At 32.9% G+C, this 72,089-nt stretch overlaps 1 protein-coding gene and 1 pseudogene across 2 annotated transcripts; one reads left to right on the top strand and one right to left on the bottom strand.

Annotated features, from left to right (window-relative positions):
• The first annotated feature begins 1,857 nt into the window (after window positions 1-1,857).
• Window positions 1,858-4,013, top strand: LOC18598752 (transcription factor ORG2-like). 2 transcript variants are annotated; one of them, XM_007028415.3, is made up of 3 exons: window positions 1,858-2,290; window positions 2,404-2,742; window positions 3,670-4,013. In XM_007028415.3, the coding sequence occupies exons 1-3, from the start codon at window positions 2,006-2,008 to the stop codon at window positions 3,742-3,744; spliced, it is 699 nt and encodes a 232-aa protein (XP_007028477.1). In that variant the 5' UTR covers window positions 1,858-2,005; the 3' UTR covers window positions 3,745-4,013. The 2 variants fall into 2 exon arrangements, with proteins under 2 accessions (XP_007028477.1, XP_007028476.1); XM_007028414.3 differs by having other exon boundaries at window positions 1,859-2,290; window positions 2,401-2,742.
• A 17,947-nt stretch (window positions 4,014-21,960) lies between these two features.
• On the bottom strand, window positions 21,961-49,017 carry LOC148762567 (putative S-adenosylmethionine-dependent methyltransferase At5g38780; annotated as a pseudogene).
• Window positions 49,018-72,089: the final 23,072 nt, after the last annotated feature.

Here is a 72,089-nt window from a genome sequence, read left to right as displayed (position 1 = left end):
TTCAAGGGCTAAGGTGCTTTGTCGATTTCTTTCCTCGTTCTCTCAAAGTTTTGGCTTTCTCAAGTGATTCACAACTACCACTTGTTTGTAGCATAAACCTCTTATTTATAGGCGAACACACTAATCTTAACCCTAGTAGGATTTGTAAAAGTGCCTGGACAAAATTGAACCCTTTCAATTAAGTCTTTATAGTCAATACTTTTATTCAATTAAGTCTAACTTAATGTCCAATTTACATTCTTACTTGTAATCTTTATATGTGTGTTACCTATTAGGTTCTTAATAAGTTGGTAATAAATGTGAACTATAATTCTAAGCCAATAAAGATTAGATGAATTTAACAATTTACATTCATCATCAATTTCTTAATTGATTAGCTCATATTCATAAGTCAAAATTAACATGTAGCAATGTGTCATGACTACCCAAATACTATAACAAGGTCAAAAAAGATTTGACTTAACCTTTCAGTGATCAGTCTTCTAGTGTAATTCAATCTTTTATCATCCAAGACATAAGGCCTGATGTAATGCCTACTTTATTGTCATTATCATTTTAGTTCTTGAAACTTATCCTTAAATCCTTAATGAAGTTTGAAAAACTTATTTTTCGAATCTTCATTCTACTTTGGCTAAAGATTTCATTGAGTTAAAACATGCCAAGAAGTAGTGAGATATCTATTTTAAATCACTTCCAATAACGTATCTTGTATAGATCATTCATTTATCTTCATGTGGTTTATGCTATACCCAATGTATAACGTGTTGTACATTATTGGCTAGGACTACCAAAGGTAATATCGAAGTATAACAACCCTACATAAAAAAATTTGATGATCTTAAGTTTAAGATTCACTTTTACAACTTACACATGAAAACAACTAAGTCACCACCGTGCACAGAACATGTTAGCCATCTCAACCCTAATATTGAGCAATGAATCCACAAGCCAGTCCACCTCCCTAGGTGTGTGTACAAAGATGATGTCCCCAATCTTTCATTTGAGCATGTCAATCTCATTAAAAGTTGTCCAAATTAACTTGATTATCAAGCAATCTCTAGCTAGTCAAAATATCTATCTATTTTATTTGAGATTTGAGTCACAATTTCTAAAAAAAAAAAAACTACAAATCAAATATATTTACAACTTCTTTTTTACATGATTCCCAAAACCTTAGTTAACTTTCAAGTTGGATTGAAGAAGAAGCTTAATTTCCACTTCTTTTGTGCTTTTTTATGAAATATATTTTATTAAAATAAAACTATAATATTAAAATGTCGCGAAGGTCGCCTCAAGGAAATATCTCAATTATAGAGTTTAAAACTTCATCTTAAAATTTTTAAGTTTAAATCTTGAAATAAATGGAATAAAATTTATGAGGCTGAGGTAACCATGTTTGATAGTGTAATCTAATATCTCACGTATATTAAAGAAAAAAACAAGGAACCAATTAATCTAAACGGAGACGATAAAATCAATAAAAAAAAACTAATTAACGTCCCCATCCCGAACTCGAGGAAGGCTTCATATGTGCGGCTTCTAGGCACGCGACCTCGCAGTTTATGCATGCGCAACTAAGTGACAAGCCTACCTCAGCCTCGTGGACGGCATTCACCCAGTGTGCAACTCATACGTTTCCACCTCTCTTAAACGTGGATGAAGAAAAATAAAGTTAATTAAAATTGAATCCATGTTGTAATGGGTAAGAATCATAATTTTCTTATTCTAGAAAGTTGGAATCCGTAAGTTATTGCATTTGAAAAATGAAACCAACTATTGAGGATATATATACGTCGTGTAGTCTTCTTTTGATAAAGTAGGTTTGGATATATAGGAGGGAAGGTAAGGTGTCACTTGTCAAGAATTAATTAATTACTCATCACAGTAGGAACGCATCGAATATACCCTCGATTCATATATATAAAAACATCTCCTCAATTCACGACCCTCAAACCCCAAATTGGTCCTAATTAGCAAAGTTTTCAATACCAAAAAATAGACAAGCATGTGTGCATTAACGCCCTTTCCAGTGTGTGAGTGGCCCTTGGATTCTCCCATCAACCACATCGAACAGATCAGCTACACCGAAATCTTTGAGGACTTGCTTCGTTTCACCTCAACACTGCCTCCAATCCAACTTGATCGCTCTCCATCATGCTCGGGAGATAGTGGTAATAACCCCATCGTCCTCAAGAAGCTTAACCACAACGCCAGGGAGCGTGATCGACGGAAGAAGATAAACAGCTTGTACACCTCTCTTCGTTCACTGCTTCCACTCTCTGAGCAAACGGTACGAATAATTTAATTTCATCTTGGCCAATCAAACTGTCTCTACAAAAGTATTGCTGGAAGGTTGTAATTCTGATGCTTTGGCCTTTGGATTATTAATTTTCGTTTCAGAAGAGGTTAAGCATTCCAGCGACAATTTCACGAGTTTTGAAATATATACCAGAGCTACAAGCGCATGTGGAGAGACTGGTTCAAAAGAAAGAAGAAATTCTGTCAAGGCAAGAAGAGTTTAGTTGTGATCAAGAAAACAAAAGGAAAGGCAGCTCTTCGTTCGCTATTTCAGTAAGTCGGGTAAGCGAAAGAGAGGTTGTGGTTCAGATTTCAACATTTCGGGCCTTTGAGACCCCATTGTCTCACGTGTTGTTTAATTTAGAAGAGGATGGTCTATTTCTGACGGAGGCTTCTTGCTTTGAGTCTTTTGGAGGAAGAGTGTTTTACAACTTACATTTTCAGGTGTGCTTTTCAAATCTTATATGTCCATTTGCTTGTTTTCTTAATTTGTAGGCTCTTCTAAAGGCAGAGAAAAGGTATTTATTGAATAAGGTAGCTAAGAAATGGCTTACTAATACATGAAAGTAAACCCCTTGATGAAACTCCAAAAATTTGGAACCTTAAAACAGTAAAGCCTAGTGCATTTAGCAGCACTCAATAACATGCTATTAAAGTTGTTTCCATGCAAGGATAACTCTTGATTGAAGCCTACCTCATCAATTGAGGTGCCAATTTTGTGCCATGCGGTACTTTGTTTTTCTTTGTCTAGGGAAAGAAAGGAAAGGAAGGAAAGATAAGGAAAGGAGAAATTGCAAGTGGGAAATTTATTTAAAATTTTAAGATGAATTAAAATTTAATCAAAGTGTTAAGAGAATTTTTTTTAAAAAAATCTAATATAAAAGTTTTCTTTTTTATTTTTTGTTAAATAATAATAATAAGACATAATAAAAATCAAATCAAAACTATTTGATAAATGTTAATAATTGTTATACTTTGATTATTTTTTCTTTCTTTGTTCTAAACTTTTTTATTAAAAAAAGTTTATAATTTACAATAAATTGAAAATTATATATTTGATCAAATAATTTATAATTTTGAAAAATAAAAACTTGACGGCGTTCACAACCAAGTACAAAAAGCCAACAATGAAAACGTGAGGGTAATATATTGAATGTCATATCCAAATTTAATTTTGATATTTTTATAATATTTCATGTGTTGATAAAATTAAATTCATTTTTTATGTTAAAAATAATCATAAATAATTAAAAAGTAATTATGAAAGATATTAATGGAGAACAAGGAACCTTGGTGTAGCAAATGCCCGTAGAAGTGGTACATGAGCTTTAAAATTGTCGTTAATTTATTAGTTCCTTGTTGGTAATGCAGGTGGAAAGGACGTATAATTTGGAAGGAGTGGTTTTGAACGAGAAGCTTTTGTCGTTGTATGAGAAAAGGAAATAATTGATCGCATGACTAGCTAGTTCCACATATATATTTTATTGATCCATGAAATAGTCGTATAACCACTTGCTTGGGATGAGCGAAATGTGCCCTAACCGTAGCTTGATTTTCTTTGCTTTTCCTACAAATGGCATATGGCATTTCTATGTAATTCAAATGTATACATATCGGTTTTCTTAGATCAAATTACTCTGTAGAATTGATTTGTAAACCACTTTATCAAAGCTTTCTAACACTTCAAGGAATGGTTAGGGAACAACTTCTCCTCATCTCCGCATCTCTTGATTTCATTGAAGTTTACAGCTGTTGCATTCCAAGGCAGGAGGAAAAGTTAATCCACGTTAGAGTTGTCAAATGGGTTGGGCTAGACCTCCTATAAGGACTTGGGCGTTGCTCGGCCCATGGACCACAATCCTTTTGTGCCATGTCGGGATGAACCTGGCTTGACCCATATTATTTTTCCATTTTCTTTTATTGATTTTATTTCATAATATAATTACTAATTGTTAATATTTTTTAAAAAGTTTATAATAAATTAACCACGAGAATAAAAAGATAAACAGAGGTATGATCAATGAGAAATTCCATTGCTGTCGGTTCAATCGATTTGGCCAATGCAACTAATCGACTCAATTTAAGACCATATTTATGGTTTGAAATTTTAGTTTGATAATACATAAAAAAAATGATATTTTACTGAGTGATTAATGCTTTAAATAAAAAAATGGAGAGATAGAGGCTTGAATTTTGCCACCGACAAAACTGTTTAAAAACTAAACACATAAATTTAAATGATCAAATTTGGTTGAAAAACCGGCCAAACTTGGTCCATTTGGTAAGTTGATCGGTTCTTAACCAATCAAACTAACAAACGATTTGATTGATCGTTTCGGACAGAACAAACTACCAATTCTACATTGAAGAGTCCAACGGATTGGTTCAATTTCAGTTTTTAAAAGTCCATTTATATGATTTGGAATAATTACCAATGTTCGTAAGGGAGGAGAATATATTTTTATATGACAAATTTTTCTTATGAAAATATATTATAATTGTTATGAAATATAAAGTGAAAGAACAGTTTTGAGAAAAAAATATTTAGAGAGTAAGAAGATTTTATTTTAGTATATATTTAAAAATGAAGTGAAAGGTATATTCATAAGCCAATAACCCTTTATTTAGATAGAATTTATAAAATAGAAATAATATTAAGTGATTAGATAGGGATAGATTAAATCTTAATCTTAATACAATCTACCCTACGTTCAAATCTAAATATAGATAATTAAATCTAAAAGTTCAAATCAGATTACATTATTCTGTCTAGCCTGTTGGCTATTTGGCTTGTCTTGGCTATCTGGACTATTCTGAATTCTTGGACCGTGACATAATGGATATTCACATATATATTCAGAACACTCCTCCTTAAATGTCAATTGTATTAAGAATATGCCTTATTAAAACCTTATTAGGAAAAAACTTAATAGGGAAAATTTTAAATAAAGGACAAAAATATATATTTCTTTTTAGGAATACGTTTCTGAAATACTACCTCATTAAAAACCTTACCAACAAAACCCAGTGAGAAAAACCTTGATGAAAGAAAAGAATACAGTACATATTTTGCTCCTCTAATAACTTCATTATTTAAGATCTTTAAAACGACGCATTCTAATATTTTATACGAACTTTTCAAATTTGGCAGTAGGAAGGCTTTAGTGAATAAATATGTTAAATTGTTACTTGAACGAATTTGTTAAACACTAATATCAATTTTTTTTTGGAGATCATGAGTGAAGACGAATTTTGACAAAATATGTTTTATTATATCACCTTTAATGTATCCATCTTTTAACTAGGCTATGCAAATAGTATTATCTTCATATAACGTTATTGAAATTTTTTTTTAGTTGATAAGTCATACGTTTCTCAAATATATTGAGTTATAATCTTAACTAGATACATTCACGATTTGCCTCATAAATTGTTAAAATTTCTACATTGTTAAAAGAAGTAGCAATTATAGTTTGTTTTATAAACACCATGAAATAGCCGTACCTCCAAAATGTGAACAAGTAACTTGTTTAGAATCGAGCTTTGTGTGTATCGGATAAATATCTTGCATCCGCATAACCAATTAAATTTTATTTTAATATATTTGAGTAATATAAGCCTATGTCCATTGTTCTTCGGAGATATCAAAGCATATGTTTAATTCAATTCTAATGTATTCGAGTTGGTGAAAAACAATATTTTGCTAATAAATTTACAGCACATGATATATCAAGTCGTGTATTACTAGCAAGATCAATACATTGGTGCTTTTATTGCACTAAAATATGGTACTTCAGGACCAAGAAGTTCTTCATCATCCGCACGAGCTCAAAAATGGTCTTTTTTCACATCTAGTGATCTTATAACCATTAGTGAACTCAATGGATATGCTTTGGCCATATAGAATTATTTTAGCATTTTTTTTCTATATAATTTAATTGATGGAAAAAAAAATTGATTTATCAAGTGCTTAATCTGAAAACCCAAACAAAACTTTTTTTTTTTAATGTCTTTCATCTCAAATTTTTTATTTAAGTAACCCATGATTTTTGACAACTCTTCAGGAGTTACAATAATATTTAGGTTATCAACATAAATAACAATTATGATAATTTCAAGTCCAAATCTTCTTATAAAGCACATGGGTATATAAGATCATTTTTATAACCTTCTTTTAATAAATATTCACTAAGGTGATTATACCACATGCGTCCAAATTGCTTTAATCTATATAAATATTTATTTAATTTGATCAAATAAATTTTTCGAGAATTGTGTGCTTTGGGCAAATTAAATCTATTAGGGATTTTTATTAAAATTCGATATCAAGTGTACCATATAAATAGGTAGTAGCTACATTCATTAGACGAATTTCAATCTTTTCATGTATTGCCAGACTAATTAAATAAAAAAAATATAATTGCATCCACTACAAGAGAATATGTCTCTTCATAATTAATACTAAATCTTTGGATAAAACCTTGCGCGACAAGTCTTTTTTTTTATCTCATAATCTCATTTTTCTCATTTTGTTTTTACATGAATACCTATTTATATCTTATTGGTTTTACACTTTTTAGTGTACGGACTACAAGTTCAAAAACTTCACATATTCTAAATGAATTCAATTCTATATTGATTACGTCTTTCCACATAAGCTAATCATTTCTATGTCTACATTCTTCAACAAATGCATGCTCAAGATCCTCATTTTTTTGCATAATATTGAATGCTATTATATGAAAAATATCGTTGACGTTTATTTCATTCCTATAGCATGTTCTTTCATCATAACATAATTTGTTGATATCTCTTCACTTTCAATTATTTCAGTTACTTGAATTTCTTCTGAAATTCTATCAATTATGTTAGGGTTTCTTTTAAAATTTCTATTTCCTCTTTAAGACCATCTTGTGTATTTGCTTCTTTTCTTTTTCCAGAATTTTATTTTTGAAACCAATTAATTTCCCACACTTTTAGCATGCCTTGTCTTACAAGGACATCAATTCTAATTGGAGCTTTTGTAGCTGGTATATGAAATTTAGTTACTCTTTATGTTAATAAATACGTCTAGCAACTGATTTGCTATATTTTACAAATGAATTATCTTTTAAATTTCAAGTTCACATTGATTTGTACGATGATCAAAACTAGATAATAATAATGCATGCTAAGAATTTTTTTTCCAGCTACTTATTTTCTCCCCTTAATGTTGGAAAAATTGTTTCACCAAAATGACAATTGGCAAACTTTGCCATGAATAAATCTCCTATTAATATTCCTAGATATTTAATTATAAATAGAGATTCGTATCTAACATATATTCTTAACCTTCTTTGAGGACCTATCTTTGTATGTTGTGGTGGAGCAATTGTGACATATACCGCATACCAAAAAATTCTTAGATGGAAGATATTTAGTTTCTAATCATAAACCAATTGTATAAGGGAGAATTAATAATAACTTGTTAACCTGATACGTACAAGTGTTACTACATGCAAAATGGCATACCCACCTAAGCAGAAATGAAAAGTTTAGTTTTCATAAGCAATGGTCTTGCAACCAGTTGGAAGTGTTTAATAAACGATTCTACTAGACCGTTTTATGTGTGAACATGAGCAATAAGCTGTTCAAAAGTTATTGCAACTAATATGCAATATTCATTAAAAACTTGAAATGTAAATTTACCAGTATTGTCAAAATGAATAGTCTTGATTACATGTCAGGAAAATGTGCTTGCAAACAAATGATTTGAGTGAGTGATCTTACAAATGTCAAATTGCAAGTTAATAATAAGCACATAAATGACTATCTAGTCAATGCATCAAATAAAACCATAAAATATCTAGATGGTCCATATGGTGGATGTATGGATCCACGTGTATCACCTTGAATACATTTCAAATATATTGGAGATTTAGTCCCAACTTTAGCTAGTGATGGCTTTACAATTAATTTACCTTTAGAGCCAACAACATATGAGAATTCATTACATAAAAATCATTAGAAGATTTTTCAATGGATGACCAGATGAATATTTAATAATTGTTCGCATCATTATTGATCCAGGATGGTCTAACCAATCATGTCAAACATTAAAATCATTAGTAAACTTCTAATTTACTATAGTATGAGTTTCAATCATTTTAATATTTGTGTAGTATAATCCAAAAACCAAAGCGGGTAGCTTTCCAACACACACTTCTTACTTGAGATAATAGATGTAATATAGAGGTATTAAGTATCTTTTTAATTTGTTGTCTCAATATGATATCTATTCAGGCAAATATCTTTAAAATTTAATAAATCTTCTTTTTGAGACTTAGAAGAGAATAATGCATCTTCTATTATAAACTTTGTTCTTCTGAGTAGTAAAATATTGACTTTTTCAGAGGTTTCAATTAGTCTTGTATTATTAGATATTGTATTGACATTGGCTTTTTCCCTTGTTAAATGGGAAATATATTTCTTGTTTTTAAATATAAAGTGTGTTGTAGCATTGTCTGCTAAACATATATTTGGATCATTAATCTTGGATCTAACCAGATGAATATTGTCACGACCCGAAATTTCCATCTAGCCCGTGACAACCGCTGCAATGTCTTGATTAACATTCATTACCCGGAATGCCAACCGAAACCTCCCAAGTCTTTCACATCAGTTTTACTTCTCCCCTGTGAGCAACAGTTATTAAATACCATGTTTTAAAGAAATATAGATCAATTTTAAATAAAAAACAATCAAAAAGTAATTTCTACTGCACATGGGTATTTTGGTCATTTTATCCAAAAATTTGAACCCTGGTAAAAATATGATATATGAGTAATAAGCATCCATTTCATGTCTCAAAATAAGTTTCATTGTCTAATTCATCAATTTAAAGTGAAATTATAGCTATTCAAATTAAATAAAAATATTAAATAAAATATTTCATTTTCTTATAAAACAATATTTATAGAACTCTGTGTAAATAATTTTTGTAACGTAAAAGCAAAATAAATTCATACATACAGTGGCACACGCAGCCAGATATACAAAATATTCTACAATGACATGTGGGCCTAAAAAATAAACATATATGTACAAGACTATAGACTTGTGATTTCTAAGGATGCAAACTTAAAAGCAAACCCTCGACATAATCAGCGGTCTACAGACTGCCCTGAGCCTGAAATGGGTGAAAAAAAGGGGTGAGTTTTTATAAACCTAGTGAGTAAGCAAATTTCATAAAAAACATCTAAGACCGAGTAAATGAAGACAATTTAAAATATCTAATCATAATATGATTCATAACATCAAATCTCATTTCATTTCATATAAATCAATTTGGCTTATGATTCTCGTAAAAACTTGGCTCATGCTAAAAACTTGCACTCGGTGACACCTTGCGCCTAGGCATCCGACCGAGTTCACCAAGGCTGTTAAAATAACATATGAGTATAAAACTCATTTTTTTACGTTTAAAAGCACAGTCATTCCTTGGCGTTGGCTGAGTTTCACCCTTATATGGTGATTCGGCGTGAGATGAACTCTAACTTTACCTTAAGAGATACCCTCCGCGCCTCTCATACTAAGGTAAAATATAACAGGGTTTATCGTGCCCTTCTCATAGGCCGGTCCACGGAAACCCACCCACTGCAGTAAGCTAAATACATAACCCACCAAATCAATAAAATTTCGGCAGCATAACATGGCTAATATAATATTACCAGCCTATCAATGTAAGACAAAATAATTTATATAATTCACAAAACCACAATTCCAGCCATTCATGCGACCACAATTTCATAAGCCATTAATTCAAATCATGTATATATATATATATATATATAACACGAATGTATAGCCTCCACTTACTCTATTTCGAAAACCAGTATTCAATTTCAAAACAAGTTATAAATCTCATTTCGTTTAATCAACACTTCAATTATAAAACATAATAGTTTGCAATTTAAATTCATTTTTCTTTAAAACATAAAAATGAGTATAAGCTACATTAGATAGTTGAGATAAAAGTCTGATTACTCACAATAGCAGGAGTTTGGAGTACTCCTATTCTTGATCCTTGGGCACAATATCTTTACCCTTATCAAAGGGCTCACCACCTATACATAATACACGACACGTAATTCAATATATTTGTGCCAAACTGTTATAAAACTATTTCAGGCTCTATATGAATGCATGATAATGAATGAGAATTGTCTGAATAATCACTTAAAGACGATGTTCTATGTGGGTTCAATTATGATCAGACTGAATTGGCATTCGACCTAACTTGTACTATGCCTTGTTTAATTAGCCAAAATATCCAATTCAACTCCAAATATCTTCATTACACTTCCAATATTCCAAATACACCAAAGTACCTCAATGAGCTTAATTGTGTCTTAATTCACCGTAACTGAAATTCATTTCGATTTCGATATCCAACATCATAATTCATCAATTCCTAGCTAAATAACATGAATTACAACCAAATCCATGATCAACATGCTCTATAGAAAATTCGGCCAAATGAGGGTTATTAAAGGGCATGTGATTTTCTTGCTTGTTTTTCCTTCCAAACATCACAAAATGACTAAAAACACTAGGATATTATGAAATCTAGCAAAATTCATCACCAAAACTTCTCTCTCTATATTTGGCCAGCAAAGGTTCCTTCTTGAAAACTTGAATTTCAGCCATGGAGAATGAAAAAGAATGCATGGGAAAGGTAGATCACAAGCTAAAATAAAAAATCTTACCTTTACTTGCTTGATTCCTTGAAATCCAACAATTTCTCTTGATTTTTCTTTCCTAGGGTTTGTTCTTCCCTTTTTCTCTTTGTTCCCTTGCTTGGCCTGCCATAAGAGTGAAATGGGAGAAGCTTAAGTCGGTTTATAAAGGAAAATCATAAAAATATTAAAGCTTGACACATGTCACCACTTGATTGGTCCATAATTAAAAACTTAACCATTAAGCAATTTCTCACCACCACATGTAATCCCATAATTATCCAAAGTATAAAGTGATAATAGGTGAAATTCATGGGCTTGACAAGTGTCATGGTGGTGTAAAATTTCAATTACGTCCTCATGGACACGTGAAATAATCGTTTTGCCTTTATACTCGGAAAATGTCAGAATTGAAATTTTTCACTCCACAATTTCAAATTATGCTCCAAATAGTCAAACTTGGTCAAAAATCTCATCCAACATTCCAATTTTGCCCTTGCGTGGCAAAATGACCATTTTGCCCCTACGTTATGAAAATTTTCGATTGGACTCCAAATAAATCCTCGAACTATGAATCACCATATTTAGACATTCTAAGATTCAATAACTCTCAAATATATCGTAAAATCTTTATTTGGCCTAGTTCGAGGCTTTAATGAACTTAATTGTACCACTAGGTACAATACAGACTTTTAATGATTTTTCGATACATTCACTATCACGACCCGAAACTCCCATCGAGCCAGTGACAACCGCCGCGATGTCCCGATAGGCACTCATTACCCCGAATGCTGATCGAAACCCTGCAAGGCTTAGCATCAGCTTTCGCATCTCCCCAGTGAGCGACAGTTATTAAATCTCACATTTCAAAAAAATTATAAGTCATTTCCAAATCAAAACAATAAAATATTACTTTTTGGCTCACAGGGGCATTTTCGTCGTTTTTCTTCAAAAATACCAAAACTCACCAAAAACATGGTGTAAAAGCTAAATATATTCATACATACTTTAAATCAAATAACTGAAGAATAAAATTACTTTTACATGACACGTGGGCCCCTAACTGACTAAAAAGATGTAGGGCTACGAACACTTACTTTCTAGGATGCAACTCTGAGATTAATTCTCATCTTAATCAACTATCAACAAATTGTCCTGAGCTTGAAAAATGGATAGGAAGAGGGGTGAGATTATGATTACATAATCTCAGTGAGTAAACAATTACCATCAAAAGCATCTAAAGCCGAGTAGATGGAGACAATATAAAAACGTTATATCTCAATAATGTTCATAACACAAAATTCGTTTCAATCTATACCAAACAATTTCTTTTCATTAAAATTTCTCGGCTTATAAATTTCTTAAACTTGGCCCCTGCTAGAATCATTTTCGCGGGTACCTTCGTCAAGGTATCCCATTAAAACCGCCAAGGTTGTTCAATGACCCATACCCATAAACATGTTTTCACATCTGACACACAACCGTTCTTTGGCGTTGGCTGAGTCTCACTCTCACGTGGTGGCCCGAACGTGAGGTGCACTCAAATCTTACCTCAGGAGATACTTCATCCAACATCTCCCCCCGGAGGTAATTATATAATTGGGTTACCGTACCCCTTTCATAGGCAGTCCACGGAAACCCCCACCACTGCAGTGATCGTTTAATATACCACCAGACCCATAAAAATTTCAGTAGAATAATATGGCGAATAAAATGTAATCCAGTCTACCGAGACCAATTCAAAACTATTCATATATTTCATGCCAACCTAAAAAATTTAGCCATCATGCTACCATAGTGTCATAAGCCACAATTTCAATAACATATAAAATCATAAATTTCAACACAGTCTCCATATACTCAATTTTCCCAAAACAATATTTGATTTCAAAACTAGTATAAATCTCATTTTTATTAAAAAACATTTTAATTGGAAAACATAATATTTTATAATTCAACTCACCATTCAATAAAAGCATCAAACAAGTATAATTACTCTAGATATTTAAGACGATAAATTGTCCACTCACAGTTTTAGGAGTCGATGTACTCCTAATCCCAGTCTTCAAGCACAATTTCTGTACTTTTACCAGTGTAATTTGCTCACCACCTATCCACAATGTACAATACATAATTCACCACATCAATGCTTGACCATTATAAAATCAATTCAGGCTCGGTATATATGTATGATATGATATACAACTTATTCGACTACCGCTTAAATACGATGCTGACCTAATTCGGCCTATTACCCGATTAAATCGATATACGCGTCCGTTTAAACTCCAAATTAATTTCTTTCAGTTTCTATACCTTAATTGCACCCAAATTGACTTAATGTCCCTCAGTGTGGTGCAAATTATCAGTCCCGATAGCAAATTACGAAAATACCCCTAATGGGTAAAAATTCATATTTTTGCTCCGAAAATTCCCATTATTTTTCTAGACTCATAATTCATCATTATTCATCATAATTCCTCAAATAAACATCAAGATCATCAGTCAATATTCCCCTAGAAAATTCAGCCAATAATGGTAATGGAGGAAAATGAATTCTTTTCTTGTTGTTTTGTTTCTAAATATGCTAAACTAACTTAAAACACTAACATAGTTCAAAATCAAATTAATCTAACAACTTTCTCTCTCTAAACCCATATGATCAGATTTGAATCCATCATCAAAACACATAATTTAATCATGAAAAATAAGGAGAAATGCATGGAAATGATAAATCTTAAGCTAAGCTTGAAAAATCACACTTTTTCTTTGAATTTTCTCACTCTAGGGTTTGTTCTTATTTCTCTCTCTCTCCTGCTGGTTTTGGCTGACCATCCCAATGAAGAATTCTGGAATTTTCAAGCCTTTTAATAGGCTTAATAAAATATTATTATTTTATTTACCTTTTGAATATTTTATTATTTTATTTTTTTCTAGCCATCTTTTTGGCTTTCTTTTTCTACCACTCAATCCTCTTCACTTATCCATGTCTTTCATGAAATTTCTAGACTTTTCTAAAGTTTTGGTGGAGTAAGTTTTTAAAAATTACACTTTTCCCCCCGTAAAGTGAAAAATTATATTTTTACCTCAAAAACTGAAAAATTACCCATAGACATATTTTTCATCCCTTATACTCATACCATTCTCCAATTTGTCAAATGTGATCTAAATTCTCTCAAAATCTCAAATTTTGTCCACAGATGGAAAAATTATAATTTTGCCCCTAGATAGTGAAAATTTCGGTTTGACTCCGAATTGATCCTTGAACTCCTAATTACCATTTTGAGTCATCTCTGAACTGTGAAACTCTTAATTTCACCTTAAAATTCCTATTTGAACTAGTTCGAGGCTTAATCGACTTAATGGTACCATTAGGGGCAATATCGTCTTTTAACAATTTCTCAAACTTCCTATATATACAAACATTCTATCGAGCATGTGAATGACATTATAATTATTTTACAAAGCAGGGTTTGACAACAGTACCCCCCTTAAAATAAAATTTTTTTCTCAAAATTTCACTTATCAACTCAAAGAAAAGGCGGGGTATTATCTTTTATTCGATGCTCAACTTCTCTTGTTATCTCCTTTATAGGAAATCTTGAGTTTCTCCTCGTATTTATTTCTAACTTAACTTGAATACTTCACTTATATCTATTGTTACCCTTTAGAAGTTTGATCAGCAATAATCCTCTCGATTATGTGTCTTTATGTCATTTAGGATTATACTAAGTGGTTTCCCAAGATAAAGAGTCTACGTAGCCTCCTGTCTATAATCGATGCTGCAGTCACTGACTATAAACAAGACTCTACATCAACTCCACTATTCCGTTGTTTACCACAAGAGTTGCTTCATTTAATCACTTTTCATTTAACTGAGTTAATACAAGAATTATAAATCCTCTTAGTAATCCTTTATAGTACTCATTTTTTATGCCACCGTCGTAATCCTTTATTCACAAATTCGTTACTTAACATTGCTGTTCCTTCTCATTAATCTCTCATCCTCTTTATTTCTTAAGATTTGACTTTGATCAATACATTATTGATCTTAATACTCCACAAGGTAATTTATTTCAATGTAGTCGTTGGAATCTACTTAATTAAAACAAATCTTTCACTTTTGGAGTTACTACCTTAGTCATACTAAAAGATTTTTATACTCCTTTTGTCCTTTAAACAACTACTCCATCATCTGTTTATATTATACAAGACAAAAGTCAACTCTTAAGACTTTTATACAAAGAATTATTATCCTTCTTATACTGCATCTGCCTAAGATTACATTATTACAAGCTTCAACAAGGCACTAAACATCTTTAGGATCATTATCATCTTGATCCTTTTTTTGAGTCCGTTTCAAGTTCCCCATTTTTCTTCTCTTGCCATTTACTTACATTGCTCCCACAGCTTGGGGGAGAATGTCTAACGACAATCACTTAATCTCTTATACACCTTGAAAACAAATAGGTCTCTATATGCAGACTCATGCATTATATTCAACTTAATTTAATTTAATCCGGGGCCACGCAGTGTCAGTGTGGATTTCTTAAAACAACTTTAAAACCGAAAACTTTAAAATCCAAAGTTTTAAAATCAAAATCTCTGATCTTTAAACCATGCTCTGATACCACTTTAATTGTCACGACTCGAAACTCCCATCGAGCCCGTGACAACCACCGCGACGTCTCGATAGGTACTCATTACCCCGAATGCCGATCGAAACCCCGCAAGACTTAGCATCAGCTTCTGCATCTCCCCAGTGAGCGATAGTTATTAAATCTCACATTTCAAAAAAATCATAAGTCATTTCCAAATCAAAACAATAAAATATTACTTTCTGGCTCATAGGGGCATTTTCGTCATTTTTTTTCGAAAATACCGAAACTCGCCAAAAACATGGTGTAAAAGCTAAATATATTCATACATACTTTAAATCAAATAACTGAAGAATAAAATTACTTTTACAGTGACACATGGGTCCCCAACTGACTAAGAAGATGTAGGGCTACGAACCCTTACTTTCTAGGATGCAACTCTGAGATTAATTCTCGTCTTAATCAACTATCAACAAATTGTCCTGAGCCTGAAAAATGGATAGGAAGAGGGGTGAGATTATGATTACATAATCTCAATGAGTAAACAATTACCATCAAAAGCATCTAAAGCCGAGTAGATGGAGACAATATAAAAACGTTATATCTTCATAATGTTCATAACACAAAATTCGTTTCAATCTATACCAAACAATTTCTTTTGATCAAAATTTTTCGGCTTATGAATTTCTTAAACTTGGCCCCTGTCAGAATCATTATCGCGGGTACCTTCTCAAGGTATCCCACTGAGACCGCCAAGGCTGTTCAATGACTTATACCTATAAACATGTTTTCACATCTAACACACAGTCGTTCCTTGGCGTTGGCTGAGTCTCACTCTCACGTGGTGGCCCGAACGTGAGGTGCACTCAAATCTTACCTTAGGAGATACTTCATCCAACATCTCCCCCAGGAGGTAATTATATAATTGGGTTACCGTACCCCTCTCATAGGTAGTCCAAGAAAACCCCCACCACTGCAGTGACCGTTGAATATACCATCAGACCCATAAAAATTTCAGTAGCATAATATGGCGAATAAAATGTAATCCAGTCTACCGAGACCAATCCAAAACTATTCATATATTTCATGCCAACCTAAAAAATTTAGCCATCAAGCTACCATAGTGTCATAAGCCACAATTTTAATAACATATAAAATCATAAATTTCAACACAGTCTCCATATACTCAATTTTCTCAAAACAATATTTGATTTCAAAACTAGTATAAATCTCATTTTTATTAAAAAAATATTTTAATTGGAAAACATAATATTTTATAATTCAACTCACCATTCAATAAAAGCATCAAACAAGTATAATTACTCTAGATATTTAAGACGATAAATTGTCCACTCACAGTTCTAGGAGTCGATGTACTCCTAATCCCCGTCTTCAAGCACAATTTCTGTACTTTTACCAGTGTAATTTGCTCACCACTTATCCACAATGTACAATACATAATTCACCACATCAATGCTTGACCATTATAAAATCAATTCAGGCTCGGTATATATGCATGATATGATATACAACTTATCCGACTACCACTTAAATGCGATGTTGACCTAATTCGGCCTATTACCCGATTAAATCGATATACGCGTCCGTTTAAACTCCAAATTAAGTTTTTTCAGTTTTTATACCTCAATTGCACCCAAATTGACTTTATGTCCCTCAGTGTGGTGCAAATTATCAGTCCCAGTAGCAAATTACGAAAATACCCCTAATGGGTAAAAATTCGTATTTTTCTCCGAAAATTCTCATTATTTTTCTAGACTCATAATTCATCATTATTCATCATAATTCCTCAAATAAACATCAAGATCATCAGCCAATATTCCCCTAGAAAATTCAGCCAATAATGGTAATGGAGGAAAATGAATTCTTTTCTTGTTGTTTTGTTTCTAAATATGCTAAACTAACTTAAAACACTAACATAGTTCAAAATCAAATTAATCTAACAACTTTCTCTCTCTAAACCCATATGATCAGATTTGAATCCATAATCAAAACACATAATTTAATCATGGAAAATAAGGAGAAATGCATGAAAATGATAAATCTTAAGCTAAGCTTGAAAAATCATACCTTTAAACACTTGATTCCTTGAAAAATCACACTTTTTCTTTGAATTTTCTCACTCTAGGGTTTGTTCTTATTTCTCTCTCTCTCCTGCTGGTTTTGGCTGACCATCCCAATGAAGAATTCTGGAATTTTCAAGCCTTTTAATAGGCTTAATAAAATATTATTATTTTATTTACCTTTTGAATATTTTATTATTTTATTTTTTTCTAGCCATCTTTTTGACTTTCTTTTTCTATCACTCAATCCTCTTCACTTATCCATGTCTTCCATGAAATTTCTAGACTTTTTCAAAGTTTTGGTGGAGTAAATTTTTAAAAATTACACTTTTGCCTCCGTAAAGTGAAAAATTACATTTTTACCTCAAAAACTGAAAAATTGCCCATAGACATACTTTTCATCCCTTATACTCATACCATTCACCAATTTGTCAAATGTGATCTAAATTCTCTCAAAATCTCAAATGTTGTCCGCGGTGTGGAAAAATTACAATTTTGCCCCTAGATAGTGAAAATTTCGGTTTGACTCTGAATTGATTCTCGAACTCCTAATTACCATTTTGAGTCATCCCTGAATTGTGAAACTCTTAATTTCACCTTAAAATTCCTATTTGAACTAGTTCGAGGCTTAATCGACTTAATGGTACCATTAGGGGTAATATCGTGTTTTAACGATTTCTCGAACTTCCTAAATATACAAACATTCTATCGGGCATATAAATGACAGTATAATTATTTTACAAAGCAGAGTTTGACATTCACTTATGCATACATTCTATCAAGCACATGAATGACATGAAAAGTATATCATAGAGTAGGGCTTGACAAATATATAGTAAAAAACTTGCAAGTTAACATTAGAAAACATTAAATATAGAATTAAAACACATAATAAGAACATATAGAAACATCTTCATAATAGCGTTATACTAAATAATATCAACAAACTATTAAGAAATTTCATTCTTGAATATTTTCATTGTCAATTAAATGATCCATTTCTCCTTCAGAGTGGACAAGAAAAACAGTAAAATCATAATGTGCTGTATGAACATCATGGTTAAAATCATATTGAACAAACTTTATTTCGATAATTTTTTTCTTATTAGCTGTCAATGATACTTGATAAAGTTTAATAAGATGTTTTAGCGTACAATAGGTATGTGACCAATGACCTTTCATGCCACATCAATAATAAACATTTTCTATATTCCTTTTATTCTATCAACTTTTGTCTTTTTTTTAAGGTTAAAAGTATTCATCCATTTTTAATGGATTAAAAGTATTCATCCACTTCTGAAGGGTAAAAGTATTCTTATAACATAGTGATTAGTGTAACCATTATAATTGCAAAAATTAAGATGACCTTTTCCACGCCTATAACCATAAGTATTAAATGATGTCGCTTTCACTTCAGGAAATGGACAAGGTTCATGGTTTTTCATCAGTAGCTCGTTGTTTTGCCCAATCACAAGAAGACATGAAATTCAAAACATAATATTTTTCACTTGTTACAAAATAGATATCATACAAAGTCAGATATTATACAAAGTCAATTTCATATGTTCAATTAAAAAATATCTTATGCAAAATCTTATAGTATCAAAGATAGATTTACATATGTGGAGCAAACTCATAATCGAAATTCAACAAATAAATCATATATAACTCAAATTATTTTCCAAAACTATAATAAAGATATCATGTATAATTATATATATTTTCATGTTCAACCTGATTTAATAAATTAAGGACAAAATATGATAAATACTACATGATAGAAAAATTAACATTAAAGTTGATTTTTAAGGAATGAAAATCCCAAAGAGATATCAAGTAACTTACTTGATTTGATAAAACAAAAAAAATCAGAGATCAACTATTAAAATCCTTTTGAAGCCAAAACTTAAGAGATTAGAGAATTATATTGATAACGTGTTATGAAATATAACTTGAAAGAACAACTATGATAGAAAATATTTAGAAAGTAAGAAGATCTTATTTTACTTGTATTTACAAATGAAGTGAGGGGCATATTTATAGACTAATAACCCCTTATTTAAATAGAATTAACAAGATAAAAATAATGATAAAAGATTTGATTTGGATGAATTAAATCCTAATCTTAATCCAATTTATTGTATGTCTAAATCTAGATATACATAATTAAATTTAAAAGTTCAAATCAAATTACACTACTATGTCTAGCCTGCTAAGCTATTTGACTTGTCTTAGCTGTTTCGCGTAATCTAAACTCTTAAATTATGATATAATGGATATTAACACATATATTCCTAACAATAATTTATTTGGTTTGATAACTAATAATTAACACCCTCAAACTTGACCCAAAAAAAATGCAATTAAACCTCTCAATATTTACTATCTTCAATCAAAAATGATAATCAAAGCCCTAAAGAGATTCTCACTACCTCACAAAATGAATTGGTTCTTTTCTATAGTAACTTGACTAGAGTTGGCAAAATCTAACTTGACTTGAGGAACCCAACTCAATCCACCGATAAATGAACCCGACTATAACTCAATAATATAGTAAAATAAGCTAATACAAACTTGAATTGACTTGAATCAAGATAATTGGAATCCAAAAGTGACTCAATATCCAACTTAAACCAACTTAAAATAACATGATACTCTAAATGACCTGATATTTGAAGTAATATAAACTTATATTGATCCAAGTTGAGTCAAAACTCAAACAACTCGAGCTCAAAATGATCCAAATATGCCTATTTTAATTAGACTCATGATTTATGCCTTTATTAATTGAATTTGATATTTTATTATGGTGAAAAGCAAAATTCTTTTTTTATAATGATCTGCTATCAAAAATATAACATTTAATATTATTAATATTTCAAGGTTTTATTCTTAACCCCTAAATATTTTACATTTGAAAAATAATTTTAACATATAATGTTATCCAAAGTGATGTTTACATGGGAAACCGTATAAATAAGTAAAAAATATTATAACTTTAAAAGGAGAGTGTCAACTTTAAATATCTCAAAATTCAAATAATTTTTACTCAAAGTGACTTATATCTTAAAGTGACCCAAAACTTAAATAACCCAGCATATAATGACCAGATATGTGTAACAACTTGAATCCGACTTAACTCGATCTAAAATTATTTAAAATTTGAGTGACTTGATAAATTAATAACTTGAACTAAAAAATGACCAGACACAAACAACAGAAGACCCGATTCAACTTGTGACTGAATCCAAAATGACAATATGAAATCAACTTGCCCGCCTGAATTCCACCTATATCTGAGACTCGGTGCACAAAAGAATTTGACTCATCATAAGTCCTTGCAAGTACATCACAACATAATTAAGCACAATAAGCTAGTGGCTCCTTTACACCAAAATGGGACATTTTCAAATACTTTAAAGTGCGACTTTCACAAGAGTATATGCTAGTGTTGTAAAATGATTTAATAAATAATTAATTATTAGCACTAAAGTTCTTACCTTATTATGAAATCATAACTTGAAACAGAAAATGGGATATGGTCCCCATGATTTTTCAAATATGAATTTTGATTCGATAAAGCTAGTTCAAAATAAGTTTAAAGCATATTCTCAAAATCCCCGAAAAGATTCCAAAATACTTTTTCATTCATTTTTCTAATTTATATAATTTCCAAATTTTAAATGAAAGCATTTCCATATTTGACAGGTACAAATTTTGTTTCATATATAAAAGGTCACTTAGTGCGCATGCATGGGCCAAGTGCTCATGGTTCACTAGTGAGCCTGCTAGGCTTGTCCTATTGGGCCTAGTGAAATCTAACTACATTGATTTTTGTGCTCAAAAGGACTAAGAAATTTTTAAATTTTAAGGGTATTTCCTTCTTATTTTGTTCTTTTGTGCATCCAGTTTTGAGATTCTGCTTTTCTTTCTCAAAATTTTGTATTGTGAGGGAGAATCGAGAGAGAGGGGAGAAGAGAAGAGAGACGATAATTTAAATTGGTTAAAGTACCCCACAGATCTTATACTATAGTATTTTCGTGAATTTAATCCTTCTATACTAAAACATGACAATTTAATCCATATAACTTAACATTTTGTGCAATTAAATCCTTTTATCTAATTCCGTTAAGATTAAACGTTGGTAGTATTGATGTATCAGATAATGCTAACGTGTTGATGTGTTAGAGAAAAAATATCTTTTTTATTGGAATTTTTTTACTTCATAATTAGCAGCTACTAACATTCTATATTCTATCAGGCTTTTTATACTTGTAAATATTTGATCATAAAATACCTCTTTAGACATGTCCAATAAGGCAGAGCTTCCAAAAGATCAGTAATTCTAGAAGCGGTAGATTATGAAGGACGAATATCATCAGGTAGACATACTAGAACAAGAGTCATGAGTTTACCATCAGCTAGCTCTTCAGCCCTAGCAGCTAGAAAAGACTCCATTTGTTTGGCAAATTGAGTTGAGTACGCCTCACCTACTGCTTTTGCAAAATTATTATAATAAATCTCCCTTTCATTAAATAAGAGAGTTCTTATCCATCAATTCCTTTGGTGTGTTAAGGAGCCAATGTGTGCATAAGATGAGTGAACAAAATAAAGAGAAGCAGTGGGAAGCAAGCGACCTTGGAAACGAACTGGTACACCAATTGCAAAGTATTGCATGTTTGATGGAAGAGATTTGAAGAGGGTGTTGAAATCATTTGAGACAAGGTCATTGAAAAGGGCTTGAAATTCGAGATTGTCTTAATCATTGGTGCCATAAGATTGGTACTTTAATTTTACAGATTCTATAGTTGTGCACCAGGATGATGGAATTAGGCCCAACAGAACATCCCAAATCTGTAACAGTGAAAGCTTTTGAAGGAGAAGAAGAAATAATTTACTGTAAATTATGGTTCTCCACCAATTGCCTCATTGATCAAAACTAAGGCATTCTTAACTCCTCTTTGCCATTTTTTTTTAAAATGTAAACATGTTTCATCATAAACAGAGTGCAAGCCATATGCACCATCTCGTGCTCAATATTCAGAAACAGAAATACTTTTCAGAACATTAGAGTATAAGCCATGAAATCAAAGTATACTTACTTATTGCAAAGTATAAACAGAGTTCAATAATCCATTGGCAAACAAACAAAGACCAGCGGAGTACATCTCCTAGGGTATCAATACGTTCTTTAAAGAAAGCCAGATTTTTGCCAAAAATCAATCCCCTAAGTTCCAACCAAGTTTATAGTCATTTCATTTCAAATCCTCAGAGTTCAATTACCAAAAACAGAGTAAACAACAGATTCATAGTAAAGTTTCCGTAAACCAATAATTAGATCATCTATGCTCAAAAGGTCAATTTTAAAATCAATTCATAACCCACACGTTCAATCCATAAGCAACTTATAGAGCGCTAACTTAAGAAGAACTAACCGAAACAAAAGATTAGGTTTTGTCCCCATTAATTAGACATCAAAAAGTACATAGCACCACAATATAGTTTCGTACATGTAGTCACCGACTTTCTAATAAATAGAAGGTGTCCTCTCACCTAAGTGGTTCGGTACATATAGCCATCAACCTCGGATTGTACAAATCATTGTACATAATGGCTAGTGTCTATTGTTGCTAATTACAGGTGCTTAACTTAATGGGCTCCACTAAAAATATTTTGCAATTTCAGAATTTATTCAAATGTTCATACCAGAAACAAAGTGGTGAAATCGTTCACCATCAAAATCAAAATGTTAAGACAAGTTTCCTTCTTTTTCATGAACCTAATCTTATTATTTCAAAAACTGAGTGACCCAATGCTAGGGTCTTTTCTAAAAGTCATTTTCATCACAAATTATCGAACATAAACATCATATCAATTCTAAAACAAATATTTAGACTTTTGAGATATCAAAACATTCAAAGTGCTTGTTCCCCAAGCACAAAACCGAGTACATAATAGGCATATTTACATAGCATATACTAGGCTTTTATCAAACTCATTTAAATCTATCATACAACATTGACATTTTTTTGAAATAATCCATGCTTCATCAAAACCACGTTTTAATGCAAAATCGTAGACAAAGAATGCTTAATTAAATCAAAATTGTTAGGAAGATAAACTTAAAGTAAAGTAACCAAGAGGGGGTGAATTGGTTATGAATTAAAAATTCTCCTTTTTTTAAAAGAACTTTGAAAATGCAGCAGAAATATAGCAAAAACAAAGTATGAACCAAATAAGCAAAGTGTAGAAAGGTAAAGAATACTAAGTTGAATTTTTATAGAGGTTCGGTCTTCCAATGCTAAAGTCCTCTCCCTTGATAGCACAAGGAGTTTGAATCCACTATCAACTTACCTTTTCAATAAGGTCAGGTGTAATCTTTACAACATGCCTTTTAAAAGGACCAAGCGTAACTTGTTGGCTCCATTAGTTTTTGATGATAATAAAATATTCCCATTTCATTTGTGTCTAACATATCTACCTAAGTGTGCAGGACAAAAAATCATATGGAAATAATAAATCAACCTTTCAAATGTATATATCAAAAATCATGAAAATGAAGAAAAACGATTGATCAACTAAAAGGAAGGTTTTTAGTTAAATAATGAAAAATGTTGGTTGACTAAAATTCAAATTGGAGAAATGACAAGCTGAAGAATATTGAGAAACATAACCAACTTAGTTGACCAAGATGAGAGTTAATCGACTAAGAAGCTATTGCCAAAATCTAGACTTCAAGACAGAACCAACTTAGTCAACAAGAAATGAGTTAGTCGACTAAATGCTCTCTGCTAGAATTTGCGACCAGAAGACAAAACCAACTTAGTCGACCAAGAAGAAAGTTAGTCGACTAAGAGCTTTCTGTCCGTAATTTGAACCAGAGCACTAGAAGACAGATTAACGGCTAGAACCAACTCTCAACTATTTTCAACGGCCATAAACTACCAAACTACCATCAGAGTTATTTCTCCAAGTATAAAAGGGTCTTCCAACAGTTAGAAAGAAGTTCTTTGGAAGTGTTGAAGAGATTTAAGTCATACAGAGCTAAAAAACCAGCAAATTTTCTTTGCACCTTTTTGCACTTAAACGTCAATCGTTTGTATTTGTATTCTGCACTCAACCTTGTACCATTTAGATCAACCTTGTGATCATAGGTACTTTCTTTTACTTCTCTTCTTGTTTTCTTAGAGTGAGAGAGTCACTCTAAGTGGTTGTTTCAAGTTAGGTTTGCTTGAATATGTTAAGGTTCTAACTTAGCCTTGAAAAGTTAGGTGTTGGGTTTTAGTTTAGCTCGTGAAAAACTATTGTGAAAGGTTTTGGCTGAGCCTGGTAAAAGCCATTATAAAACTTGGTGGAAGCTTGTGAATTTCACCGTTTCTAGTGGATTGAGTTGAAAAATCCTTGGTTGGATAATCAAGGTAGTGGATGTAGGTCTTGGACCGAACCACTATAAATTCTGTTATCTCATTTACTCCGTTTTTGTTTTATTTTCTTTCTTTCATCTATCTTGAATTTATCTATAGTTAGAGACAATTTTTGAAAAAGCCAAATTATACTATTCACCCCCCTCTAGCACATTTAATTGGGACCAGCAAGTGGTATCAAAGCTAGTTCCCTGTTCTTAAGGTCTAACACCCTTTGGGAGGATCCAAATGGCTCTCCAAAAATTCATAGTTGCTGAAGGACAATCAACAAACAGACCACCTCTGTTTGATGGCTCTAACTATCTTTATTGGAGCACTAGGATGTCAATTTACATTAAAGCTATAGATTATGAAATGTGGGACGTCATAACTGATGGACCATTTATTCCCTCAACTTTGAATGTAGTAACAAATGAGTTGATGCCTAAGCCAAGGTATGAATGGACTGAGGCTGAAACTAAGAGAGTCCAAATGAATTTTAAGGCTATCAATACATTGCACTGTGCCTTGACCCCCACTGAATTCAACAAAGTCTTAAGCTGTACAACTGCTAAACAAGTGTGGGATAAACTTAGAATAATCCATGAAGGGACTTCTTAAGTCAACGAGTCTAAAATAGCCATTTTGACACATAACTATGAAATGTTCAAAATGGAGCCTGGTAAGACATCACCAACATGCTAGATAGATTCACAAACATCATAAATAAATTAAGTCAGCTAACCAAACCAATACCCGAGCATGAAATAGTTAAAAGACTTCTTAGAATCCTACCAAAAAATTGAAAGCCTAAAGTAACTGCAATCCAAAAGGCCAAAGACCTAAATGTTATTACCTTCGATGAGATTGGTGGTTCTCTCCTTACTGATGAGCTGAAGCTTAAAGAGGAAAAAGAAGAAGATAGGAGGGAAGCAAAGGAAAAGAAAAAGAGCATTTCACTTAAAGCCAACATCCTTGAAGAAGAGTTGGAAGAGCTGTCATGTAATGATGATGAAGAGTTAGCTCTGGTTGCAAGAAAATTCAGAAAGCTTATGGTAGAAGAAATCGGAGACTAGTTAGAAGAGGGTTTAGAAAAGATCAAGGTGCTTCATGGAAAATCAGAAACAAAAATGACTACAACAACAAGGAGGAGCTGATCTGCTACGAATGCAAGAAACCTGGCCACTTCAAGTCTGAATGTCCATTACTGAAAGATGAGACTCCAAAGAAAAACAAGAAATCCAACAAAGCAATGGTGGCAGCTGCATGGTTGGATAGTGACACATCAAGCTCTAAACCTGAAGATGAAAAATCTGAGGAAAGAGCAAACCTATGTCTGATGGCATAAGATGATGAAACTGAGGTATCCTCATCCCCCTATGATATTTCCCTTGATGATTTACAAGATAAGTATGACAGTCTTTATGATGAGTTTGAAAAACTTTTTTCAAAATACAAAACATTAAAGAAAAAGGCTGCATCTATTGAAAATGATTTGGAAAAGATGAGACAAGAGTTCAATTCTGTTTTTGGGCAAAGAAATTTTCTGTAAATTGAATTAGAATATTCAAAAGTAGATTTTGAAATTTTAAAACTAGAGCTTGACAATAAATATAAAGCTTTGTAAAATTTACTTGATGAAAACACAGCTCTCAAGTGTTTAAAAAATGAAACTCCAAAAAGAAATGCATACCACAAGAAGAATTCTGCTTTTGCATCACCTAAATGTTATAGTTGTGGAAAACATGGACATTTATCATATGATTGTTTTAAAAAAAGTAACCTGCAGAAAGTTAGAAAAATTTGGGTTCCAAAAGGATCCTATATTGCAACTAACACTCAAGGACCCATTAAAGTATGGGTACCTATAAAGAAAAACTGAATTATGTGACATTAGTCAATTATGTGACAAAGGATTTAAAGTATATTTAATAAGTGTGAAGAAATAGATATAGGTACAAACAAAGTCTCATTTATAAGAAAGAGATTGAAGAATATGTATGTTGTTTTTCTCGAGGATCTTGAAATGAATAGTGAAATATGTCTTGTTGCAAATGCTGAAAATGATAGCTGGTTATGGCATAGGAGATTAGGACATGTAAGCATGCATATTATGTCAAAACTAATCAAGAAAAATCTAGTTGTTGGACTGCCAGACATAAAATTTGAAAGTGACAAAATATGTGATGCTTGCCAACTAGGAAAATAGGTTAGAATATCCTTCAAGACTAAAAAGATTGTATCAACATTTAGACCTCTTGAATTGTTGCATATTGATCTATTTGGTCGAATAAGCATAACTAGCTTAAGAGGAAAATCTTATGGCTTTGTAATAGTTGATGACTACTCTATATATACTTGGGTTTATTTTCTTGCTCATAAGAATAATGCTCTATCAGCTTTTATAAGCCATTGTAGGAAAGTAGAGAATGAAAAAGGACCAGCCATAGTTAGCATAAGGAGTGATCATGGAGGAGAATTTGAAAGTGATGAATTTGAGAAATTTTTTAATGAAAAGGGGTTGGATCACAATTTCTCTGCATCTAGAACACCCCAGCAAAATGAAGTTGTAGAGAAAAAAAAATCGAGCCTTAAAAGAAATGGCTAAGACCATGCTATGTGAGTATAACCTACTAAAATATTTTTGGACTGAGGTAGTGAACACAACAGCTTATATACTTAATAGAGTCTCAATAAGACCCATGATATCTAAGACACCATATGAACTTTACAAGGATAAAAAACCAAATATTTCTCACCTTAGGAGTTTTGGTTTTAAATGTTTTGTATTGAACAATGGAAAATAGCCCTTAGGAAAGTTTGATGCAAAGAGTGATGAAGCAATATTTTTAGGATATGCATTAAACTCAAAGGCTTATAGGATTTTTAACAAAAAGACTTTAACCGTTGAAGAATCCATCCATATAGTTTTTGATGAGTCAAATGCTTTACAAAAGGAAATTCATGTTGATGATGATGATGTAGAAATCTTAGAAAAAAAAAATGGAAGAAATGAGCTTAGAGAACAATAAGAATAATGAAGAAAGCTCACCTAGAAGAGAAAATGAAACTCCACCTCTAGAAAATTTGTAAAGAACAGAAAATCAGTATAATGACCTTTCAAGAAGTTGGAGATTTGTAAGAGACCATCCACAAGATCAAATAATAGGTGACATTTCTCAAGGAGTTAGAACTAGGAGAACAACATGAGAAACTTGTGAGTTTTCAGCCTTCATATCACAAATTGAACCTAAAAACTTTGAGGAGGCTGAAAAAGAGGAAAGTTGGATGGCCATGCAAGAGGAACTTGACCAATTCACAAGAAATCATGTATGGTCATTAGTACCTAGACCTTCAAATCACCCTATTGTTGGCACAAAATGGGTGTTTAGAAATAAGGTAGATGAGCAAGAAAATTATGACATCCCCTTCGGGGCCCACCTATGTGGTCTCCCCATCTAGGGCCCACTCCAAGGTATTGTTTCGTCTCCCATTCCCTGTGATACGTCCCAGCTGCAGCTGCATACCCAGGATTCAAACCCGAGACCTTTTGTTTCCCCTGAAGGGAACGCCTTTAACCATTTCAGAAATGTAGTTAGAAATAAAGCTAGGTTAGTAGCACAAGGTTACAACCAAGAGGAAGGAATAGACTATGGTGAAACCTTTTCACCCGTTGCTAAGATTGAAGCCATAAGGTTGTTGCTAGCTTTTGCATGTTTCATGAATTTTAAGTTATACCAAATGTATGTAAATAGTGCATTTCTAAATGGATTCATTCAAGAAGAAGTGTATGTTGAACAACCACCAGGTTTTGAAGACTTTGAAAAACCAGATCATGTTTTCAAACTTCATAAAGCCTTGTATGGATTGAAACAAGCTCCTACAGCTTGGTATGAGAGGCTTTCAAAATTTCTAGTTGAAAAAGGTTATGTTAGAGGCAGCATTGATACTACATTGTTCATTAAAAGATACTTAAATGATTTAATTGTTGTACAAATATATGTGAATGACATTGTATTTATTGTAACTAATGAGACTTTATGCAAGAACTTTGCTAAAGAAATGTAGGGTGAATTTGAGATGAGCATGATGGGAGAGTTGAAGTACTTTCTTGGTCTTCAAATTAAGCAAAGTGAGGAAGGAATCTTTATCATCCAAGAAAGAAACACTCAAGATATGCTCAAAAACTTTGATATGCTAAAGTTGAAACCAATCTCCGCACCAATGAGTCCATCCACCAGACTTGATCTAGATGAAAAAGGAAAGAATGTAGATCAAAAGCTTTATAGAGGTATGATCGGTTCACTACTCTACTTAACAGTAATTAGACCAGATATTCAGTTTAATGTGTGTTTATGTGCTAGATTTCAGTCACAGCCTAAAGAATCACACCTAATAGCTGTTAAGAGAATTTTTAGATATCTTTTAGAAACTCAAACTTTAGGATTATGGTATTCTAAAGAATCATCATTTGATCTTGTAGGCTATTCGGATGCAGACTTTGCAAGAAGCAAAACTGATAGAAAAAGCACTAGTGGAACATTCCAATTTCTAGGAAGTATGCTGGTACCCTGGTCAAGTAAGAAACAAAACTCTATAGCACTTTCTACAGCTGAAGCAGAGTACATTTCTCTAGGTAGTTGTTGTGCTCAGATTTTGTGGATCAAACAACAATTAAGAGATTTTGGAATTACAGTCCATAATGCACTAATCTTCTGTGATAACACAAGTGCAATAAATATATCTAAAAATCCTGTGCAGCATTATAAGACTAAACACATTGAGATTAGGCACCATTTTGTGAGAGATCATGTAGTAAAAGGTGATATTAAGATTGAATTTGTGAATACTTTGCATCAATTAGCAGATATTTTTACCAAACCTCTAAATGAAGATAGATTTTGTGAAATAAAAAGGAATTTAGGAATGATTAGTTTGCAGGAGTTGTGAGAAAATTTTTGGTTCATACACAGAAAACAGAATACATTTAGTCAACTAAGGTGAATCTTAGTCAACTAAGAGTGTTCTGTCAGCTTAAATAATAAGACTCAGTCAATCAATTGAAGAGGGGATAAAATAATGAAACGAATGTGTTTACCGGGTAATAAAGAAAGGAGAAAAATTACCTAAAAAAAAAGGGGAGAAGTATGGCAAAACCTTAGGGTGGAGAAAGAACCAAGAAATTAATTAAAAAAACTGTTAGGGTAGAGGTACCGGGAATTTAGGAAAGAAAGAAGCAGAAATGAACCAGGGGCAATTTAGGAATATCAGCTGCTGTTTTCTTGTTGTTTGTGCCATAATGGCATTTGAACACTTGAACTTAATTTTGTTGCCTTTATGTTTGTGTGAAAAATAGATGCTGATATGTTTATGGTATTTTACTGCTGATAATTGAATATTGCTTATATTTTGCTGTTTATGGTATTTTGACTGTTGTCAATAAAAATCTGATATTGCACTAATGTTGGGATTGTATACTGATTACTGATTATGTTTGTGAATGGATATGGATGCTGTGTATAGTATAGCAGTTGAATGATGAATGATATAGACAAAATCTGATAACAATATGCTGTTGACAGACACTGCAAAATTATGATGATAATCGATCAACATTCATTTGCTGTAAATCACCTTATATTTTTGCACATATATATACTCTGAATGTATAGTGTCAATTTCTACACAACATGAATAAAATATGCTAGAATGAATAAGCAAAATATGCACACACTAAGGGGGAGCACTCACTTAAAGGAAGCAATCCTCATTTTTTGCAGAAATTAAAAGGAATTAAAAGATACTATGCTGTTAATCAAGGAATCTTTTGTCATCATCAAAAAGGGGGAGATTGTTGGCTCTATTAGTTTTTGATGATAATAAAACATTCGCATTTAATTTGTGTCTAACATTTCTACCTAAGTGTGTAGAACAAAAAGTCATATGGAAATAATAAATCAACCTTTCAAATGTATATATAAAAAATCATGAAAATGAAGAAAAACGATTGATCAACTAAAAGGAAGGTCTTTAGTTAAATAATGAAGAATGTTGTTTAACTAAAATTCAAATTAGAGAAATGGCGGGCTGAAGAATATTGAGAATCAGAACCAACTTAGTTGACCAAGATGAGAGTTAGTCGACTAAGAAGCTACTACCAAAATCTGGACTTTAAGACTAAACCAGCTTAGTCGACTAAGAAATGAGTTAGTTGACTAAATGCTCTTTGCCAAAATCTGTGACTAGAAGACAGAACCAACTTAGTCGACTAAGAAGAAAGTTAGTCGACTAAGAACTCTTTGTTTGCAATTTGAACTAGAGCACTAGAAGATAGATTAACGGCTAGAACCAACTCTCAACTATTTCCAACAGCGATAAACTGCTAAACTGCCATCAGAGTTGTTTCTCAAAGTATAAAGGGGTCTTCCAACGGTTAGAAAGAAGTTCTTTGGAAGTGTTGAAGAGATTTGAGTCATATAGAGCTGAAAAACTAGAAAATCTTCTCTGCACCTTTCTACACTTAAACGCCAATCTTTTGTATTTGTATTTTGCACTCAACCTTGTACCATTTAGATCAACCTTGTGATCATAGGTACTTTCTTTTACTTCTCTTCTTATATTCTTAGAGTGAGAGAGTCATTCTAAGTGGTTGTTTCAAGCTAGGTTTGCTTGAATGTGTTCAGGTTCTAACTTAGCCTTGAAAAGTTAGGTGTTGGGTTTTAGTTTAGCCCGTGAAAAGCTATTGTGAAAGGTTTTGGCTGAGCCTAGTAAAAGCTATTGTAAGCTTGGTGGAAGTTTGTGAATTTCACCGTTTCTAGTGGATTGAGTTGGAAAATCACTGGTTGGATAATCAAGGTAGTGGATGTAGGTCTTGGACCGAACCACTCTAAATTCTACTGTCTCATTTACTCTGTTTTTGTTTTATTTTCTTTCTTTCATCTATCTTGAATTTGTCTACACTTAAAGATAATTTTTTAAAGAGCCAAATTGTGCTATTCACCCCCCCTCTAGCACATTTAATTGGGACCAACATAACTTTCACCACATGCCCTTTCATAAGATCAAGCATAACCTCAACCAAAACACTGCCTTTTTCAAGTTCAAACAACCATTACACAAGATATTGCCTTTTAAATGATCAGGCAAAACCCCTCTACCTTTTTCTTGGAGGTATAACCAATACCATAATGGATTCTCAAAAGAATCTCTAGCTTAAAACCTCTATGAAGGCTAATAGGATTTTTAAGTTTAGAAAAATGAGAGCTTTCTCAAAGAAATGAATGATGAGATGAAGTTTAAGCTAAAGAAGAATCAGCTGAAGAATAAAAATGGAATCTTTAGGTTCTGCTCTTGTTTAAAGATAAGATTTTTTTGCCCTTTGCTCTCTTGCTTGTTTTCCTTTCATTTGGCTCTTCAAAATCTTTTTAAACTTGTTCAAGATAGCTCAAAATAACACCTTTAATGTGCTTAAAGTAGATATTTATAGCCCTTGTGCTTTCTTAGCTGTTGGAGTGAAATTTGAATAAGTTTTTGTACATTCTAACCAGCTTGCACATTTCCGTTGTACATGGAGAATCAATTCTTTGATCATGAGTTATCTGTTGTTCATAAAGTTTTGAGCTTTCTGTCTTTGAAGAATCAATTCTTCTTTTTTAATATGTCAATTTTTCATAAAGTCCGAAGCTTTCTATTTTTGGAGAATTGATTCTTTTTTCTAAAGTGTCGATTCTTCCACAACTTGGTTCAAAAGTGACACATTTGCATTTTTTGAGAATCAATTCTTTTTCCTCAAGGTGTCAACGGTTGACTGGTGCCAAAATTTGAATTTCATCATCAGTTTTGATGCTTTATTCTTATCCATTTGTACAATCTCTTTCTTGGTCACAAAGTTTCTGATCTTCGCTTTTGGTGCTTCAAGAACCAATATCTTCTCCATGTAGAATCGATTCTTTGTCTTCAAACTTATGCTCTTTTGTTCATTCTTCACTCAAAACCAACTTCTGCTATTTGGAGAATCGATTTTTTCTTCTTCACATTTTTGCCTTCTGCATTCTGTTCTCCTAAAATTGATTCTTGCTCTTTGAGGTGTCGATTCTTCTCAATTCTAGTAGCTTCAAGAATTGACTTCTTCTTCTCTCATAATCGATTCTTCACTAATGCTTTCTACAAAGAACTGACTTCTTTTTCTTTAGAATTAATTCTTTTTGTGATAAAGAAATAAATTTTGCTTTCTTCTCATTTAAAAATCAAATCTTTAGTTTTGAGAATTCGATTCTTGATTGACACTTTGAGTTTGAAAACAACAAATCTTTAGGAAAACTTAGACACATTTCTTTAAGTTCAAGAGCATTTTCATTCACTTTCAAAGCATGTTCAATCAATCTTAGCATTTCAATATATTTTTCTTTTTAAGCTTAGCTTCAAAACATCATTGAGGGTTTTCTTCATATTCAAAAACATCTTTCATTCTTTTTTAAAGCATATTTAGTTCAATCAATTTTGTCATTTCAAAACAAGGATAAAGGTAACAAAAATAATTAAAAACGTCACATCTACCCACCCATTTGTAATGTGCTCTTCCTCTTAGCACCTTTTGATGATAACTTGACCTCTCCAAAATACTAGCTTTTCCAACAGTATCTAACTACATAATTTCCATCATTAATACTTCTTTCTTTAGCCATATCTTCAGCAAATAACCACTTATCCTTTCGCAAACTTCTTCACTTAAGCACTAATCTAAAAATTAGTGTTTAAATCTAACTTAACTATGAGTTTAAACTTCAACTAGTTAGGGTTTAAAACAACTTTACGTTAGTGAGCTTGAGAGTACCAAACTACTTCAAAGTCTCAGTTCTAGAGAGATAAATGAATTTTTAATAAACTAAAAGTTCTGAAAATCGAAACCTAAAGTTTAGATGTTATAAACAATGAAACTTTACCTTAAGATGTTCTTAAAACGAAAATCTAAACTCAAATTTGGCCTTAGAATGCTTTAAATTGTTCGAAAGGTTGAGAAAGAGTATAGAGAGAAAAGAGAGAAAAGAAAGGCTGAGACTAAAGCGAGAAAGTCTTTTACCATTTGGGGAAATATTATGGAGTTTTATAGTTTTAAAATAATGGTGAAAAGTCTATTTTACCTTTAGTTTTTTTCAAATCCGTAAAGTAAGTATTGATACTTTTGTTGTTGGTTTACAGGTATCGATACTTCATAGATAGTATTGACACTTGTTCATTACAATGCACTTCTGGGTTTCAAGTATCGATAGCTCATGTACAGGTATTGATACTTTTCGTCCAAAATGCAATTTTAAGTCTAAAACGAAAGCATTTTGACCCTTTCTAAGTTCCATTTTTCAAGGAAACTCATTTGACCATCAAAACATACATTTCTAAGTTGTAAATGTGCAAAAATATCGTTGGAAAACATAAATTTACATGCTCACCAAGTTAAGTTGCTCTTTTAACCTTAATTAAAAGTTGGGGTTTCTTAGAGTTAGAGATCCTTGCTTCGAAGCATGGGAATGACAACTATTATGAAGTAAAAATGTTTAGAGCATATTTTGGACATTGGGTGTGAATTGGAAGCTGCCTTGTTGGACATGTGTAAAAAGGTATTTTATGATCAAATTTTTATAAGTACAAAAAACCTAATAGAAAGTAAAATGTCCATACTTGTTAATTATGAAGTAAAAATTTAATCTAAATCAAATATAAAGCTTTGTTCAATTTAATCCTTATAGTATAAAGTTTTGTTCAATTAGTTCATGTACTCTGCAATTTTGTGTAATTTGGTCCCTATGACATGACACAAAGAAACTGATGTGGCAAAATTTTTTTTTGAAAATGTTTTCCAATTTTTTTTTGGGTTTGACATGTCATCACCAGGTAAACATTGTTTGACGTGTCATATGTCAGCACTACATCAGCACCACTAACTGCCAGTTTAGACGGAGTTAGGCAACAAGACTCAATTGCAAAAAAATCAGAGTATAAGAACTAAATTGACTAGTTTGGGATAGAAGGACTAAATTGACGAAAATGCTATAGTATAGAGACTTGTGAGGTACTTTGACCATTTTGAATTATGCCATCTTTATTTGGTTTAGCCTTTTTCAACTACATTTTCCTACAATAAAAAGTTATTATTTACAATAATTTAAAAAAGTATATTATTAAACATTAATATAGGAGAGAGGAAGCAAAGTTACTTCTACTTCTTTGTGTTTAAAATAAAAGAAGAAAAATAGAATGAAAGAAAGCTATTAGGATTAAAATTGTAAATAGAATGATTAATTTAAACAAAAATGTTTTTTTTTTTCAATTTAAAAAGTTTAGATTTGAAGGAAAAGAAAATTTGTAAGATTCCCATGTTTCTTCTCCCCTCATATTTCCCTCTTGCCAAATGAAATAAACGTGTTGGGATTTGGCCTCATACTCAAACATGAAAATATTGAAAAATGAAAGTATACTACAACAAAAAAATAAAATTACGTTTAATTAGAGAAATAGTCGAAATCCTCAAGATCAATGTTTGTGTTTTTTATGCAATTTTTAGATTAATTATGGACACTCATAGGTTCAAGTAATACATACCTTGCTTTAGATTTCGTAATCAAAAGCCAATTAAATCCAAAAACGTTTTGATAAAGCAAGTAACTCGGAAAGAGAATAAGACAGTTTAAAATCCTGTAGTCGAAATCTTTGCTTCTTTACCTTTAGGATTTGTCAAATCTTTAGCCACCCAAGTGTTTGGCCTTTAACAGTTATCCACACAGTGACCGAATAAAACCTTCTCAAAGGTAGGATTTTACTTGTGCTAGCAAGTTTTGTTTATAAAACAAAAAGATAAAAAGTTCTTGCTGAATCTTATTTCTATCAGAGAGAGAAAACTATTTTTCTTTTTCTTATTTTTATGAAATAGCTAAGATGTAGCTAGAAGCTTAAAGTTTTAATTGGCTAACATAACATATTTATATAGTCAAACTAAGTTGTAACCCTAGATACAACATTTGTATTTTTACTCAATTAAGTCCTCGTGAACTTAATTATTTTTTCAACTTTATTTTGGTCTATTTCAATTAAGTCCAACTTAATTAATTATCCTTATTTAATCTCAATCATGTCACTTAATATGTGTGACCCATTAAGCTTCTAATATGTTGGGAATAAATAAAAATCATGATCAAATATTAATTTGATAATTGTTTTATATTTATAGATCATGAGCAGTATCTAACAACACATCATGACCACTGAAATGTTAAAGAGTCAATTAAAGAATTTGACAAAGCCCTTCAGTGATAAGCCTTTCAATGCAGTATAACCCTTTCATCAAATATCCCAAATATGTCATTAAGCATGACTTGGTGTCTACTTATGACATTTCATATTAGTTCTCATAACTCATGACTAACCTTATGAATTTGGAAAACTAACTTTCCTCAAATTCATCATGCTTTAGCCAAAGACTTTATACAAATTAATTTGAAATTGAGAACAAGTGAGATACATCCTTTTATATCACTTAGGGTGATGAATGCTCTCTTGACAACTCATCCACCTTCGTATGCTTCATGGCATACCCAAAAATACACTATTTAGGCATTTGGTCACTTCTAGACCTATATGGATAAAATCAAAGTATATCATTTCTCATACAAGATGACTTGGTATCTCAAGTCCAAGGACTAGTTGCACGACTATTACATGAGAACATATTTCATAGACACTTAAGTGAAACATTAAATGGAGTTCTCATAGTGGGTCATGTTCAGTGAACTTGTTCTTTAGCAAGCACCTACACATTATCCTCAAGTATCCCATATAGTTCAATCTTTGAAATCGATTGCTTACTTCTCATATAAGGAGGCTTAAAATGTACCGATCTTTTAGCATTGTCAATACCTTGTCTTGATAACGCAATGACTAGAAACAATCTTAAGAGTATGACTTTGATGCATAGTGCTATCAGAATTGTAACAACTTTATAATTCTCTTGCAAGGCCTTTATGTTCCATGGGCTTCATCCAATTAGTACTTAATAACTCCTTATTATTGCACTAACATGAAGGAAAACCTCTATCACATATAGTTATGCGATTAAATATGTAGTAAATGACAATATATATATTCTTTGACCAATCCAATTGACTCAAAGACATATATTAACAAAAAAAAAAAGAAATAAACATTATTTTTCATGTAAATGTGAACAGTTAGGGGTGTCAGACCTTTGTAACTTTGCCAAAATTCCCCTTTGACCGGTTAAGTTTTGTGATATTTTGGTATAATCCCTTATTTGACCTCCTAATGTTTTTAAAACTATCATTCAGCCTATTGAGTTTTTCTTTAATTTTTTTATCCTTACTTGACTCATAACTTTCTGAATTTTATTATCTTGAATTTAAGATTTTTGAAAGTTTTTTTGTCACGACTCGGAACACCCATCGGGCCCATGACAATCGCCGCGACGTCCCGATAGACACTCATTACCTGAAATGCCGATCGAAATCCTGCTAGACTTAGCATCAGCTTCCGTATCTCCCCGGTGAGCAACAGTTATTAAATCTCGCATTTCAAGAAATCATAAGTTGTTTCGAAATCAAAACAATATAATATTATTTTCTGGCTCACAGGGGCATTTTCGTCATTTTTCTTCAAAAAATACCGAAACTTGCCAAAAACATGGTGTGTGGGTGAAAAACACATGTTTCCATAATTAAAAGTAAATTTAGATGTCTAAAATAATTATTTGAAATGAAATTATAATTGTTTGAATAAAATAATAATATTCAATAAAATATTTTATTTTCTAAATAAAAAAATAATATTTATAGAGAAATCCGTAATTTAATTTCTGTAGTGTAAAAGCTAAATATATTTATACGTACTTTAAAGCAGATAACTGAAGTATAAAATTCCTTTTACAGTGACACATGGGCCCCCAACTAACCAATAAGGTGCGAGTTTGTGAACCTACAATTTTGTCGATGCAAGGCTAACTGAAGTCCTTGATGCAATCGGCTATCATCAGCTATCCTGAGCCTAAAATGTGGGGAATTGAGGGTGGTGAGATTATAAAATCCCAGTGAGTAAACAGTTACCATCAAAAGCATCTAAAGCAGAGTAAATGGAGATAATATAAAAACATTATATCTCAATAATGTTCATAATGCAAAATTCGTTTCAATCTATACCAAACAATTTCTTTTCATCAAAATTTCCCGGCTTATGAATTTCTTAAACTTGGCCCCTACTAGAATCATTCTCACAAGTACCTTCGTCAAGGTATCCCATTGAGACCGCCAAGCCTGTTAAATGTCCCATACCCATAAACATGTTTTCACATGTGACACACAGCCGTTCCTTGGCGTTGGCTGAGTCTCACTCTCACGTGGTGGCCCGAACGTGAGGTGCACTCAAATCTTACCTCAAGAGATACTTCATCCAACATCTCCCTTCCGGAGGTAGTTATATAATTGGGTTACCGTGCCCCTCTCATAGGCAGTCCACGAAAACCCCCACCATTGCAGTGACCGTTTAATATACCCCCAGACCCATAAAATTTTCAGTAGCATAATATGACGAATAAAATTTAATTCAGTCTACCGAGACCAATCCAAAACTGTTCATATATTTCATGCCAACCCCAAAAATTTAGCCATCATGCTACCATAGTGTCATAAGCCACAATTTCAATAACATATATAATCATAAATTCAACACAGTCTCCATATACTCAATTTTCCCAAAACAATATTTGATTTCAAAACCAGTATAAATCTCATTTTTATTAAAAAACATTTTAATTGGAAAACATAATATTTTATAATTTAAACTCATCATTCACTAAAACCATCAAACAAGTATAATTACTCTAGATATTTAAGACGATAAATTGTCCACTCACAGTATTAGGAGTAGAAATACTCATATTTTCAGTCCGCGGGTACAGTCCTTTACCCGTATCCAATGGCTCACCACCTAACCATAATCCATGACACATATTCCAATTAAATTGTGTCTAACAGTCATAAGCTATTTCAAGCTCGATATATATGCATGATATGAAATGAAAAATGCACGGGTAGCCATCTAGACCCGGTATTGGCCTAAGTCGATTTTTCATCCGATAAATTGGCCAATGCGTCCAATTTCACTCCAACTTGCTCCATTTCTTTTCCAATCCCTCAACTCACCAAACACAACTAATTAACACACAATTAGGAAAAAATTATCTTCACTTTTCTTCTTGGAACTTTCGGCCAACAATAGTACACTAACTCCGTGATTTTTCCTACTTAATTTTCTCTCTATAATTCATTAATTCCTACACCAAAAACTATTATTTCTTATTCAAATCAACTAGAATAACATCCCATTCTTCCTCATTATTCACTTAGAGTTGATGGGCACCAAACCTTTGGTGGTTTTCTTCACTTGTTTTCATGCTACACATCATTAATCACCTAAAAACACTAACATACCTAAAAATCAAACCAATCCAAGATCATTCTCTCTCCATACCCATTTTGACCAGCCATGAATTCACCATGAAAGCATGCTTTTCAACCATGGAAATTAAGGGAAAATGCATAGGGAAAATAGTTCATAAACTAAAATCAAGAAATTTTACCTTTTTTCACTTGATTTCCTTGAAAATCCACACTTTTCTCTTGAATTTCTTTCCACCCAGGGTTTGTTCTTTTTTTTCCTCTCTTTGTTCTTGCTATGGCCAACCATAATGAAGAGAAAATGGTGGTATGGGCTGATTTTTATAGTTAAATAATATAATAATTTAAACTTGCCACATGGCATTCCATGATTGGTCCATTTTTTAAATTCTTATCTTTTAAGCTTTAAATCTCCACCACACATTATTCAAGGGTAAAAGATGCTGATGGGTGAAGACCTTGTGCTGGAAAAATGTTCTGGGGGTGCAAAATTACCGTTTTACCCCCGGAGTGATAAAATTACCATTTCGCCCCTATACTCCAAATTATACTGAAATTAAAATTTTTCACTTCTAAACCTCAAATCATACTCCAATAAATGAAAATGAGGCCAAAAAATCTTTCCTAAAATTCTCATTTTATCCCCAAGTGACAAATGACCATTTTACCCCTAGTGGCAAATGACTATTTTACCCCTAGATAGTGAAAATTTCGGTTTGACTCCAAATTGATCATCGAACTCCAAATCACCATTTTAAATCATTACTGGGCTGTGAAACTCTTAATTTCACCTTAAAATTCTTATTTGAACTAGTTCGAGGCTTAATCAACTTAATGATACCATTAGGGGTAATATCGTCTTTTAACGATTTTTTGAACTTCCTAAATATGCAAACATTCTATTGAGCATGTAAATGACGTCGTAATTATTTTATAGAACAGGGTTTGACATTTTTACTCATTCAATTTATCAAAATTCCTTGAGTACTTTTATATACATCCTATTCATAAACTTTTTACCTTTAACAATACTCTTTTTCACATAATTAATTTGGCTTTCCAATATTCATTTTACATGGTGTATTTGGGTTTATATATATATAGTTGTATCAGTTATACGATTGGAAAAGAAGTAATAAAACCTTTTTTTGTGGCAGGAAAAACATGTAGTAATCGTTACATCAAACACCCATTTTGTAAAATTATGTTTTCCTACACATGTTATTTAAATAGCACTAAATATAGTAACATGATATTGATAGCTTTTATTGAAATGATACGTAAGCTAATTTATTTATTTTAATATAACTATTTAAATTGCATAATTAAATAATACTAAAATTTTTTCTTAATTTAATTCTAATTCAGAAAAAAAAAGAGGAAAAACCTCTTATAATTTATATTAGTTGGACCCCTGACTTTTAGTTCTAGCTCTGCCATTGATCAATGTGGGTGACTAGGGCTCTTGATATTCTTGAGAAGGTAATTAATAAAGCTAAAGCAATTTTGTGAATTGTGATTACTGGTACGGAAGACAGACAAAATGGAAGAAAAGTCAAGCTTCGGATTCATTACGTTGTTTGACATGGTCGACAATATGGACTTTGGGCATGGAAAAATTCAAAACTAGCCAAGAACATTAGGTTTCTTCTTTTTCTTGATTCTTTATTTTCTTCTTTAAAATCTCTATGATGTAAAACAAACTTCGAAACATGAGCTGTGCAAGAGATTAGATTGTCGTGTAAAAGTTCAGCAGGAGATATCTCTACGTTGAATTTAGAGAGCAGTGCATGTATTAATGCTGTATAAAATGGTGAAAATGATTACAATTTTGGAGTACGCAAGTGCTCCTGAATAAACCCTAGGATGGGTTAGTCTTCCAAGCTGACTGCAAAATGTTGTAATCCAAAGGTAAGCAGTTACTCTTTCATTGTATCAGCAGTCAGCCCCCACAATTACTAAAGCGACCAAGTCAGTACTTTGCCTCATGCATGCATCTTACGTTTGCTTTTAACATTAGTATATTATAATTTTTATCACATGCAACTTTCAATGGGAAATCTTAAAAGTACTAAATAGAGACCAAATAATTGTTTATAATAAAGTTGAAGTTATAATCACAATTCAGTCACATCAACCAGCCAACATATAATTGGACAAATTCAACATAAAACTAAACCAAAACCTCATATTATGACTTGAACCTCGGACCTCAACTTTTTAAGACCACCTTCATGCCACTAGAGCAGGCTTCATTAGCAATAGACTGTTAATTTAGTCAAAAGAAACAGATTTATTAATTAATGCGAGCTATTCATTAAGTTGATGGCTCATGCTCTTCGATGTATAGGCCTTTTACGTCTATTAGGTTGTAATTTGAAAAAAGAAGATTTCGATTTTAAATTAGTACAAAACTTAGAGATTGAACTAATGAAAACATGACTTTCTTTGATTATATTAAATCTATGGATTTGCTAGATGTCTCACTAGTAATGGACTTGAAATACCTTAAAAATTTAGGTAATTTTAAAGTTATGAGATTTATTTTTGTTGTGCCGGGTGATATTCATGTTCATGTTTTGTTTTATTTTGTAATTTTTCTGGTGATTTTTGTTTTTTAGGGAGGTTGTGCTAACCTCGAGGTGTTTGTGTATATATAATATAGATTGAAGAAGTTGGATGCCGCTATACGGATGGTAGATCAGAATGTCGAAGGCATATATGGATGTTTTATTTTGTTCAAATTTGTGTCCTACTTATACTCACATATGAGATCTTAAAAATCATTTACCTGTGGTAGTACAGACTTGACACGTGGAATTAATTACGGCCCAAAATTGATCCCGGTTTTTTTGTGATCTTTAGGTCCTTAAAGTCTTACTTTCTGGTTGGCTGTCATGTCAATTACAATGGGAATTTTTTGTTACTCTTTGTAATAATATTAAAACCATATGAATGCGATACACGATTTGTTGCATTTAAATGTAATGTGCATATAACTTTATTAATTATTTGTGAATAATTAATTAATATTAAATTGATTAAGATTTGATATAATTATGATATAACTTAATTGAATAATTAATAATAAATGTTTGAGATAGGATAAATTTAAATTTAATTTGTTTAAATTTAATTATCTATCCATTGTATTTAAATTTAATTTGTTTAAATTTAAATAATGATTAATTATATTTAAATTTAATTTGTTTAAATTTAAATTTAATTTAATTTATTTTACATATGTTGTAAAATGCTATGTACCATATAAATACATGATGTAATTGTTTTACTTATTTGTTAGGTAAAATTTATAAAATATATGATATAATTATTTTACTTATTTGTTCGGTAAAATTTATAAAATGCATGATGTAATTATTTTATTTATTTGTTAATTTTATAAAATGCATGATGTAATTATTTTACTTATTTGTTAGGTAAAATTTATAAAATGCATGATGTAATTATTTAGGTAAAATTTATAAAATGCATGATGTAATTATTTTACTTATTTGTTAGGTCAAATTTATAAAATGCATGGAGTAATTATTTTACTTATTTGTTAATTTTATAAAATGCATGATGTAATTATTTTACATATTTGTTAGGTAAAATTTATAAAATGCATGATGTAATTATTTTACTAATTTGTTAGGTAAAATTTATAAAATGCATGATATAATTATTTTACTTATTTGTTAGGTAAAATTTATAAAATACATGATGCAATTATTTTACTTATTTGTTAGGTAAATTTTATAAAATGCATGGTGTAACTATTTTACTTATCTGTTAGGTAAATTTTATAAAATGTATGGTGTAATTATTTTACTTATCTGTTAGGTAAAATTTATAAAATGCATGGTGTAATTATTTTACTTATCTGTTAGGTAAAATTTATAAAATGCATGATGTAATTATTTTACTTATCTGTTAGGTAAAATTTATAAAATGCATGCTGTAATTATTTTATTTATTTGTTAGGTAAAATTTATAAAATGCATGGTGTAATTATTTTACTTATTTGTTAGGTAAAATTTATAAAATATATGGTGCAATTATTTTACTTATTTGTTAAGTAAACTTGTATGAAAAAAAAACAGTACGGTGATTATATATCTCAGTAGTTTTGTCAAAGGAGACTGGGTTTTAAAAGAGACCATTTGTGACTTCTCCAGCCTTTCTTGGAAATTACTGCAGAAGTAGAGTGCTTTGTCGAGAAGACTATTATAGTCTTTCTTGGAAGCATTTGACAATATGATCTACTTAGTGCTATTTTGTGTGCATAATATTTTTGGATATGGGCACCTATAAATATCATAAGGGTTCCTTAGTATAACTCATTATATTATGCGGTACGTGGGAGGTGTTCCTTATTGGCGCTTGGTGACTCCATCACTTTTGGGTCTTAGATTTCTAGTCATTCCCTTCTTTTGTTGTCTTTTTCACTGGGGAACATACCTTTTGCGATTTCTAGCTTGAGCTATCAGGGCAATGCTATGGATAGCTTCTCTACGCTCTGCCAAATTGGGCTTACTTTCATTCCATAACTCGTATGGAGTTGTGGGAATAGATTTTGAGGGCACACGATTGAGGATGTATGTTGTGGTCAAAAGGGCATCCCCCCAAAAACTTATTGGAAGGTTGGCTTGTGTCATTATTGACCTAACCATGTCTAACAAGGTACGATTCCTTTTCTCTACAACACCGTTTTCTTGCGGAGTTCCAAGTATCGTTAATTGTCGACGTATTCCCCTTTCCTCACATAATTCTTTAAATTGATTAGATAAGTATTCACGACCTTTATTAGTGCGAAAAACTTTAAGTTTTTTTTCTTTCTGTGTCAAGACTTGGAACTCCCATCAGGCCCATGATAACCGTCGCGACGTCCCGATAGGCACTTATTATCCGAAATGCCGATCGAAACCTCGCAAGGCTTAGCATCAGCTTCCGCATCTCCCTAGTGAGCGATAGTTATTAAATCTTGCATTTCAAGAAATCATAAGTCATTTCCAAATCAAAACAATATAATATTATTTTCTGGCTCACAAGGGCATTTTCGTCATTTTTCTTTAAAAAATACCGAAACCCACCAAAAACATGGTGTGTGGGTGAAAAACACATGTTTCATAATTAAAAGTAAATTTTGATGTCTAAAATAATTATTTGAAATGAAATTTAAATTATTTGAATAAAATAATAATATTCAATAAAATATTCTATTTTCTAAAAAAAAATAATATTTATAGAGAAATTCGTAAATAATTTCTATAGTGTAAAAGCTAAATATATTCATACGTATTTTAAAGCAGATAACTAAAGTATAAAATTATTTTTACAATGATACGTGGGCCCCCAACTAACTAATAAGGTGTGAGTCTATGAACCTACAATTTTGTCGATGCAAGGCTAACTGAAGTCCTTGATGCAATCGGCTATCTACCGGCTATCTCGAGCTTGAAATAAGGGGAATTGAGGGTGGTGAGATTATAAAATCTCAGTGAGTAAACAGATACCATTTAAACCATCTAAAGTCAAGTAAATGGAGACAAGTAAGATATTCCATTCCAGTATGTTTTTCATAACATCAATAATCAATTTACTCAGATAATCAACTTGGCTTATGTATTTCACAAAACTTGGCTCCAACCAAAATCATTCCCGGGGATGCCTTGGCCTAGGCATCTAATCAAGACCGCCAAGGCTGTTTAGTGTAGTACACACATGAACATATTTTTACATTTGAAAATCTAGCCATGCCTTGGAGTTGGTTGAGTCTCACTCTCATGCAGTAGTCCACGTGAAGTGCACTCAAATCTTTACCTCCAAAGACACCCTCCACACGGCTCTCCGATCGAGGTAAGGTATATCTGATTCTGTGCCCCCTCTCTTAGGCTGGTCCACAGAAACTCCACTGCAGGGATTATGGATTATTTTATCTACCACCTAATTTATAAAATCTTTATCTGCATGACATGGCAATTTATTGCAACCTAGCCTCTCAGGGCTGAATACACAGTAGAAATAATTCTAACACCAAAAATCAGTTTAGCCATTCATGCTCATATATTGTCATAAGCCATTCAATTTAAAACCATAAAATTGCAACACATCAAGTGGTCTCTAATTACTCTATTTTCAAAACCATAATTCAATTTCAAGACAATTTATAAAATCATTTTATTTAAACACATTTTACTTATAAAACATAAGGATTTACCATTTAAACTTATTTTCCATAAAATCACAAAATTGGATAAAAACCACTCTAGATAATTAAGATGATAGTAAGGTTACTCACAGTATCAAGAGTAGAAATACTCCTAGTCCCGGTCTTTGGTGTAATCTCTTTATCCTTATCAAATAACTCACCACCTATACATCACACATGACATAAAATTCAATAATTTGTGTCAATTTGTCATAAACTATTTTAGGCTCTCTAAATCTAAATGAATGCATGCGATGGGATGCAAAATATTCGATTAATCGCTTAAATGTGATATTCGACCTAAGTCACATTATACTCGGTCTAATCGGCTAAAATCTCCAACTTAACTCCAAATCAATTCTTCTCACTTTCTACACTCCAATTATACCTAAATTACCTCAGTGACTGTGAATGAGATTCAATTTATCAGTCCCGAGTCAACAATCACACATGTCTATACGTTGAGCAAAAATTCAAATTTTCATACAAAAATTTCCCATTTAATTTCTAGCCTCACCAAACATCAAATATCTTCAAAATATCATGAAATATCATTAATTTCAGCCACAATATCCTCCCTAAAAAATTCGGCCAATGAAGAACACATAAGGAATGGGTGATTTTCAAACTTGATTCTTACACTAAACACCATAAATCATTGAAAACATCCATATAACTTAAAATCCAACCAAACCATTACCAAACTCTCTCTCTCTCTCTCTAGAATTCGGCCTTCATGGGTTTCATCATGCCAACTCAATTTTCAGCCATGGAAATAAGAAAATAAAGCATGGGTATGCTAGATCTCAAGCAAAAATTGAAAAATCATACCTTATATTGCTTGATTCCTTGAAATTTCCATAATTTTTTTTTGAAATTCTCTTATCTAGGGTTTGTTATAGTTTTTCCTTTCTTTCCTTTGTCTTGACCGAATATGGAGAAGAAGAATGGGATAAATATGGGCTGATTTTTATAAAAAATAATAAAATATCCTTGCTTGACACGTGTCACATGCTTATTAGTCCATTTTTCTTTTTATACTTTAATAATTATGCTTCCATTCTCCACCACATGATTATTCAAAGGTCAAAATGAGGATAAGGGAAGACCATGTGCTGGACAAGTGTCCTGGTGGTGGAAAATTACTATTTTGCCCCTAGGGTGGCAAAATTACCATTTTGCTCATACGCTCCAAAAATATCGAAATTACAACTTTTTCACTTATCAACCTCAAATTATACTCCAATGAGTCAAATGTGATCAATCTTGATCAAAAACTTCTTCCAATATTCCAATTTTATCCTCAGGTGGCAAAATTACCATTTTACCCCTAGATAGTGAAAATTTCGATTTGACTCCAAATTAATCCTCGAACTCCGAATCACCATTTTAAGTCATTCCTTGACTGTAAAATTTTGAATTTCACCTTAAAATCCCTATTTGACCTAGTTCGAGGCTTAGATCAACTTTATGGTACCTCTAAGTACAATACCGACTTTTGTCGATTTTTTCGAGGCTCTTCTAGTATGTAAACATGCTATCCATCACATGTATGTCATGACAAGTAATTTATAAAGTCGGGCTTTACATTCTGATTCTCAACCTCTGCCATAAAGCGTTTAAAACAATTCCAAGCTTTAGAACGGTGACACAGCAGAAATATGGATTCATATCGTGAGTAATCATCTATGAATGTAATGAAATAGGATGCGCCATTGCATGCCTTTAAATTCATAGGCCCACAAATGTTTGAATGGACAAGTTCTAAAAGATGGGTGGCCCTTTTAGCCTTCCCAAAAGGCTTTCTGCTGGATTTACTAGCAAGACATGGCTCAAATGTAGGAAGTTTAACTTTGGTAATTGAGCTCAATAAGCTTTCTCTAGCCAATCTGGACATTCTATTTTGGCTAATATGTCTTAATCTAGCATGCCATTTCATAGAATCATTTATAACATCAGAAAAAGAATTTAAAACAAAAGCAACATCATTTTTAGAATCCAAATCTAACATAATCAAACCATCTTTAAAATAACCATGACCAAAAAACGTTTTTTCAAGAAAAATAAACTAGCCATAATTCTTGAAGGTAAAATTAAATCCTAAACCCATCAATGCTAAAACTGAAAGTAGATTACATCGTACGGATGAAATATGAAGCACATTATGTAGGAGCCATTTTCGCCCATTGTGCATTGTGAGTTGGTAAGTTCCTACTCCTAAGACTTTTTTATTTTCTCCATTCCCCATCATGACAAAGTGTCTACCCGATGGTAAACGATGGTAATCTACATATCTTGCATGGTTGCAAGTTATGTGCTTAGTTTCTTTTGTATCTACAATCCAACCAAGGAGAGAATGAGCTATAAACACATGACAACATACATAAGTTCTAAAGCAGTCTAAAGGACAAACCTTCTTAGGCTTAGTGCATTCTTGAGCAAAATGTCCCTTCTTACCATAGTTAGAGCATTTCAACTTGGACTTATCCTTTTTCCCACCATGCTTGCCTTTTTGGCGCTTGGTGACTCCATCACTTTTGGGGCTTAGATTTCTGGTCATTCCCTTCTTTTGTTGTCTTTTTCGCTAGGGAACATACCTTTTGCAATTTTTAGCTTGAGCTATCAAGGCAGTGCTGCGGATAGCTTCTCTACGTTCTGCCTCAAGCTCCAAATAGCAAGAGATATCATCAAAAGTCTTTATCCTTTCATTATGTGTTAATACAAGTTTAACATGTTCTCATGAGAACTCGGGGAGTGGCCTAATGATAATTAAGACCTATTGCTCATATATGAGATCGTAACCAACTGTTTTCATCTCTCTTATCATGGCTGACATAGCCCTTAAGTGTTCAGCCATAGTGTGCTTGGAGTCCATCACATATTGATTGAACCTTAGTGTCAAGGTACGAAGCCTCGTAACTGTGGTTCCACCATACTTGAATTTTAGTTGTTCCCACAACTGTTTGGCAGTTGGGAAGTTCTCAAACTCCCCAATGAGATCATCATGCATGCAGCTTAACATGGTAAAATGTGCACTACGTTTTCTCTTATACCAGGTGTCGTAGGCCTCTTGGTCACGGCGATGTTGGGCTGTGTTACCAACTTCAGATGGGTTCATCTCTTTAGTTAGATGATCGAGCAATTCTTGTTCATTGAGAAGATACTGAACCTTCTTATGCCAGATATCATAGCTTTTGCCATCAAGTTTGGCACCTTTGGTCAAATCAGTAATAATTTGTTTTGAAGCCATATCACTACGTCATTACATAAGATTTAATTAGGCACATATCTAATTTTCTAATCAATTAAGATTAGACATATTTAATTTCTACCTTTATTACTAGTTCGAAAATTTCACATGCATGTTAGTAATCATCACCAATAGTATAAGCATCAATTAAAATGACTAATTTAATTTAATCTTGGATTATGGGAACAACTCCCACAATCCTTAAGCATGGGAACAACTCCCATGTACCACATAATATAATGAGTTCTACTAAAGAACTCTTATGATATTTATAGGTGCCCATATCCAAAAATATTATGCACACAAAAATAGCACTAAGTAGATCATATTTTCAAATGCTTCCAGCAAAGACTATAATAGTCTCCTTGACAAAACACTCTACTTCTACAATAATTTCCAAGAAAGGCTAGAGGAGTCACAAACGGTCTCTCTTAAAACCAAGTCTCCTTTGATAAAATTACTGAGATGTATAATCACCGTACTGTCTTTTTGCATTCAAGTTTACTTAACAAATAAGTAAAAAAATTACACCATGCATTTTATAAATTTTACCTAACAAATAAGTAAAATAATTACACTACGCATTTTATAAATTTTACCTAACAAATAAGCAAAATAATTGCACCATGAATTTTTATAAATTTCACTTAACAAATAAGTAAAATAATTACGCCATGCATTTTTTAAATTTCACTTAACAAATAAGTAAAATAATGACATCATGCATTTTATAAATTTTACCTAACAAATAAGTAAAATAATGACATCATGCATTTTATAAATTTTACCTAACAAATAAGTATAATAATTACATCATGTATGGTGGTTTTGACATGACAAACCCTAAATGAAAGATCCACCATAATGTACATTTCATACTATATGTGCTATTAGTCGACCGATGGAAGGGAGTGATTGAATAGATCCCTACTTCATCATTGTGTGAGCCCTAAGGACTTATGTAGTCCAAATTTTATACCCTTTGGTATTTAGATCTATGATATGAAGTTGAGATTTGGTGTTGCTACTTTAGCATGATTTCCAAGGGTAAAAAATGATATGATCTAGCGGAACATGACTAGGAAAGCATACAGATCTTAATGGATTGACATGAGTATCCAAGGAAGAGTCATTTTACATCTCACATAAATGGTCTATAACTCATTGCTTGGGCCGTTATAAAAAAAAACCATTAGTTGTTAGATATAACCATGAGTTTAGACACATAAAGAGATTTTGCATAGCTCTTACATGTAAGAGGGATCAGAGATGCAAAATCTTGTGTGATTAAAATGATTTGGGGTATGACGAGAAATCGAGCAGTGTTATGTCAGTAAGATGGTAACTTAATATCTCATTGCTCACTAGTACCTTTATTTTCTCATTGGTTGCACGTTCCATTTTCCCTGTATGACAATGAGTGGAGAATGAGTTAAATTAAGAATGGTATAAGTTGATTCCAATGTGTACGAGTGAGAGATGTTGCATTTAAATGTGGTGCGTCCACATAGCATGCAACTTTATTAATTATTTGTGGATAATTAACTAATATTCAATTGATTAATATTAGATATTGTTCTAATATAACTTAATTGGATAATTAATGATAAATGTTTGAGATAGGATATAAATACAAATTTAATTTGTTTAAATTTAAATTATCTATCCATTATTTAAATTTAATTTATTTAAATTTAAATAAGGATTAATTAAATTTAAATTTAATTTGTTTAAATTTAAACATAATATCCCATCTTTATATCCCTAATACGTCTATAAATAATGAAAAGACGTACCAGTTTCAATACACAGCCAAATAGTGAATGCTAGTTCTTTTGTAAGTTAGAAAAACCAAAAAACCTTTTTTTCCTTTTTTCTTTCTCTTCATTCTTGAGGCACCATCAAAGGCTAGAGCGTTTTGGAACGTGTAATTCCTTGTGGAGGACTCTAGTAGCTACTCCATAACAATGAGAGTGAACAAATTGTTGTGTACATGAAAAAGGATTTTAAGGCAAGCTTTTTCGATCAGAAAGGGAGTGGAATATTCTGTTGAAAAGGTAAGCCCACTTCCCAACAGTTGATACCCTTTGACACTATTGAGGTCAGTGGGAGTACACCGTTTGAGCTCCACCAAGATTCACAATTACGAAGAAGTGAACGTGAGCAAATATCCTGTAAATGATTCGAGATAAAAGGTCAATCTTTCTTAAGTATTCCTGTGGATGTTGATGAACCATCTTCCTATGAGAAAGCTTTAAACTCACCATCATCAGACAAGTGGCTTACTACTATGGAAGATGAAATGAAATCCACGATTGAAAACCAAGTATGGGAGTTAGTTGACCTTCCACATGGGCACAAAGCAATTGGAAACAAATGGGTTATGAAGGTAAAGCACAAAGTAATTGGAAACAAATGGGTTCTGAAGGTAAAACATAAAGCGGATGGATCAATTGAAAAATATAAGGCTCGTCTAGTGGCAAAAGGCTATACCGAAAAAGAAAGTGTGGATTATGAAGAGACATTTTCTCTTATGGTAAGATTTGCATCAATTCGCCTTATCTTGGCTATAGTGGCACATCTAGATTTGGAATTGTTCCAAATGGATGTGAAAACTTCATTTCTCAATGGAGAAATCAATGAGGAGATTTACATGAATCAACCAATTGGTTTTTAAGCCAAAAGAAAGGATCACAAGGTGTGTCGCTTGAAATGTTCTATCTATGGCTTGAAATAATCATCCCGACAATGGTATCTTCATTTTCATCAAGCCATCATTTCCATAGGGTTTGTGATGATTGAAGAGGACCATTGTGTATATGTAAAGAGATTAGGGAATAAGTTCCTTATTCTTTCATTATATGTGGATGATATCCTATTAGTCGGGAATGACATGGAATTAATTGTCACCACTCAAAAGTGGTTGTCCTCCACTTTCGAGATGAAAGACATGGGACAAGCTGAATACATCATTGGGGTTAAGATCTCAAGAAATCGTTCTAAGAAATTCTTGAGTTTGTCTCTAGAAAATTACATTCAAAGGGTTTTAGAACGATTCCATATGCAAAACTCCAAGCCTATAAACACTCAAATGGAGAAAGGATTATATCTCAGCATGGAACAATGTCCTAAAACAAAAGAAGAAAAGAAACAAATGGCGAACGTACCATACACAAGTGTTGTTGAAAGTCTGATGTACGCTATGATGTGTACTCGATCGGACATATGCTTTGCGATTCGTATGGTTAGTAGGTACCAAAGTAATCTTGAGACTGCCCATTATGCTGCAGTCAAAAGGATACTACGGTATCTAAGAGGAACCACTAATTTGGCTTTGTGCTATCAAGGTGGAAATCTAAAATTAGTCAGATATAGTGATGCTGATCATGCCGGTGATAAAGATGATCGAAAGTCTACTTCAGGATATGCTTTTATACTTGGAGGGGGAGCAATTTCCTAAAGTAGCAAGAAACAGCTTTGTACTGCTCTATCTATTATGGAAGCAGAGTATGTAGTATGCTGTGCTGTAGTTCAAGAGGTGGTTTGGTTAAGGAGATTTTTACAAAGCTTGAACATTACTAGGCATCTCAGTGAAGCTATTGTACTTTATTGTGACAACACAACTACCATAGCTTATACAAAAGATCCTAAGTATCATGGAAAAACCAAACACATTGATACTCGTTATCACTACATTCGTGACATCATTGCACAAGGACTTGTTGTGTTGAAGTATATTTCCACAACTGATATGTTAGCAGACCCATTCACTAATCCTATTGCTCGAAATGCTTTCCAAAAGCATATTAGAGGTTTAGGATTATTACGCACTTGATATTCATGTACTATTGTTTCTGAACAATTAATAAATTAAGTCTATTTTGAATCATTTGATCAAATATTGTTAATTAATTAGGGCACATATCTAAGGTAATTATTGTCACCTGGCTTTATAGATTATTCCTTTCACATGGGATAATCGCCCAATGCTTCGGTAGTGTGTGGGATGAGACTTAAACGATCACAAGGTACCAAGTGTTTTGTGATCTCTTTGTCACATGAGTTGTGAGCAAGGATCTTAGCAATGTCACCTTGACTTAGAGTCAGGTTGAGGCTCGTAAGAGTCAAACATAGAGATTATCCATATTCCATGAAGCCAGTGATAGCTGGATTTGAATCTTAGGGGATTCAAGTCAATCCTTTTGTAGGGATTGGATCGAGATCTGCATGGTGGTTTTGACGTGACAAACCCTTAATAAAAGATCCACCATACATACATTTCATACTGTATGTGCTATTAGTCGACTGATGGAAGGGAGTGATTGAATAGATCCCTGCTTCATCATTGTGTGAGCCCTTAGGACTTATGTAGTCCAAATTTTATACCCTTTGGACTTAGATCTATGATATGAAGTTTAGATTTGGTTTTGCTACTTTAGCATGATTTCCAAGGGTCAAAAATGATATGACCTAGGGGAGCATGACTAGGAAAGCAGTCAGATTTTAATGGATTGACATGAGTATCCAAGGAAGAGTCATTATACATCTCACATACATGGTCTATAACTCATTGCTCGGACGGTTATAAAAAGAAAAAAGAAAACATTAGTTGTTAGATATTGTCACGACCCAAATTCTGGGCCATGACCGACGCATAGGCCCAATAGACGTAGTCCACTAAGCCCAAGCAAGCTTATTAATCTGACATGTTCATCATTTCATCATAACTGCTAAGTCATATTTCATAACTTAGAATCAAAATAAAATTAAACATTTGCCACCTCATACTGGCATACCAACAAGTATATATATACATTGTCTACAACATGTATCTTAATAATCTACATTAGGTTTATCTATACACAACAAAAAGAGACTTGATGTCCAACGGAGAAACTCGACGAATGTACATCTACTGAATGCTAAGGCACCTACCAAACGATAGTTACAAGTCTACAAAGACACCTTGTCCTAGTTACCAGTTGCCTCGTGATCTAAAAACATGAAGTTGAAAATGGTGAGTATAAACCCAGTGAGTGAATAAGAAAGGTAACAAGCAACAACAAGGGAGAATTTAAAATCATGATGCACTTGTTTCAAAACAATGCAATTTAGTTCCATTCATATTAAAAACCCCTCATCAAGCCTTTAAATGATTAATCATTTGAAAATCATGAACCCATACATAACGAACCATTTGAAGAGTGAAAGCTTCAATGATACGCAAGCAAGTCAAATACGACAACGAATATTCGCTGTAGTGGAAAGGCATTTTCGCTGCTGTCAAATACGCAAGCAACTCTTTTAGTCCTTAATGTTGGAAGTCCATGCTCAGATATGGTAGCAAAGAAATGAAAAATAGGGCAGCAATTGGACAAGATAAAAGAGAAAAACAAAAATTTTTTCGTTGCAGCGAGATTCAATCTCATTGCAGCAAAATTGTGACCCAGAAACAGAATGTTTCTCACTGCAGCGAAAAGCTATAGTGTCATTCTCGTTGTAGTGAAAATGCATTCTCATTGTAGTGAAAATGCATTCTCGCTGCAGCGAGTTTTCGACCAGTCTACCTCTCAAAACCCGAGAGTTTCTCGCTGCAGCGAAAATGATTCTTGCTGCAGCGAGAAACAGGGCACCAATGAAAAATTTACCCTTATTCCCAAAGAAAAACCACCTTGCTAAAATATCCAAACCAACATGAAACGCATAACAATTTTCCACAGTTTCACATGCATTACAACCATATACCATTACTCATTAATTTCCTATATCACACATATTTACATATGTATATATATGTATATGTATACCCATCATCATCATGCACATCATCCCATCATCATCATCTCTAGCTCATGCGCACTCCCTACTCGCACATGGCTGGGTCATCACAGGGTTATGCGCACTCCCTACTCACACATAACCGGGTCATCCTCTGCTTTGCACATTCCCTACTCGCACATAGCCGAGTCAATGTCATTACACAACAATATATATATAAACACAATGTGGTAGTGCATGAATCAATAATAGTCACATGTCACAACATAAACCATTTCTCAAGAGCTTTTTCCCAAGGCACTCATTTTTAAGAAAAGTTGTATAAAATCATTCAAACACTTTGTACAAAATAGTCACATTCCCAAAATAGTTTTGATAGGCAGTCCACTCACCGATTTATTGTTGAGCCTTTAGTTGACTCTAATTCTCCTAATGATCCAATTGGAAGGATGGGACTTCATTAGAACCTAGGATCACATTAGCATAAGCAATAGGTCAATTCACACACTATGAACCCTAAAAGCTATCTCTTAGCTAATTTTCAATTGCCACATTAAATGGCTATCTATGTTCACTATCTTAATCACTAAAAAAGTAATGAACATACTCAACAATAAAACATTTCATAATCCTAATTACTAGCCATTTTCTATAGCTAAAAATCGAGCTTAGTTCATCACTCACCCTTGGGTTTCTTTGTAGTTGAATTCCCTTCCAATAGCTTTCAAACAAGTAGGGTAATTCTCTCTTTCTCTCTCTAGAACACCCAACTAGTGAGAGAAAGTATGGAAATAAGCTTTACCAAGGGTTTTGAAGTGAGAGAGTGAAAGAATACAAGGGTTCTAGTCAAAAGGGCACAAGGGTATGAAAATTAAAGCTAGAGAGAGAAAATCATGCAAGCTCTATATCAAGCTTCCATGGAGGTTTTAAAGAAACATGAGAGGGAAGAAGGAAGAAGAAGACAAGCTGTTGGAAAATAAGAGAAGAAGCTGCTGGAAAATGGGAGAAGAAGCTGTTGGAAAATGGGAGAAGAAGCTGCTGGAAGAAAGTATTTATAGCCAATCTTATCCATTCCACTTAAATTACCAAAATGCCCCTCCACCAATTAACTTACTCTCCTCTAACCTTTTATGAAATCTTTTTGCTCTTTTGACACTGGGACAAGGTCCATAATAGTCTAAACATGCTCAGGTTCATGAAAACTTAAAATTCTAACCCGAAGTGAAAAATGACCATTTTGCCCCTACCGTGAAAATCATCAAAATTTTGGTTTCCTTTTCATTTTACCCCTAATTTCACCATCCATTTATGCCTTAGGCCTACTTAGGCCATAATATTGTTAAAAATCTTACTTTTATGGGCTTACTAAGAAAATAATGAAATTACCCCTGATTAGGGATATCTCGTATACTTCCCTTTACGAGTCTATAAAGGTCAAGGTCTCACAGATATAACCATGAGTTTGGACACATAAAAAGATTCTGCATAGCTCTTACATGTAGGAGGGATCAAAGATGCAAAATCTTGTGTGATTAAACTGACTTAGGGTATGACGAGAACTCGAGCAGTGTTATGTTAGTAAGATGGTAACTTAATATCTCACTGCTCACTAGTACCTTTATTTTCTCGTTGGTCGCACGTTCCATTTTCCCTGTATGATGATGAATGGAGAATGAGTTAAATTGAGAATGGTATAAGTTGATGCCAATGTGTACGAGTGGGAGATGTTGCATTTAAATGTGTTGTATCCACATAACATGCAACTTTATTAATTATTTGTGTATAATTAACTAATATTCAATTGATTAATATTAGGTATTATTCTGATATAACTTAATTGAATAATTAATAATAAATGTTTTGAGATAGGATAAATTCAAATTCAATTTATTTAAATTTAAATTATCTATCCATTTTATTTAAATTTAATTTGTTTAAATTTAAATAAGGATTACTTATATTTAAATTTAATTTGTTTAAATTTAAACATAATATCCTATCTCTATATTCCTAATACGTCTATAACTAGTGACTAGATGTACTAGTTTCAACACACAGCCAAAGAGTGAATGCGAGTTCTTCTGTAAGTCAAAAAAACAAAAAAAAAACTATTTTCTCCTTTTTTTCTTTCTCTTCATTCTTGAGGCACCATCAAAGGCTAGAGGGTTTTTGAACGTGTAATTATTTATGGAGGACTCTAGTAGGCACTCTATAACAACGAGAGTGAAGAAATTGTTGTGTGCACGAAGGAGGATTTATAAGGCAAGCTTTTTAGATCAGAAAGGGAGTGGAATATTCTGTTGAAAAGGTAAGCCCACTTCTCAACACAATTCATAATGCAGATAGACAAAAATAGAGATTCAAAGTCTCAGAGGAGGAGGGTGGATTACAAATTAGAGACTCTAGGAAATTCAACTTGGCTTTGGTTGTCAAACTTGGATAGAGTATTTGGCAAAATAAGGATAGTTATTAGGTGAATTTATTGAAGAAAAAATATTTAAAATTCCATGATTTTATGATAGTGCGAGCAAAGTCAAATGACTCTCATACATGGAAGAGTATCCTAGAGGGTAGATTGATTTTGGAGAAAGGTTTGGGGGTAAATATAAATAATGGACAATCTGCTAGATTTTGGACAGACAATTGGTTGGGATCTGGTCCTCTAATTAATTTTGCTACTTCTTTTATGGATTTGGAAATTGATTTACCAGTAGCAAGTTACTATAATAAAGTTGGTGAATGAGATATTGAGCAAATGAGGTTAGTTCTACCTAACCAAATTATTTTAATGATTTTTGCTCTATTATAATATACTAAAAGTGAAGAACTAGACACAGGATCTTAGATTTTGACGAGTGATGGTAGATTTTCTGTCAAGTCAGCTTATCAAATTCAACTACACAATTCTGCACCAGCATTGAGTTACTAGAGGAAAATTTGGAAACTGAAGTGTTTTATGAATGTTAGAATCTTCGCATGGAGAGTAATGCATGATTCGTTACCAACTTCAGAATGGTTATCGAATCAATTAGCAGGTGTGTTGGCTTCTTGTATACGGTGTGGGTGTATATCAGAATCAATAATGCATGCATTAAGGGATTGTAATTGTTCAAGAAATATGTGGATGCAATTTAAGCCATAAATTATACATAGAGATTTCTTTCTTCAAAATTTACAAGACTGGGTAATGAAGAATGGCCTAAGTGTAGTGACATTTGATGGTATCCCTGTTAAGCCTGGCTCTACAATATGTTTATTATGCCATTCTTACATAAGAATGCATGTTTGCTTATTTAGGTACCTTGAAAATCGATAAAGGATGGCAATGTACCAAATGGTACAATTAAGTTGAATTAAGCCTCGAACTAGTCCAAATAAAGATTTTAAGATAAAATTGAGAATTTTAAAACCCCAAAATGAATTAAAATGGTTATTCGGAGTTCGAGGACCGATTTGGACTCAAATTGGAATTTTCAAGACTTAGGGCAAAATGATCATTTTGCCACCTGAGATTAAGATGTGAGTGTTGGATGAAATTTTTGACTAAGATTGATCATTTGGAGTATAATTTGAGTTTGAGAAGTGAAAAATTTTAATTTTGGTGTTTTTTCGAGGATAAGGGCAAAATAGTCATTTTGCCACTCTAAGGGCAAAATTGTAATTTTACACCACCCAACACTTATCATGCCCATGGATTTCAACCATTAGCATTTTATATAATGGATAATTGAAGGATTTTATGTGGTGGTGGAAGAGAGCTTAATTATTAAGTTTTTAAACATGGACCAATAACATGGTGACAAGTGTCAAGCTTGGATTATTTTATTATTTGGCTTTAAAAATCAGCCCATAACCCTCCCAACTCATTTCTCTTGGTCAGCCAAAGGAAGAAAAGGGAAGAAAAGAAGAAGAACAAAACCCTAGCTAAGAAATTCAAGAGAAATTTACCAAATTTCAAGGAATCAAGCCATCGAAGGTGAAATTTCCTAATTCTAGCTTGTGATCTACCTTTCCTATGCATTATTTTGTATTTTCCATGGTTGAATCACAAGATATCATGAAGGATAGTGTGCTGATCAAACCTTAGGAGAGAGAATTTGATGATGAATTTAGTTAGAAAACATGTTATTCTAGTGTTGTTAGTTGTTTGGTGATGTTTAGTATGGAAAGCAAGCAAGAAATATTCATGTTCTTACATCACCTTCATTGGCCGAATATTCCATGTGGAATATTGATGATGAATTTGATTGAATTTCAAGTGATTTGATTAGGAATGAATGATTTATGGTGTGAGAATCAAGCATGAAAAATTATATTGTTAGTGCACTCACCATGGCTGAATTTTTCAAGAGAAAATGTGACAATGATTTTGCCACATTTCAAGTTATTTAAATTTTGTTTAATGATTTAGCGTATTGGGAGAGCAATGGAATTGTTTGGAGTTGAATTGGACGTATTGGCCACTTAATCGGGTGATAGATCGAATTAGGCCAATACCATTTTATTTAGGTACATAATTGAATTTATATTGAACACCGTACTTAGATAGTTACCCGAGTATTTCACATCTCATTTCATGCATTAGTATAGAGCCTGAATTGGTTTTATAACAATTTAGCACAAATGTAGTAAATAGCTTATTGTGCATTATGTCTAGGTGGTGAGCATTTTGGCAAAAGTAAAGAGATAGTACCCGGGGATCAAGAATCGAAGTACTCGGAATTCGATTCCCATTACAGTGAGTAACTTTATTATTGTCTTAATTATCTAAAGTATGTTTTTATCCTATTTTGAAATTTTATGGAAAATGTGTTTAAATGAAATGATTTTATAAATTGTTTTAAAATTTAATGATGACTTGAAAATGGAGTAATTTGAGACTACTTGTTGTATTGTAAATTATGTTTTAAATTGAATGGCTTATGATAATGTGGGCATGAATGGCTGGATGGGTATTTGTGTTGAAAATGTATAAACTGTTGTTTGCCTTGATAGGTTGGATAATGATAAAATTGCCATGTCATGCTATTGAATTTTTATTGAATTGGTGGGTTATAGATTGATCACTGCAGTGGCGGGTTCTGTGGACCAACCTATTAAAGGGGCACGAAATCTAAGTATATTCTTACCTTAGTGAGGAGGCGCGTAGGGTAACTCCTGAGGTAAAACTTTAGAGTTCACTTCACGCCAAACCACCACGTGAGGGTGAACTCAACCAACGCCAAGGAACAGCTATGTTTTCAAAATAAAAACATGATTTATGCGTACATGACTTTTTAACAGCCTTGGCGGATTCGGTTGGGATAGCCCCAGGCCAAGGTATCCCTGACAACCAAGTATGAGAATGATTTTGGCATGAGCCAAGCTTTTCAAGAAATCATAAGCCTCGTTATTTATTTGGGTGAAATGAATCTATTTTATCTTGTTAAAATTAGTTCAAAATGTTGTGAATCATTTTTATGCTAATATATTTTATCTGTCTCCATTTACTCAGCTTTAGATATTTTAGATGATATTTGTTTACTCACTGAGATTATATAATATCACTAGCCTCCTTTCCACCCATTTTAGGCTCAAGATAGTCGATAGATAGCTCAATTTGTTGAGGGCTACAGTTGGACTTGCATCCTCAAAAACTGTAGGTTCACAGCCTTCATTGCTTTTAGTCATTCGGGGGCCCACATGTCATTGTTAAATGTTTTGAATACCTGGCTGCGTGTGCTACTATATGTAGGAATTTATTTTGCTTTTACGTTGTAAAAATTATTTACGTAGTGTTCTATAAAAATTGTTTTATGAAAAATTAGAATATTTTATTCATTATTTTTATTTTATTCCATTAGCTATAATTTGACTTAAATGAATGTTTTAGATATCTAAACTTATTTTCGGTTATGAAATGTGTAAATTTCTCTCATATACTACATTTTAGCTGGTTTCAAAATTTTTGGAAAAAATGACTAAAATACCTTTGTGTAGTTGAAACTTTTTTTTGACTGTTTTTGAATTGAAATTGGTTCATATCACTTTAAAACATGATTTTAGTAACTAATACTCACAAGGGAAGCGAGAAAACTAATGTTAAGCCATGCGAGGTTTTGATTGGTATTTCGGGTAATGAATGTCTATCGGGACATCGCGGCGGTTGTCACGGGCTCGATAGGAGTTCCGGGTCATGACAATCCCGCTGGGATTAATATTTGTTTATACATTGTGGATGCTCTAGTATTGGAGGAACAAGATTGTCAAGCCTAGCTCTACAATATGTTTATTATGCCATTCCTACATAAGAATGCATGTTTGCTTACTTTGGTACTTCAGAAATCGTTAAAGGACGGTATTGTACCAAATGGTACAATTATGTTGAATTAAGCCTCGAACTAGTCCAAATAGAGATTTTAAGATGAAATTGAGAATTTTAAAACCCCAAAATGACTTAAAATGGTGATTCGGAGTTCGAGGACCGATTTGGAGTCAAATTGGAATTTTTATGACCCAGAGGTAAAATGGTCATTTTGCCACCCGAGGTTAAGATGTGAGTGTTGGATGAAATTTTTTACCAAGATTGATCATTTGGAGTATAATTTGACTTTGAGAAGTGAAGAATTTTAATTCCGACATTTTTTTGAGCATAGGGACAAAATAATCATTTTCCCACCCCAAGGGCAAAATTGTAATTTTACACCACCCAACACTTGTCCAGCACATGAATTTCACCCATTATTATCATGGATAATTGAAGGATTTTATGTGGTGGAGAAAGAAAGTTTAATAGTTAAGAATTTAAAAATAGACCAATGGTAAGGTGACAAGTGTCAAGCTTTTATTTCTTTATTATTTTCCTTATAAATTAGCACAAAACCAGCTCATTTCTCTTCATTATGGTTGGCCAAAGCAAGAACAAAGGAAGAACAAAACCCTAGGTGGAAAAATTCAGGGGAAAAGTGTCAAAATTCAAGGAAACAAGTGAAAAAAATGTAAGATTTTTTCAATTAAGCTTGAGATCTCTCATTCTTAAGCATTTTTTCTTATTTTTCATGGTTGAATCATAAGAAATCATGATTAATCCCTTGCTGGCCGAACACTTAGAGGGAGGTTTTGATGCTTGATTTGGTTAGATTTCAATGTATTTTAGTGTTTTTAGTTTGTTAGTGATGTGTAGCATGAAAAGCCAACAAGAAAAATTCATTTTCTTCCAGCACCCATCATTGGCCGAATCTTACATGTAGAGTGTGGATGGTGGATTTGATTTTATTTCAAGTGAATTGGTTAGGAAATGATGAATTACGGTGAGAAAATCAAGTAGGAAAAATCATAGTGTTGATGCACCCACCATGGTCAAATTTTCGAAGAGAAAATGTGAGGATGATTTTGCCATATTTCAAGTTATTTAATTTGTGTTTAATGATTTGGAGTATTGGGAGAAAAATGGAATTATTTGGAGTTGAATTGGACATATTAGCCAATTAATCGAGTGATAGATCGAATTAGGCCAATACCGTTTTATTTAAGTACACAATTGAATTTGTGTAGAACACCGTGTTTAGATGATAATCCGAACAATTTACATCCCATTTCATGCATTAGTAAAGAGCCTGAAATATATTTATATGGCATGACACAGTATATTGAATTATGTGTCGTGTATTGTATATAGGTGGTGAGCCCTCTAACAAGGGTAAAGATGTTGTGTTAGAGGACTGAGAATAAGAATATTTCAAACTCCTGATACAGTGAGTAACCTTATCATCATCTTGAATATCTAAAGTGAATTTTAATTCTTTTTTGTGATTTTGTGGAAAATGAGTTTAAATGGTAAATCTTTATGTTTTATAAGCAAAAATGTGATTAAATGCAATGATTTTATAAAATTGTCTTGAAATTGAATGATGGTTTTGAAAATGGAGTAATTGGAGACTAATTGCTGTGTTATAAATCATGGTTTGAATTGAATGGCTTATGATAATATTAGCATGAATGACTGAATTTGTATTTGTGTTGAAATATATGAACTATGTATTTAGCCTTGAGAGGCTGGATTGTGATATAATTGCCATGTCATGCGGTTGAGATTTTATTGTATGGTGGGTTTAGCTTGCTGCAGTGGGGGGGTTTCGTGGACCAGTCTATTAGAGGGCCACGGTAACCTTGTTATATTCTTACCTCAGTCGGAGAGGCGTGTAGGGTAACTCCCAGGTACAACTTTAGAGTTCACATCACGCCAAACCAGCACGTGTGGGTGAACTCAACCAATGCTAAGGAACGACTGTGTTTTCAAAATAAAAAACATGATTTATGCGTTCATGACTTTTTAACAGCCTTGGCGGACTCGGTTGGGATAGCCTCAGGCTGAGGTATCCCTGATAACTAAGTATGAGAATGATTTTGGCATGAGCCAAAGTTTTAAGAAATTCATAAGCCATGTTGATTACTCGATTTATATGAATTGATTTTATTTGGTTAAAATGAGTTGAAAGGTGATGAATTACAGTATGATGATTTATTTTATCTGTCTCCATTTACTCGGCTTTAGATATTTTAGATGGTATTTGTTTACTCACTGAGATTATATAATCTCACCACCCTCATTTTCACGCCTTTCAGGCTCAAGATAGTCGGTAGATAGCTCATTTCGTTGAGGGCTATAGTTGGACTTGCATCCTCAAAAACTGTAGGTTTACCGCTTTTGATACTTTTGGTCGTTCGTGAGCCCACGTGTCACTGTAAATTAAATCTTATGCTTTTGTTATCTATATTACAGTATGTATGAATTTATTTAGCTTTTACACTACAAAAATTATTTACCGGTAACTCTATAAATATTGTTTTATAAGAAAATAGAATATTTTATTGAATATTTTTATTATATTCTAATAGGTATAGATTCACTTTAAATGAATGTTTTAGACATCTAAACTTATTTTGATTATGAAATATGTGTTTTCCACTCGTATACTACATTTTTAGCTGGTTTCGAGATTTTTGAGAAAAAATGACTAAAATGCTCCTGTGAGAAAAAATTATTTTTCTATTGTTTTGGTTTGGAAATAGTTTATAATCTCTCAAAACATGATACTTAACAACTGTTGCTCACAGGGGAGGTACAAAAACTGATATTAAAGCCTTGCGAGGTTCCGATTGGCATTCCGAGCAATGAATGTCTATCGGGACGTCGCGGCAGTTGTCATAGGCTCGAGGGGAGTACCTGGTCATGACAAAGATGTTGTTTGATAGTTCTTTTATGTGGTCTTACAATGTGAGGCAGCAGATATAGACCAAGGCAAAAGAGGCTTTTGATAATTTAAACAGGGAACATATTAGATTAAGACAAGAGTTTCCGACAGTTTGGGAGAGGCTTAAAAAGTCCTTTGTCAAGCTTAATGTTGATGGTAGTGGTAAAGGGCAACCGAGAATTACAGTTAGAGGTGGATTGATTTGTGATGAGCTACGTATGAGGATTGTTGGATTCACTTGCAAAATCGGTATCTCATACTCATTGACAACTGAATTATGGGAACTTTATCAAGGTTTAAAATTGTGTTAGGATAGGGGGTATAGAAATATTCAAATGGGGACTGATTCAATGTTGGTTCTTCAAAAGCTTGCTAATCAAATTCATCCCTAGATCCAAATACTCACTTGTTGAGTGGAATAAGAAAGCTTTTTAATTTAAATTGGGAATGCTTTTTATCTCACGTTCAACCTGAAGCCAATCAGTGCGCCGATTGGATGGCAACACATAATGGGGATTTAGCTCTAGGTTTTCATAATTTTAATTCTTCGCCCACTAGGATTATTTATTTTTACTTGCAGATAATCTAGGTATATCTTGGCCTAGAATGATGTAATTAATTTTTATTTTATTCCCTAATATAAAAAAAGTCTCAAGCTTTTATTTTTTTAGAAGCAAGAAGAAAATTCATTAGATGAATATAAGGTCATACAAAAAACCTACAGCAATAAAAACAACCTGCAGGAAAGGGCGAGGCAAGCCCAGATGAAGGAAGAAAACTATACAAAAAGAAGTAAACAACCAACAATGAATGGAAGCATCCTATACAAGTTGAGATCCAAGCACAAAAGCCAAAAATACTCATAAAAAACAGACCTCATAATCATTGAGGAAGTCAAAAAATGATAACCTCAACAGATGTCAAAAAAGAAAAGAGCCATCAAAAGTCAAAAAAGAAGAGAGCTTAACCCTGTTAAATCATCTCTATACCTGCTTTATATTCTGATCAATCTCCTGAATTGCTGTAGAGTCACTAATCGATAACAAATTTGAAGGCCTAAGTACCCTTTCTTTAGCCGAAAAATCAGCCTCATTATTGGAGGAACGGGGAACATGGCTGATTTGCCATCTGTCGTCCTTAGCAAGAACATTACAAGTTTGCTTGACTAGCGACCTTAATGTTTAGAGGACTTTACCAGGATCAGAGATCCATTGTACACATTACAATTATCGCATGCAAGGAGAAAATAGTGGAAAGAGCACCACCTAAAAGCGGCGTACATAATTGCAGCTTCACTTACTGCTAGGAGTTCCACCTTGTTAGAATAAAAAATACCAATAGCCTTGGAAAATAAAACAATCATGTCTCTAAACTTATTTCTCAAGATACCCTTAATACCTAAGTCTTCAAGACAGCCACGGGAAGACCCATCTATGTTGAACTTGAGGAACCCAACCAACAACTTAGACCAAACGACCACATTCTTGTTTGTTTTGCTCTTAGCTAGGGTCGTTCCTTCATTCAAAAGTCTAGTGAGATAAGTAATAGAGGCATTGAGGTTTGGCCATTTCACCTTCATCCATTAAGCAACTTGAATTTTAGAGAGTTTAAACTCCCAATCCCAGATTTTACCTTTGAACACCACATCATTCCTCGCTGTCCAAATTGCCTATATGGTGGTGTACCAAACCATTTTACAAACTAGACCATTTTTCAAAAAATTAGTAGTCTCAAACCAAGATAGGAAATTAACCATAGGGTCCTTATGGACCACTCAGAAAACGTTCCTCAAGTTACACCACAACTGTCATAAGAGCCAAGATTTTTTACAAGTGAAGAATAAACGACTCATCGTTTCAGTCAAGCATCGACATAACAAACAAGTGGCTGCCTCCACACTGATAATGCCTTTGATTGCATGTGTATCCTTCACAGCCAGTCTTTTCCTTAATAGTTGCTAATAAAGAATCTCAATTTTCAAAGGTGCAAGACCAAACTAGATGAGTTTTCAGTGACTTCTCGATTAGGAATTAGAAAGTAAAACTTGTCGACAAAAATAGTTAGAGGAATAAACGCCACTTACACAACCTTTCCATATGAGTTTCTCTTGAGAGTTCTTGCTAATGGTTTGGCTGCTTATGAGAAGGTTGAAGCTCTCCCACTATTCACTTTCCCATCCAAAGACATTCTTGCATACCTCAATATTCCATGTCCCCTCATCCCCATTCCAATTGCCAAAATCTTCAAGGCTACCAACTTTTTTAACTACTAGAGCAAAGATTCAAGGGAAAACGACCTTGAGGGTGATGTCGTTGATCCACTCGTTCTCCCAAAAGCTGGAACGATTACCATTCCCAAGGATAGACCCATTTCATCCACAACGAAGAAGCTAAAATCATATGCGCCAGAGAGAGGCATGGTAATATTTTTCCAAATGCTAGATGCTTTACTTGGATTCCCTAGACTAGGTAAGATCCCATTAGGTTCCAACCCTGACTTTTTCACGAAAATTCTTCTCCACAAGTTGTCCGGTTCATTAATCTATTGCCAAAGCCATTTATTTAAAAGAGCTTTGTTTTTAAGACCAATGTCAATGAGTCCTAAACAGCCAAGATCGTAAAAGTTGCAAATGGTATCCCAATTGACATAGTGAAGCTTACACACATGATTTGGCCTTCCCTATATGAACCTTTTCAGGAATTTGTTGATCATCTTCCTAATCCAAGCAAGCATCTGGAATAAAACATATGAAAAATAGGAAGGCTATTTAAGACAGATTTAAGAAGTGTAAAATGTCCCCTTATAGATAGCGTTTTGGCTTTCCATTAAGAGAGTCTACATTCAAGCTTTTTAAGAACCACCTGCCAGATACTGGTAGAGCATAAAATGGAACCAAGGGGAGCCCAAGATAGGTGGATGGAAGCTTTCCCAACTTGTATTTAATCATATCAGCCTATGTCGTCACCAAGTGTGGATCAAGACCAACCCCATAAAGATAGCTTTTTTGCATATTGATCTTTAGTCCAAAGACAGCTTGAAAACATCTTAGTAAACATTTAGCATTAAGAAGAAAAAAAAGGTCAAGGTCACAAAGAAAAATCATATCATCAGCGTACTGCAAATGAGAAATGAAAACACTAGTATTTCTCACCACCACACCTTTAATGAGTTGATGATTAACTGCTCTGTACATAAGAGCACTGAACACCTCAACCACTAGATTGAAAAGAAGCTGTGACAGAGGATATCCTTGCCTAAGACTTTATTTCGTTCAGATTTCCTTTGTTAGCGAGTCGTTAACAAGAATAGAGACCAAAGTAGTCGAAATGCAAGTAGATATCTATGAGTGTCATTTAACACCAACCCATCATTCTTAACACAAGATCAAGAAAATCCCAAGAAACACTATCAAACTCATTGTCAAAGTCCACTTTAAATAATAGTCCATCTTGCCTATTTTTCCTATAAGGTCAACCATTTCATTGGGAATGAAAATGTAGTCCAAGAGTTGTCTACCACTTATGAAGGCAAATTAATTAATACCCACTACCTCATCAATAATAGTTTGTAATCTCATAGCAAAGGCTTTAGAGATGACTTTATAAAAACAACCCACGAGGCTGATCGAACAGTAATCATTAAGTGCATTGGGCATCTTGCATTTCAGTATTAGGGTGATAAATGAGGCATTAACCCTTTTTCTAAGTTACCGGTATTTTGGAAGCCAGAAGCAAAGTTCATCACCTTCTCCTTGATGGTTTGCCACTACCTTTTAAGAAAACAAAAGTTGAATCCATCTGGTCTAAGGGCTTTGTTCTCATCATAACTTTTAATTGCTTCCCAAATTTTCAATTCAGTAAATGACATTTCTAAAGTAGTGGTTGATTGCTGATCAATCTTTGAAAGACCATAGTTGAGTTCTTTAAGGCGTGAAACAACCATATATCCATATAGCAATTTGAAGTGATTAACAATTTCTTCCTTAATGTCTTTCGAAAAATCAATCGCACAATCTTGTGAAACGATTTTGAAAATAAAGTTAGCTCTATGTCTAGTTGAGGCAACATTGTGGAAGTAACAAGTGTTATGATCACCCTCTGAGTACCATCTCACACGGGACCTTTGATGCCAGGCTTTTTCATCTACTTGAAGGAGTTGTCGTAGTTCTTTCTTAAGCCTTCTAAAAGTGTTCCATTTTTGTACATTGGACTCTCCTTGTTGCATTTCCTTCGAAAGCTATTGAATTTCAAACTCAAGCCTACTAATTTTGTCAGGTAAATTGCTAAAGGTCTCATGCTACCATTTTTTAATGTGCTGTTTAGTACCCCCTCAGCTTGTGCCAAATAAAAGCTCACTGATTACCAAGATTTTTAGTTTCTTTCCATGCAATCTTGAACGTAACACTAAAACCAGAATCCTTTAACCAATGACTATAGAACCTAAAAGGCTAAGGACCCCAATTACTATAATCCGTACAAATTATAACTGCATTATGGTTCGAGATGGAAGGTGGGAGACAGCTCTGAATTCAGGATCTCCACTGCAATAAAAAACTGGTCCAATCCACTGAAAATGACTGTTTCCCTTAAGCTGCACCAGGTAAAGTTGCCCCCAACCATAAGTAAATTCATAAGGCTTGTTTTTTCAATGAAATTGCTTAATTGGACCATTGATTTATCAATACAATTACACCCAGTGTGCTCGTCCATATTTTTTATGCCGTTAAAATCGTCTCCTATGCTCCAAATGATATCGAAAGTTCATAAAGCAATAAGGATTTCTTACCAGAAGGCAACTCTTTCTTGCTCATCATTAGGAGCATAAACATTACCAAAACCACAAGTGCTGGTCATCCCTTATAGTTTGCCCATAATAAGAATGAATCTTCTATTAACAACAAAGTGTTAGATTATAAAAAAGTTCTAAAACCAGATAGAGATCAATCCACCAAAGGCATCCACTGAATCTGTAGCTAACCATTTACATTCACCTTTTCCCCACAATTGCGTTGCTATTTTGTCATTGACATTATGAAACTTAGTTTCTTGCAAAAGTAAAACCTTGGGCTAGTGCTTTAGGGAGAGGCTCTTTACTGCTTACTTTTTTTCAAGCTTACTAAGGCCCTTAACATTCCAAGTAATGGCAAACATGATGGAGAGAAGTTGAAAAAACTCAGGGAGAAAAATTTGATGACATACCTCCAAATGCAGTACATAAGTGGAGAGAAAACTCAGTTACCGTGTGCCTCATCCTCCAAGGCCATAAAAACACTAGTCCTCTCATTGTTAGAATGCTCAAAGACCATCCCTACCTTCTTTCCAACATCAATTGTTGTGACAGCCTCTTTAATAATAGTCGCATTATACTTGGCTATGTCATAGTCTATAAGTGGCTCATTTATCACTTCCAATTGCTGAGTCTTTTCTTTATAGTAGGAATTGATAATAGTTTGACCTTTCTTTCTACTTGAACCATGTTGAGCTATAGAGCTAGCTTTTCTTTGTCAAGTTTGGCACACTACAACTAGCTTAGTTTCACTCATTTCTGCTGACTCCCATGAGCCAGGAACTTTATTTTCATGTGCCAGATTCACCAGTTGAAAATTTGCAAGGCATTTACTTCTTCGAGGGTATCTCGTATCATCACAAGACTCTACATAGATAAATCGAAACTCACAACCATAGGAACTAGGAGAGGATTCTTTTGATCTTTGATTCAAGTTTTCAATTAAGAAGTCAAAAGCATATTCCATGGCAACTTCAACACACACACCACTTGACGCCTTGTCTTTATTTATTACCTTTTGATTTCCAAATGTTTCAACTTGAACAAGGCTGAAGAAGGGTTTCTCCATATCAAGTATGGACCTAGGTTCTTCCACACGACCTAATCATCCCTTGGGAATTTGTACCAACTTGTCAGGTCCATTTGGAATAGGCCCAAAGTCAGTAGAATCACCTTTTAATAGATCAAAATGTAGGGGCCCAAGGCGACAGTAGAGGTCCTTGTGAAATGGTGATGAGCTTTTGTGTAGCCTGATCGATGGATTGAGCCTCAATGGTCGAGGCTCACTCTTGGCTTTAACAACATTCGAGCTTTCTTTCCCAATTAACTGTGTTTTGAAATTTGAATTATCTCGTTCATAAAGTCTGACAAGATTTGGCATCTTGAGGATTGAGCCAAATCCCTGACCTCCACTCTACACAGTAGTCCTGACAAGGTCCACAACTAAGGGAGTAGATTCGTTAATGGAAGATTTGACGTTCTCAACAAATGGTTCAGGATCTTGATAGGTTTTCTTGAGCCTCAACACCACATGGCAACCATTAATGGACAACTCTTTCCATTCAGGGATCAACCGCCCTTCTTCAAGCATAATGAGCACCTTGGCAACATCGAATCTTTGTAAGGAACAACTGGCATTGCTAACTTTAATAACTTTCCCCTAAAAACTCCAATATTTCTGAATGTATTTTTACACCAGAGGTGCAAAGGAAGATTTTCAATAGAAATCCAAATAGGACAAAATCCTCTTTCTACCATGGTGTGATAAGGCGTAACAGAGATAAACCAGGTAACAAACAAATTTAAAAAGCTTTCAAGGATGATTTTCATTTCCTCATCATTAGAAGTGATGAGAATTACAAGAAATCCAAGGGGGTGGATAGTAACAAGAATTCCTTCCTATATGAGTTTGGATTGGATTGAATTGAGAGAAAATGCATTTTTTATACAAGCAACGACACTCCTATTAGTACATTCAACATCATTATCATTAATATCAACACTGATGTTAATAAATTCACTCATATTTTTTAGGGAGGCATTAGTTAATTGACTTGAAATCTGCTGTGGTGTTGTGGTAGGTTCAGAAGTATAGAGCAGAGCCTTTTTGAAGTTTTTTTTTTCTTTTTTTGTCAACCCTTGTTGTAACTACATGTGGTCTCACTTTTGTTTTTTTTTATAAGGCCCTGTTCACAATAATTCGATAATCGTCAAGCACCATATTAGAGCCTTGCAAAATGGCCTTCCTCATTGACTCTAGTGAGTGGTAGCACACAAAGGCAAAGACTGGCTTGTTGGATGGCTTGTTTGCTTGATGAGGATTCCGTAAGAAAAGCATCAACAACCACTCTAAATTTCTGAATGTTATCGGTCAGCTATCTCCAAGTGGTTTTCGGGCTTAGATTCCTAACATAGACTGAAAAAAGTGTACTTTTCCACTGCTTGATATGCTTGCCGTTTACCTGACCACCAAACCTCTGAAGCCTTCGACCATTGATAGTAGCTATTGAGCATAGACGCTTCGCCCTTATGTACCTCATTTTTTCTTGACTTTTTTGAAGTCAAAGTCTCGAGTTTTAAACTTGCTTCTAATTATATCATAATATTAATAAAAAAAATTTACATTTTAGTTGCTTTGAAGTGAACTGAATCATTCTTTACATGATTTAGGGGTGGAGTTATTTTAATTAGGGTTTAAATTTAAATTTATCACTCAATTTAAGGTGATAGATCAAATTTACCATTTATCTTTAAACAGATACTAAGTTTAAATTTATTGCTTTTATTTAGGGTGATATATCAATTTTATAATTTTTATTAAAATGGGCGTAATTTTACCATTTTTCATTTTCAATTTGGTTCAAAATTAGTCAAAAGTTAATGATAAAAAAAAATTCTTGAGTATTTGAACCATCTTTTTGAATAAAGTGGTATATATATTTTTTGTAATATAAAAGATAGTGTTACGCAGGGACAAAGAGTAGCCTCTCAAAATTTTTAAAATTATTTATTTATTATATATTTTTTAATCAAAGGCAGACCATAGTATATTTAAAGGGAGCCATGGCACTTTCAAAAATTTTAAAATTTTTTATTTAATATATATATATATTAAATATATATATACATATTAAAATTTTATTAGAACCTATTTTTGGATTATGATCAATGATATGGGAATTTCCTATCAATCAAAAGATGAAATTCGTCTTGCTTATCTTAAACGTGAGCCATGTCAACTCATTCTTAAGAAACATCCTTTATCAGATGATGATC

The sequence above is a fragment of the Theobroma cacao genome, chromosome 5 (genome assembly GCF_053813885.1).
Source record: "Theobroma cacao isolate CCN51 chromosome 5, ASM5381388v1, whole genome shotgun sequence".
NCBI classification, from domain to species: domain Eukaryota; kingdom Viridiplantae; phylum Streptophyta; class Magnoliopsida; order Malvales; family Malvaceae; genus Theobroma; species Theobroma cacao.
This window is presented reverse-complemented; position numbering and strand designations above follow the sequence as displayed.

Excerpts from the sequence above, each read along its gene's own strand:
- LOC18598752 (XM_007028414.3), top strand. The coding sequence starts at position 2,006 with ATGTGTGCATTAACGCCCTTTCCAGTGTGTGAGTGGCCCTTGGATTCT. Across the intron at positions 2,291-2,400 it reads TTCCACTCTCTGAGCAAACG|AAGAGGTTAAGCATTCCAGC; the intron begins GTACGAATAATT and ends TTTTCGTTTCAG. Across the intron at positions 2,743-3,669 it reads TTTACAACTTACATTTTCAG|GTGGAAAGGACGTATAATTT; the intron begins GTGTGCTTTTCA and ends TTGGTAATGCAG.